We start from the raw sequence: 72,089 nt of genomic DNA on the forward strand, positions 1-72,089 counted from the left end.
TAGGTTATATATATATAGTAGTTATAAAAGTTAAATCTTGGTTGAAGATCCTGTGGAAGCATTTTCCATTTATTAAATTTAGCTGTGATATAACGCGTAGGCCTAAATAGCGGCTTTGAAATATCAAATGGAAAACATAAATATATAATATAAAGCTTATAAACGCAAGCTTCTTAATTGCCACATAAAAAAGTCTTCACCCTTTTAATCATATCGAAAAAGCAATCTTCCGGCCGGATGGCCGAATGGCGATATATAATATCTTAAAGCGTCTTATTACGAATGAATAACGGCCAAAGTCCAATATCCATTAATTTAAATTTTATCGGCAAGTAATTCGAAATCTTCTATCATATTACAAATTTATTCTTGATTCGTGAAAATCTAATTCAAGAGCCTGAAGCTTTCATGTTTGTTTCAATCGCTTTAATCTCTTGTCGTTTTGAGTTACGTTCTAATGAATATCCCGTTTATAACCGTAATGTTTTATCAAATGCTTTAATTTATATGTTATACTTGGTTGGGGTACACATATTCCAATATATTATATTTCTCTATAGGCCAGCGACGCACTCGCGAGTCCTCTGGCATTGAGAGTGTTCATGGGCGGCGGTATCACTTAACACCATGTGAGCCTCCTGACCGTTTGCGTTATATAAAAAACAAGTAATGCAGCATCTACTTTTTTGCTCAGATGACTTCTTTGACGACGATGAAAAAAAGTATACTATAATTTGCGAAGTTTGTGACAAGTTGAAAATTTTCATACAGAGACACTCCAACAATGTTTTAGTTTCGAAAAAAGTGTTTCACTGTATACTGAAACGTATCATAATTAATTCAGTATGTTAGACGACTCAATTTCGACAACAAATTCCTTTATTCTTTGACTAGCCGGGCGTTTAGAGATTTTGATTTCTTTAAATAATAAACTTAAGCCTTGATTTTGCTCAAGGTCAATAATTATTATTTAAGCCCAAGAGAAATGAGTTAACTATGAACCGCTTCACAACGTTTAACGTCTAATCCTCACCATAATATTCCATAGGGGTATATAAATACTAATAATCAAAAGTAAGAACTAAGAACTTACACTGCTTTAATATTCCCGTATTAATTATCATATAAATTAATCCTTATAGATCTTTACAATAGCTTTAAGGAATGCTACCTCTCTACCCAGCTCATACAATTAGAACAGGACAAGCGACGACCAATAGAATACACACATTTAACGTCACTTTATTACGCCATAAAGTTAACTTAGCATTTTATCATGCAAGGCTTCCAACAATGTAGGTTGAGACGTACATATTAATAAATATTAATATGGAGGCATTAACTTTATGGGGCCTAAGAGGTAGAAACAAACAGGAGGTAAGTGAATATTTATGGCTTGTTCGTGAAGAAATTTATGACTGGAAAATATTATAATTTCAAGAGGATTTTTTTACGAATTTCATTTATAATAAGATTTTAGGCCGCAACACAATTACGAATAAACAAATACGGATAATTGAAATTATTGTTTTGTTAGAAATTTTTGGTTTACACTATCAATTGTGAGTAGAATAAGCTTCCTTATATACTCAATTTAATCGTTATTTATACATATTGTAGCGATTAAATGTGTTCATAAAAATTTAAGTTAAAATTAGGTTATAAGATATAAAAAAGTGTTAAGTTTGTTGTGCTTTACTCAACAGTACTTGTTAAAATTAAAACAGTTAAAATAACAAACAGAACCGTCCTTTGATATCTTAAAGTTCGGCCAGCTTTTGGATTTCCACGAGTTAAAAGAAAAACCCTAGCAATAATAATTGCTCCACTAAACATTAAATGGAAACAGTCAAGCACAGAACGCGTAGCAGTCTCGGAAAATTTGCATAGAACTTTCCAAGAATAACGATAATATCCATAACGGAGAAGACAAAGAATCTAAACAAAAATAAAAGGTACCGTTCGGAGTTCATTTCAAAGACGATAATCATTGAGAGGCAAACTTTATAACGCTTTACGACCAGACCGGGACGTTAACAGCGGTACGAACATATACAAATTAAACAAACGAGGCGAATGCGAAATTGTATGAAATATACATAACGTGATTTTTTTTAATATACTTCATAACAAAGCCTTTAGTTTAAAAATATGTAACAAGTAATTATAATACAATATCTTAACTCTTCCAAAGTTCCCCTTTTTGGGTTTGTCGCAGGACCAACGCTGCGCAGAGTCCCAACGCTAGGTTGCCAATAAAGGACTCGTTCGCTCCACCAATTGCCTTTGGATCTGCCAGAGCAAGACACGAGCTCTGAAATTTATTAGTGAGAAATTTAAATATGTAACGTTGTTCTGAAGTTCTCTGACCCGTTACGGACAGCCAACCAGATAGGCCTGTATCTGTATAAAAGTCGAAAGTTGAAAAATATTATTGATATGGAACTCAAGAGTGAGATAAAATTAGCAAGTCAAATAAAAGCGGATAAACAAGGGCGTTTAATGGAGTTCCAGAAGTTGGAGCAATAAAGTCATTTAGTCGATAAAAAAGTTATAAACAGTACATTTGACGCTTACCCATGTGTCAAAATAGGCGAGGGTCTCAACGTCACTGTCAAATTTTTGTTCAATTAATATTCTGTATATTGTACAAATAATCTATTGTAGGCTGTTTGAAAGTTTTTTTATATATTGTTTTGTTATAGGTCATGTCTTACCAATTCGAAATATCCGTCCCGTACAAGCAGTAGACTACATATAGTGAGTGATATCTTTAACAAAACATCAATCCCTATAGTTTTTATTACATAGGCGACAAAATATATGGAGATTCAACTTCATTTTTATAAGACGAAATTGTTTGACGTCTTTATGCAAAAATATGGAGATAAAGTCATTAACAATTTTCATTTTAATGAGAAGATGTCACCAGGGTCCAAGTCACCCTTTACTTGATGGTCAGCAAATTGTTATTTTTCGCTTATGTAAGGTCTTTCATTCTTTTAATTAATTAAACAAATCACGGAAATATTTCGATTGTAATAATAATTCTTTAAAAAAAAAACAAAAGCTATACTACAAGACATTTGTTTTTTTGGTTACAAACGTGCTGTGATTTTAAGCATTATAAAAGTACAATCAACTGAAGTAGATACGCTTTAATGGTATAGTACAGTGTTTCCCAACGTTGAGCCCACTCCCCACACGAGGTCAATTTGATTGTTAAGGTAGGGTATTCGAAAATTTATAATAATTATTTGGAAATTGAATTGCAGTTCCTCATTATGTTTTCAAAATTTACTTACTGTATTTTGTTAACAATTTCCTAGTAATTTCTTCCTAAAACCTATCATTTGAATTGCTTAAGTAAACAATTTTTTTAATATTAAATATTATGTTACATTTGGGGGGCACAAGAATTTAAGAAAGGCTAAGGTGGGGCACAAAAAAAAAATTGAGAATCACTGCTTTAGTGGGTCTGGAGATTTTTAGTTCCATAAGCGATAAGCTGTCTATCTCCTAAGCTTAAAAGTTATGTACAACACCTCACTTGTGTATTTGTTTATATATCTTGTATGTAAAGTGACTGTCGTGTTTCCTTAATAAAAAATACGAATAAAATAAAATTCATCTGTCTTCGGCTTCATATTCAACATTGCGATAAAAAGATAGTCTAAATAAGATAACCTAACCTAACCTAACAACGTCGATTAATTAGTTTAATTATACGCATCTCTCCAATAACAACGATTATCCCACGCGAACGACAATATTTTCCTTCCTGTCACTTAAGACGTGTATATTTTTGTCAGCTCATTGTTATTATAGCCTCAGCGTATGACGGTCCTCTTAATTTCCAGTAATCATGGCGCTTTAGCGATGCCCCGCATCTGAATAAACATTCCGACGTGATTAAGGCATATGACGTACAAGGCGATTTATCGGCGGTTAAGCGCTTCAACTAGTAAACTTAAACAACTTCAGGTTTTACAATATAAATTAATCAAAATCCTCTTTCTTTATTCAGGTCTCAATTCCACTAATAAACTTTACATTGACCCTAAATTATAATACATTAAGCAGTTGCACATATACACAATCACTTTAGAACTCACTCATGATATTTGGGATATAGTATCAGTGTACCCGTTGCATATACGTCCGTGAAGGTTTTTGTTAGTTGGACTTTAATGAAGTCATAGCGTACGACGGCGGCTTGATATATTTTTATATTTTTGATTTATTTCTTAATTCAACAGCTAACATTAAGTATATCTATCAAAGAACAAAACATTTACTTCCCTAAATCAGCTGTGCTGTGTGAAGGTATGTACGTGACGGTGTGCTCATGATGCAGGTAAGCGCTTTTGATATTCTTAATACTCTTTTTAAGCATATTACACGATAGCTTAAACTGTCAAGGCTTACATAGTGGTCATTTTCATCATCAGTTATTCAGTCATTCATCATCAGTGAACATAATGTGAGCCTCGTACCCATTTGCTCCTGTTCTATAAAAAAAATATATATATTAGTACCTATTAACATATTACATACGTGACCACTCTCTAAACTTTTATTACTGATTTACGATGCAAAGGCCTATAATAAAACCGCAAAAAGAATCAAAAATACAAGTATGCAATATGTAAAAATAGGCCATAACCAAATAACATTTATGTTTAGCAAAGAAAACTGAGATAAGTCAAATGTTAGACAGGGAAAAATCTGCCAATATCAGGCGTTGCATCCCTTATATGTTATCTGATGTACTACGTATTAATAACTATCGCAATACACTAAAAATTATCTAGTGTTAAAGGTACACTGTCAGAGGGGCCAAACTTTTTTAAATTCGTTTTAATTGTTTTTTATTAATTTTAATTATTACTTTGTAGGTTAAGAAAATTCTAAATACTGTTTATTTGATTGTTATGATTACTAATAAATGTATTCTATATTCTTCATTTTATTTTCGTGTATAACGACCCTAATAGTAGCTTCACATTAATATATCACTCCACTATGAGTAATAAGATAAATATCAATGTCTTTATAGTCCTTTTGCAAACTATAAAGGGATTTTCACTTTGACTACTTCAAGGCGATGTTATTTCAGCAATTAAAAATTTATCTTTAAACTTGAATTACTCCAATATCATATTTTACTAACGGATCTGACAAACGATATCCGGTACGCCTTAAATACAATTATTATTTAAATTATTTTTAAAAATAATTTTTTTATCGACTTATATAAAGTTTCAAATTACTTATGTTTGACGAAGTCATTGAGACAGAACACACAAATTCATAAAATGATTTCCACTAAATTATAAACGTAGGCGAATGTTCACAGAACATAACACATACATACAACAATATGATGGGTCTTAAATAAAATAAAAGTCACCTCTACCATGAACTTCCCTCCCACCATCAAGTTCTATTAGTAAACGACTTTTTTGCAATGTATTATAGGTAAAACATTAGACGCTCTTGTGTATTTTTTTTAAATTATAATATGTGATGGCAATGCCTACCAATTTTGGAGTTGTTACGTACTAAAGTATACAATAAGATAGTATTGTCTTTGGTTAACATAGCTTTTACACATTAAAAGAAAACAGTTTTTTAACAGGATTAAAGCTATTTGTATTATTATAAACTTATAATAATTTATATAATTTTAAATTTAAATTTTTCCGACGTTTCGCGTGCTTTACAGCGTGATACAAATAGCTTTAGTCCGGTTAAAATATGTTAAACGGTGCTACATAGAAGAACGCCTATCAACACTGATACTTAGTATCAGTTCGTAAATTACGCTTTAATCTTAAAACAGCACTTAGAAAAATAATGAGTCACATCCCTTGTTACTCACTATTTTTCTTACAGGGTCTCGACTGTTGGTAAAATAAAGACGTTCTACGTACACATACAAGTGGTCTCTCATGAGTTAGTCTAAATCCAAGAAGAATACGCACATCTGCATCTCTATAGCACGTTTTATCTAAATCTGTTAACCATTTAAGATAAAAGATAAATTATTAATTGAAATAATAATAAATAATTATTTAAAGCAGTTTTTCCGCACACTATGTAGAATCAGGCAGGCTGACTAGCCAGGTATTTTCGAACTAGTACGACTAAAGGTCCTTCAAGAACTTAACAATTCTCAGATGGCCGAATACACTTGCAAGCTCTCTGGCATTGAGTGTGTCCATAAGCATATCACATAGCATCAGATGAGCCTCTTGAAAAACAGTAATTATAGTATAAAAGCAAAAAAACATTTCAAAATATGACTTTCTTGTAAATTCGACAGTTTTATAAATTCAAATTTTATGTAAAATATAAATGATTATTTTAACGTAAGTTGCGTGTTGTTAAAAGCAACAATATTCAGCGTATATATTTGTTAGATTATTTATCTTCAAAAATAAAATGAAAATTGCTCTTAAGACAAACCTGTTTTCGATATAAAGTTCTAAGCGTATTTGTTGGATAGCGGTTTAAAAGTCCTTAGTTATTAGTCTTTCTAATTTATTAAAATTCAGAAGAAAATGAGCTTCTCACAAATGTTTTCCTTTCTGAGTAATTACTAAGACACCTAACGAACCCAGCTTCACATGGCCATACGCCAAAGAGACAAAATTACACCGGTTTTAAGTATACAAAACAACTGATTTCCTATTACTGCTGCAAGGACCAAACTTTTTGAATTTGTTTTAATTTTCTTTATTATTACAATGTAGGTTAAAAAAATTGTACTGTATATTTCATTGTTATGATTACTAATTAATTAGCTAATTAAATTTAAATAAATGTATATGTTATATATTATCTACTAATAACTTAGTCTTTAATGATGTATGAATATGCAAAAATTTTCACACACACGTTCACTGGTTCATTTTTACAGTGGCGTCATTTAAAATCAAAACATAAAAGCCAATGTATGCAATCCTTGTCCTAATATCGTACACATGAACAAAACAATAACTCAATACTGTGTCTTGCGTGAACGAACAACTGAGCGATTCTTTTTATCGTTATAGAAATAGTAAATAAATATAATAGATAAAAAGAAAACGGTAGCAACCCTGTCTATGAATAAGTTAGGTTACCGTCCTTTCTTATCCAGAAATAAAAATGGACACGCACTTAAAGTAATGAGGGATTTCATTAAATGTTACTAAGAAACGACTCTAGATAAATTCTAAATGTTTTTAGTGTTAAATACACAATATCGTCTCACTGATGGCTGTGTTAAAAGAAACAAATGTCTTTTGTATGCATCACACATTTGACGCATCGCTTTTACCATGAAGAGTGTTCGAAGGAGTTGTTCGGATTGATACCAGCTGAATGTCATCATCGAAAATCGAGGCAAAATATGAAATTTCACCTATATCATATCACATCACATCCGTCGTTCCACAACTAAACATTTTTTCAGACATTTTGCCGCACAGCACTGCTATTTGGAACAAGCTCCCCATTCATTTAACTTCTTTTCTGACGTTCGTATGTGTACTTGTTTGCCTAAATACTTTCTCGGTACGTTATTAAAGCCTATATATTGCTAGTTTGATAAGCTACATATATATAATATGAATTATAAATAAAATTTTAATTTATAAAAAGTATGAAATGGAAAAAAATATTTTCAATTGACCCTTTTGACCGTTCATAAAAATCATGTTTTTCGCATAACTTTGATACACTATCGTTCTGAATTCCGAATGTTTCAAAGCGAGATTCATTTTAAAATGTATCAAGAATTAAGTGTTTGAGCTAAATTTAGTTCTGCTGAAAAAGTTTTACTTATATTAAAGTAAATATAAAATAGTATTATGCAGACACGAGATTAAAAATACGAAATTTACCAAGTCTTTTAACTTTGCTATGTAATTCCGTTTTCTTTAATGCTGAACTAATTAAATAAAATAAAAATATTTCTTATGTCAAGGAATTTATACACTATTCTAGGAAGAGAAATAATCTGTGCAGATTTCCCATCGAAATTCATTATTATAATTAGGTAAATGCTTTAAAGAGATATTTATATATTATTATTACCACACAGCACATATCTATTGCACTTAATAGTATAGAAGGACATTAATGTGTTATCTGATATAAAAGGTCCATCTGTTATTTCTATGGACATCAATGTTAGTGTAAGAGTCACCGCACAAACACTTGTTTCAAGTCTATTGTTTTGAAGTTTTTGTCTCACTGTCAACCCCGTGTTTAGTCCCGAGTCCAACCGAGATCAATAATTGCTTATAAAACTAATGATTGGCTAGTATCTGCACTCACAAAGACATCGTCCAACGATGAAGCCCAAGTTTGGTATTGTTTTCTAAAAATCAACAAGACAAACCGGTGTACGAATACTCAATACAACGCAACATTATTGGTAGTTCGTGGTAGACTGTTCTTATAAGTATTTCATGGAAATGGTTGATCAGAGCAGTATAGGCCTAGTGGCCTCAGGGTGCAACTCCCATCCCTGAAGTCGTTGGTTTGATCCCCAGCTGTACGACTTTCTTTCTATGTGCGCATTTAACATTCGTTTGAACGGTAAAGAAAAAAATCGTGAGGAAACCGGCTTGCCTTAGACCCGAAAAGTCGGCATGTGTCAGGAGGAGGATCACCTACTTGCCTATTAGATTGACAAATTATCATGAAACAGAAATCCGAGACCTCGATCTAAAAAGTTTTAGCGTTTTTACACCAGTGTTTTCTTGATAATGTCTTATATGAGTGAAATCGATTTATTAGTTTTTTGAGCTAACAATTAAACTTATTGAAAACACGAGATTTAAATTTCTACAGTTCCTACGATATTAACATTCATCTTTACATTTATCACAATGTTAAAATCACATGTAATCGATGGCTCTAAACGGACCATATGTTATTTCACGAGACGAGTGTTTGTCTTAGTTCACGTGCGAATCGTACAATGTGCCTTTGATTTTATATAAAGACAGGAAAATTGGAACGAAACCAGTCTTATCAAAATATCTTCTTTTTCTTTCTGACTTGTACGTATTGCCATCTCAGCCATGCAGCCGGAAGACTGCTGATGCTGGAACTACCCGGTAAGTCCCGCAGACAATCAACTATTAATAGAATTTTGTGTTCTAGATTATATACTTCAGAATATAGATTTACCAATTTCTGATTCATAATTTAATTACAGGTACCAAAAAGTACAACATATAAAACACTTTTGAATTCTAAGTCTCTTAGTATTTTTTCATATAACTTGCGGTCTTAATAAAATAATATGCAGACATTGTAACCATACAATGACATACACCATACACCAGCCTTATAATAGGAATCAACCCCCATCAATTTTAATTAAAGCATTTGATATGAACCGCTGGTATTTTAATTTGAATTACGGCTTGTTATTAGTAAAACTATACTGCATCATTATGCGATGTCTATGCTCTGTTATTACAGAGATTAGTATTCAGTGGTTCATACCTTAATTTTTAATTAAATTTTCATTTTGAAATGAAATATCTTTAATGTTTATAACCAACTTTAAAACTGGAAAGATAATTCGACTTGTAACTCATTGATATCGGTGTGAATCATAAATTTATAACGACTAAAATCGCGAAAATCTGGCTTGAGGCCCATTCGGAAGCGCAATGGTGGTCTAACGAAATCGATAAACAAACTGATATATTATTACTTGGGCTTCCAAGAATTAGACATAAATACATATATTTAGTTATTAATTAATTTAAGTTTCATACACGTGGTAAATACAAGGTCAAATTCGATATTTTATTATTTAATAATCTTAGTATTCAATAAATTTAGGAGTTAGTCTTATCTTTTTTTAAATAAGTTAGGTATATAGATCTCTGCTTTGTTTTTATTGCTAATTTTTTTGCTTCTTTAGGCGCATGAGGGTAACATTTTGACGGAAATGTCACGAAGATGTGAAGCGTTTTTGTTGAAGAAAAGGGAGGGAGCGATTGAGACTCATTGGGAGAGAATGAGAAAGGGAGATCGAGAAAAAATACACGCTATTGGTTGATGTATTCGTTTAGTAGTAACATATTAGAACTTTAGATGGCAATTTTGTCGCATAACGTCTTGTGTAGTAGACACAAATTAAAAAAAAAATATTATCATTAGCACTTATACAGTGTGCAAACAGTCTGAATATAGATATACAAATATATGGAGTGATCATATAGTGGTACATGATCAGCTATTGGGGCTTTTACCTTAGTAATAATTTAATAATACTTTTTTTCTTTGTACAACAGCAACGTCGCGATGTGGTCGTAGTGGACGTCCCGTCCGCTTTTGGGTCTACGTCATGCGTCCTCGTGCTTACCTTCACCGTACGAGCTAGTGTAAAATTGTGTCACTACAATCCATAGTCTGGTCTCAGATTTGTTCTTGGCTCAGTTTTGTAACTATTTACTTTTCTTTTAGGCAAATAGTATACTGTGAACGATACCGTGTCAACATATAGACAGAACAGTCTTTTGGTGCACAGTTGTTAGTACTTATAACATCAAAGATGAGAGAGGCTCGCTCAAATCACAGGACCATAACTCCTACTGAAGCAAGAGTTAATACCATTTCTATTGCAAACCAGGTATGTGAACGCTTATACATTTGAATGATGAAAAATGGGGACAACTTTCTATTCTTCAGCTACTCAGTGCTGGATTCGGTTCGGAACAAAACAAAAATACAACAGACACTCAATCAGAATAATGTTTAAAATAAAAATCGTGTTCATAATTCTATGTACATTGGTTAAACATTCATTTGTCGTATATAATTAATGTAATCCTACAATTTTGTATTAAGATTGCGTTATAAAACCAAATTAATATCTACATCGGTGGGTTTTCTTAACATAACAAGCCAATTACGGTTCAATTTTATTAAGATTCCTTACTAGTAATCGCTGACCACCCGGGATTATGAGAACTGTTTTTTATAGATTCAACGTTTTAGATACCTAAGACGAGGTAATGGGTTTGTATACGGTTAAATCATAAAAAGATGGGTCTTTCGATTTTAAGTAATAAGCACGCATCAACTGATTTCGTGTAATGAGAGACGCTTTAATGCACACGAGCAGTAGTCTAGTGCCTTGAGTTTCACCACATTGATGTCGGGAGTTCGAATCACAGCTGTGTAATAATTAATATTTATTTCTATACGCGCACTTATACCTCGCTGGTATGGTGAAGGAAAATAATGTATACAATACCTTGCCTTTTAACAAAAAAACGATCACCAAACAGATAAAAAAATCTGTAAAACTAATAGTTAGTAATGAATTATGAAAGAGCAGACCAACTGGCAAAGCAAGCTGCGCATCTAGAAGAGGCGCCCGTGTACAATAGATTCCCCATATCGCATTTGAAGGACTGTCTACGTGGAAACACGATAGAAAAATGGAATCACAGATATCGAAACGGTGAAACCGCTGCAATAAGTAAGTTATTCTTTCCAAATGTTATTTCGGCCTTTTCGATAATTAAACAAATAAAACCAACGGGATTAATTATCCAGATGTTGACAGGTCACGGTGGATTCTTGTCGTATCTTAGCAGGTTCAGGGTTGACAAAGTGCTGCCTGTCCTTGTAGCAATCTGAATCTGACAATTGAAGAGACGGTGTTGCATGTTCTGACCGACTGTCCAATGTATGTATGCGACAGGTATAACACTGAACAAGCTATGGGCATGGAGGTGACGGAGGCGAGTTTGAGGGAAATAATGTTCAACATTAGGTTAAGAGGCATCTTTCTGGGATTTGCTGTAAAAGTCATAACAGAAGTTGTTAATAGAAATAGATAGTAGTATTTAATCATCCGGGTTAGGAATACCATGCGTAAGTTATTTAATACCTCCAACGACTACATAGTCGGGGAATTATCTAGAATTATTATTTAAAAAAAATGAATTATGATGGAAGTAAAAGCAAGAATTAAAAAAAAATGAAAACCACAACTTACTAAACAAGGAAAAGCTTAAGCAGGAATTAACAATCAATCTGTCCACTCTTCAACTCTATGTCTTGAAAGTTACGCAGAGTTATATTGCAAATATTGAACCCATACAAAACACTTGATCGAATGTTACTTCCTACGAGTTCGAAACTGAAATTTATGATCATAGATCTCATCCCGATAAGTTGGTGAAGCCTGGCTTCTGAGATACGGCATAATGCTTATGAATATTGATATCCACTGTTTGAACTTTATAAAACAAAGCCTTGTTAAATATTGGATGATACAGCCTCTTTAGTGTTTCGAGGCATTGTTTTTAAAACAGGAAGTTAATTTGTTCCCTATTGAATATTTAAAGTTTTGAAAATGGAATAAAGGAATTGTTTGTTAGCGTTAGTATTGATTTTTTTTCTACCATGGGGCAGGCTATAGTCTTTCGACCACACTCCCTAGTCTTTCGTAGAATTTTTTTAAATTATATATTCAGTTCACTTATGTCTTTCGTAAAACGGTTAAGTAATTAATGAGTAAATTTCAATTTCATTTCAAATACATGTTTTAAGTTTATCAAATCGTTGTCAAGTGGTGTCAGAATGAGTTAGTATTTAATTCTTTTAACGTATTGTAATTATGCTTTGAATATATATTTTTAAACCTCCACTCTGTATTATGCAAAGACCTATAGAATAACCATTTTCTGTGACATCATCAGCATAGCTATGTAAACAGTATTTTAGAATTGTTTAGAAGCTTTCATTCGGTAGTGGGCTGATCAATTTAAAAAAAGGATTGTTTAGTGCCTATCTGTTCCGCTGTTTCGCTAGTAATTTTTATTTTATATGTTTTTATTATATTAACATGTATGTTTTCCATAATTATATATTTTAGAGAAGATATTTTGTGGTATATATCCTTATATATGATGTAGTAAACTTTAATAAATAAATAAATATTTGGCTTCTAGATCATACTTATAAGATTTTGCAGGTTACATTTAACACTTATGAAAATAATATCAATTTCATATAACCATTTATATGTTTAAAAACGATAAAAATTCATGAGCATTTTTATTTATTTTATGAATCAACATTTTATTGATCGCACTTAAACTATTATCGGATAACATCACATAAAATATTCCGACACGTTCTCAACGGCACTATGCGTTGATTTTATCTAGTTAATCTCATAGTAAAGGAAAGGTAAAGCTTTAGTGTAACGTCAAGTTTCAAATAAATTTTATAAAAAAAAATATTCTTTATATTTATTGAGGTTGATATAAAGGTCGCGATTTAAGCGATAACCTCTTTTAAATTTAACACAGTGGCTCTACAACATTTTTAGGTCTGGGCCTCAGATTTCTGTATCTGTTTCAGTTCCTATGCCCGTTATAGGTTTTTACGTAAATGGCAATCTGGTTTCCTCATGATGTTTTCTCTCACCGTTCGAGGGAATGTTAAATTCGCACATAGAAAGAAATTCCACTCCTGCACAGCCGGGGATTGAACCTACGATCAGGGATGAGCGTCGCACACAATTTTAACATAGTTATATTCCTACATGCTTTAAGTAGGCAATGTGTCAAATCAGTGTTTAAGAGATCACCTTATTTTGTTATTGTGTGAAATAGTGTTAAACAGTCTCCTAACAAATTGTAAATAAAAAAATATAATAGAAAAGAAGAAGCTTAAAAGAAACTATCTCGGCGTGGTGATCATTCCATAGTCATTCCATCCTTGTCGTCCAACCGAAGGTAGAAGGCACTTGACCGCACGGAAGGTCACCTAACCTGATCAAGTCTTCCATAGGAGGTTTACTCTATGAGTGCATCAGGATGACCTCTAATAGGCATCTGTAGCGAAACGTGAAGCGCCTCACCTCTGCCCCTTATAATATTACGACGTATTACATAGCGATCACGACCCCTCTGTCAAGAGTGTACCGGATAAGAAGAAGAAGGAGAATCTTACTCTGTCATGTCGTAAGATGGCTTTTAATTTTTCTCTAAAGAAAAATCTCTTCCTTCCTGCTTAGGGTGGAAGTTGATCTTGACGTACTAGGCACCACCAAGAGTGTCATTCCAGGTAGACCTTTCGCTGACTTAGGGCTAACAAAACCACTACGTCAGGTGCACACTACATAAAGTACGTGCTAACGCGTTCTCCCGAGAAATACATACACCGATTATTTATACTCTGTCAAATACAAATCCATATCGATCGCGTCATAATATATTCCGTTACAAACGCCCTTGTTAAACTTAGAGATCTGACTCCCTCTTGATGTATCCCGTCGCTATTTCATTTGATCCCGCTGGTCTCATCAAATATTTAGGCCGTTTAAACTTGAGTGAGACGCGAGTTAGTAGCATTGACTTTCGAACGTCTAGGGTTACCAGATGTCAGAGCCTCATTTGGTAAGCTTCATCTGATTAACCCTGAAGTATTAAGTTCATGCATGAAACCTAAAGCAAAAGACAGTGCCGTTCGACGGCTTGCTTGGGGCGTTCGCGGAGCTAAAAGAGATGCAGTAAGAGATGTCCTTCAATAACGTACAAATGCCAGCAACGCACTAGCGAGACTTCTGGCATTGTCAATGTTTTCGGAAGGCAGTATCACTTAACACCAGGTGAGCGTTTTCTAAAATTAATAAAACTATTTTTGCTTCTAGAAGTTTTCTTAAGACATGTGAAAGATAAGGGAATATATATCACCAATAGAAGTGTTCAATTTAAGGTAATTTCCTTTACACTTTTTCTACTATTGTAAGGCTGAGCACAACTTTATTAGGGCTGTTAAGCTATTGAAACTCGGTTGAACCTCTCTTATGCCCCTTTTTTATTGATCAGCATTAATTATGTATCTTATATAGCTATGGTTAGCTGGTAACCCTGGACGTGAGCGAACCGAATCTTGTTTCCTACGCGTTACTTATTTATTTTGAGTTTATTTTCCAGGAAAGATCGTGCTGCAGTCTAGTAATGTTCGTGGAATATTTCAATAAAGCATAGCTCTGAAGATCTCGCTGAGCTTATTGGATTAAATCTAGAATTCAAGGCAGTTTTATTTTGTCAATGTCAATAGAAAATGTACCGTATGAGAATAAATAAACCGTGAACTGACTGATAATACAGTACACAGAGATTATTTTATGTATTGACCTTTACTTTGAGAAGTTAATACATATTAGTTAGTTATAAATGTAGGTAAGTGTGATTTTTAAATAGTGTAGAAATCAGGCTTTATTTTGTAATTATTTTATATATACAAAGATACTTTTTATTGTTTTTCCTAGTATCAATCTGTCCAGTTCTATTGTTATATACAAACGAAAGTAAAGTACAAATTTATGGTACATATATAAATGTGCTGTATAATTTATTATTTTGTGAACAAAAACAAATACTGTAGCAATATTGGTAATTGTATATATATTCGTAATTTAAGCCGTAACCGACTAATAGGTTTTTTTAGAAAATTTCAAATTTATTGTAAACTAATATTTGTTCGTTTCTGTCACCAATAATATAAATTTGCAATTTTTTTTAACCATTTGACTCGTGATAAGACCCTTGATAAGTACCACAACCGGAGACGGTTATTAACAAATCCACAAGTCAACATACATTACCAAGTTACACAATCTAAGTTCAAACAAATCTTTAGGGCCAAAGCCTGTTTGCCCAGGGCGATCGTCTTTATTATCCTAATAGCCACATCTCCATATCTGTGTGAGGCCCAATCATATACTCCTCAATTAAGTTTTAAAACAAATAAAGGGTCCGCCTCGGGCGTGCAAACCTGTTTCAAATTCAACAATTTTGAAACATCCTTCCTTGTTAGTATAATTAAACTATAGTGTAAATAATCACGTTTCAATGACTATACGTGAACAGATTTTCGTACATACGCGCGTTTTCGTAATACAGTATTATAGTGTTCATATACAAATCAGTATATAATAAAATACAGTATTTTAAATTTTCAAAAAATTACAAGACAAAACTTTGTTTTTAGCTTCACTAATTGTTCGATTCCAGGGTCATCAAGGTGTTTTAAAAAATAGAGGTTACTTTTTTTACTGTATATTAACCACTCACGTATTACACTACAATATAAGCGAAATAATGATGTCATTAGCATATGCTATGTACCGAATGAATGCAAATTATTTTAACAGTCAAAGAGAGTGCCTACGTTTGGTCATGTTCCCGGGGTGTAACTCCGACGAGTTAGGAAATTGTCGTGCTTATAAGTGATCAAAATGTACAGCCATGGTACGTACATACATATCGTCACGCTTATAAATAGGCAAGATGTACGGACCTTGGCACGTACATAGGGATCATCACGCTTATAAAACTAAGAAAGCCTGAGTGAGAAAAATGTATAGCCTTGGCTAGTGTACTAATTATTTATTAATTAGGGGGTAAGTATGTTTTAGAATGCCCCGATCTGAGAAAAACAGGCACCAAAACTCCAAACAATTTTTTCATTCACGAATTATACTTTTGTGGTACAGGTATGTATTCGAATAAGCACTTGGTTTAAGCGCTATTACATTTTCCTATATAACAATTTTCTAAGGCTCATGATATTGAAAGTATATATTAAAAACGATCAAACATGAGATTTTAAATAAATAAACATTGCCGTCTGCATAGTACGCAAAACAAGCATACCTTGAAACAACAGCTCCTAAATAACTTTCTTCTTTAGTTAAAATTAATTAAACTTATTTATTCACACTTCGATTACTTATACAAAAAAAATCATAAAAAAGTTATAAAACAACGGGTGGCCTTATCGCTAACAAGCGATTACTTCCAGGCAACCGCAATATATCAGGAAGCCAGGAACAATCAAAACAGGAACCAAATTTAAAGTAAACAAATTAAAGTTTTTTTTTCTTTTTCTTTTAGGTAAATTGAGTTACAATCAATATATATTAGTAGGTAATTACGAGGCAGAAGAAAATTATCAATTTGTTCCCTTAAATGAAATAAGGACCAAAGGTTGTCCAAAATGAGAAAAACTTAACCAACGAATTTAAAGCTTTCGCCAATGGACGGAGTGATTTATGACAGTTACAATTCATTAAAGCTTTATGCAAATTTGTTGAAATATGGCAATACTGGTTGATAAATGCTGAGTTTAAAAGTGCAAAAATACTTCTAAATAAACCGTATTTTAACTCAATTTTATACATAACACACAAATATAAAAAGTCAAAATAATTTAGTCATATATGTAACACAATCTACAATTATGAACGGTAAAAAAAGAAAACAGTATTTACAATATTCTTAACCTACATAGGAATAATTAAAAAATATAAAATAAAATAAAAATTTAATAGTTTGGTCCATGTGACACCGAAAAATAACTTGTATTTAAGTTGAAGAACATTCATTTAAAAGCGTGAAAAATGTCCAACCGTTGTATAGGATCACTATGAGGCTGTCAATTAATTAAAGATCAGTCCAAAAAGTTCTTAATGCTACGTACACATAAGGGGTTATAAGCCTGATAATAGTGTTGTTAAAAACTGTAGGTACTATTAAGATCAAATGTCGCTGCTTAATAAATTTTAATCAGTGAAGAAAATCTGGGTACGTAGCCTTAACTATGGTTACCACTCAACATACCTTTCCCGCAGTGATTTCTATTCTTTTCTGTCCACTAAAAATGCCCCAGACCTTTCTAAAATTCTTATGCCCCAAAATCTAATATAATTTTAAATATGAAAAAAATTTAATTGTTTACTTAAGAAATGATAGGTTTTAGAAATAAATTGCTAGGAAATTATTAACTTAACGCAGTAAGTAAATTTAAAAAAAAATAATGAAACACTGCAATGGATATTCGAAATAATTTTAATAAATTTTCGATTCCCCCCGTAACAGTCAAATTGCCACCCTGTGTTGCGTGGGCTCCAAGTTGGATAACATTACTATACTCGTATTTTATAATTTTATTGTTAAAAAAATGTTATTCCTATCTCTCTTAAACTGCTCTGAATAATTTATAACTATCCTAAATCTTTTATTACAATTAAAAATAAGTACTTTCGTCCATGTAACACGCTACAAAGATGCAAAAAACGGAGAAGGTATCAAATAGCCACAAGGAGTGTCTATCTTGTTTAACTTATAAGTTTATCTAAAACACAAACGTCAATTTGAATCAAAAATTACCATTATATATAGAAATTATACAGTATCCATGGAAAGACGGTAGTACTTAGTTCACTTTTTATATGTCCGCATAAGTTTAAAACAGTAACAGACTTTTTAACTATCAGTGTTTCTCCTCTGTCAAAATAGTTAATCCTATGAGCCGGTCAGTTATAAATGGCCGAGTATTCCGAAGCGTAGGAAGAATATGGAGAAAAAGCCTTTTATTCCAACACAAGTTATATTTAACTTTTCAGATATGGTGGAATAAATAAATTATATTAATCAGTATAATTGCATAGAGGCTTGGGAATGTACTTGCATTAGCTTGTGTATGGTTCACAGCTGACTTTGGTCCATTTTTGTCAAAATTTTACTATTTTCCAAAAATATTTATGTTTTGCACCAGCTTCTTTGGCTTGACTGAGGAATACAGCTATGTGTAAGGTGCTTATTAAGCAAAACACCCAAAACTTCTAAACACTAAAAAAGTAAAATTAAAAAGAAAAAGGCCCTATGAAAATGTATTTAGCCAGTCATGACTTCCAACGTAAAGACGTAAAAATGTATCCCTCTCTGTTAATTAAGAGACTAAGACCTTCATTATTTAGAAAAGTTAATAAGAATTCCTGAGTCGTATTTATGTCAAGGGAAGACTTAAGCGGAAGTATTAGACAGTAAGCTAACAAAAAACAGGATTACATGAGAATTAATTCAAAGAAATGTACGAATAAATAGACAAATGCTTAGTGGGGTTGTTAGATCAAGTCAAGTATTCACTTAGTCCTCGTCACATTGGCAATTATAAATAAAATGCGATGAAGATTCGACGAAACCCATCAATCAATGTAGCGCTGATTTCGCACTTCGTATGACGTATACCCTACATTCTTGAAGCAATAGTTTACCACCACATACAGTTTTCATAAAAAAACAATTAATGAATATGAATAAAATAAATGCGTACATGTATGTCGTATCGCAATTATTTGGCTTAACACAATTTTCGCTTTAGGTTATTATAATGGTCATTCATATTTCTAGGTCTGTCTCATTGATACACTGTCAAGCAAGTGAGCAGATACATAATATTTTTAGGCCTACTGAATCATAAATAGAATAACAAACAAACTACAACTGATATAACTAATACACAGATCTGTATTTACTTTAATAAGTATTTATAAAGAAACATTTGTATGTTCCAGCTTAAAGTAAAGGAATTTTTTTAAAATACGTGTGATAAAATTAAAAGCTTAACGTGTGCGGTACAGTCGCGATTAAAAAAAACAAAACCGAACACAAAGATCACATTACAAAAGTCCATTAGAGCGGTCAATAAAAATAGATCCCTTTTAGTGAAACAACAAATTCACTGGATCGAAACTAAAAGATAAATGCTTGATAAAACTATGATAGATTCTTAAATCTTTGAAAGTTACCAAAAATCTATGCTCTAAGAACATCTCTTACAGAGAATTTGGAAAGCAAAAAGCTTGGCGATTTAAAAGAGCAGCTGTGACAGAAAGTCACTGCCAGCTCTTCTGTTATAGTCCGTTGATACGCCTTGATTTAGTTTCTCCTGTAGTACTCGTAAATGTACATTTTGAGGCTTGCCAGTTTTTAAATTATTATTAATGAAGGTTAAAAGTGTATATAATCTATACGTTTGAGTTTTATTTCTAGGAAATGTATAACTGGATTATTACTTATAATATATAAATAATAATAATAAATTTTTATAATTATTAAGTCTTTATTGCTGACACCCAGTATAATATATATAAACACTCGTATAAGTTATATAACCTAACATAATCTTTTACATCAGATCTGCTGGTTTAAGTGATCAGCGTGTCCTGTGACACATCGTCTCTTCCAGCTCCTTCTATTATTTTCTAATGTTAGCTTGTCCAAGTTGTGCATATCCTCTATGTCGTCTCGTCGTTTTCCATCCCGTGGTTGCCATTCTGTAATAATTTTTGTCCATTTCAACATACTCTCTGCTAAACTATCTCTCGTTATTTGCCCAGTTCAGCGTCATTTCATTCCAGCGTCTTATTTTCTTTATAATATCCTTAACTTTGGTCGTGAATCTTATAATTTCTGCTCTTTCGCGATGTCTCAGCGTTACACCCACCATGCTTCTTCTTTAACAAAAAATAAAAATGGTGGAGCGGAAAAATGTCAGAGTAAAACACAACATCAAGAAACAATGAAAAATTCAATTATAACGCTACCATTTAGCCAATTTAACCGCCAATTGAAATTCAGCCAATCCTAGACCGGCGCTTGCGCACCACACCCACTGACGCCATCTTGTGCACGGATGCGTAACTGTTAATATTAATTCATTATAATGTTGTTTCTATATTTCAGTGATATAAAGGATATATATACACTATTTGGCGATAATTCTATATTACGTTGATTAAAGTAGAATCAAAACTTAATTTTAACGTAAAAACAAAATATTATCAAATTAAATAGTGTAATTATAACTCGACGCAACATCGGGCATCGACAATTTGTAATCTATCTATATAATATAAATAAAAAAATAAAACCAGTGGCGCTATAACCATTTTTAGGTTTAGGCTACAGATTTATAAATCTGTTTCATGGTCATTTGGTAATCTAATGCCTGACTCTCTGACTCTGTTGATTTTTGATTGATTGATTTGATTGGGTCTAAGGCAAACCGGTTTCCTCACGATGTTTTCCTTCACCGTTCGAGCGAATATTAAATGAAAGAAAGTCCAATGGTGCTCAGCCGAATGAACCTACGACCTCAGGGATGAGAGTCGCACGCCGAAGCCTCTAGCCACTGCTCCGTCGTAACCAATACTAATACTAGTGCTTTATTGTTTCAACAACTTCGACATCTTCCAGACCAATCCAAAAATAATTGTTTGATAATTAGAATTATACATAATATAGTAACATATACATTTTTTAAACAAATGTCCAGCGATGTGAAGCCGCGTAAAAAAAAGCATAAAATCGAATTGTTGTAGCTTTTGTAAATTAGTAAAAAGCGCTAATTGAAATTAAAATAAATGACACGACAGAATTGCTAAGTAATAACAGAGATTAAATGAAAAGAATTACGGATATACATTTGTGGCTGTGTAGCTCATTACTTCGTAATCACCTATCGACAGTGTGAAGTCAGGGTTGTACAAATATATAATTCACCGTTTATATAAGTTGCTTATATTTTGACAGAGTACTGGGTAACGAAATGCTAATAAAAAAGGATATTATTTTTAATTTAATAATCACTCACGACAATTATATTATTTTAAACGGACAGCTTACAAGTACCTGGCCATGCACTCTTATATTAAACGACCCTAAATCGAATGGGTTCGGAAATACTTTAGTGGGCAGTTGGTTCCAGATAATAGCATTGCGCGAAATCTAAAACACCTACAGTTACAGAAATCTGTAAAACTTAAAAGGGTTGTAGCGCCACTGATTTATTTTATTTTATAACCATATTCTAATTAAAAACATGCACTCCTAACAGCACAAGAGTGCAAATGTCCTATGACATTTTGACAACCCTATATAATAACTAGTTATGTCAGTTTGTTTGTCCACAACAATCACTGTCACTAGTCACAAATAGGTGCCCATAAACGTCCTCGTGACTAATTTAAGGTTGTAGTTGCTTGATGGCCTATCTTGCCGTACACCTTACGTATAACGGCGCGTACACTAACTTATACATATATATTTACACAATAATATACATACCTATATATATCTAGTATATGTCTATATACTACGGTAAAGACAAAAATGGAAACCGGTATATCTCAACACCAAATATGGAAGGTGACCAGTGACCGCCTAATTTTCTAAAAATATTATGGAAAAAATAAATGCAATCTGAAGGAAAAATACAAAAATAAAATAAATACAAAAAAAAGTTATTAATATTCATATCATAATAAATCATTAAAATAACTTAACTAAATAGGCCACTTGCCTTAAATAATTAAACCTCCACATAAATGGAACATTCTGCAAGAGGTTCGGACAAAAATACATGAAGGCGGTTTTATTTTACTTATTTTTTGTCCGAATCCGAGATAGTCAAATACTCATACACAATTATAATACATTACAACGCGAATGTAAATAACTCAATGCTCGAGTGCTTTATATCAGCCGTGGTCGTCGATATATCACGTCAGATAATTAATTAATATAAAAACACTCACAATTGCAAGGCTTTTAAAATTTTGTCTTATTAACGCCATCTATCTTCGCAAAGTTGTAAGTTTGTAATATTTACGAATTGATTTACGTCCTCTTGCTTTTCGGCATGACGTGTCTGTTATAGGAGTTAGAACTCGAAGAAGACAAAGAAAATGTCTTATCCTGCTCAATCGTGACTTTTGTACTTCTTATTCCTTTGTATTGATTCGCAATTTTATTTATTCGCGATTGAATGCGTGAGATTACCTTTTTAGATGTTTTTTGTATTATTTTAAATTAAAATAGATTCCATAATTTTATTTAGATTTAGTTATGGACTTCTTGCAATTTACCCATCATGTCTTTTGTTTTAGTTTTTTCCTTTCTAGGGTTGATATGAGATAGTTAGTTAGCGATGAGGCCGTCCGTTGCATCCCTTATAATTTTTATGTATTATGTTAATTATTTTTCCATAAATATAACGTAGTGTAAATAAATAAATAAAAATATAAGAACGTGTCACGATTAATAAATAGTTACTTTTGCGTTCACTTAATGCGCTAACTGACAGATATAAATATAATAAATTTATAATAGAAACTGTTTTTAATTTTAAAAGTCTTTCCAATTAGAGGGAATTTTGGCGACTCAAAGCCTAAATGGAAATTCCTTTCACGAGATTTCTATAAGACTAACGACACACTAAAGCAGTTTAAACAAACGAATTTACTGCAAGAACGTCATTAATTAAAAGTTGTCATATAATACTTACGATAAAGGTTCGGATTATATTCTCGTAAATTAGAAAACAAAATGAAATATAACTTCACTAATTCTTTAACAAATTTATCAAGAACATTTTGTCTTATGGTAGGGACTAATTCAAAGGATACTGGGTGTATTTATAATACAAGGTAAAGTGATGATTACAATTGAAATGAAAAAAATGTTCAGGCTTTATCCTTACGTGTTACAATGTACATGCAGGTCTGTATGTATTTTTTTATACATAAAATAGAGAGCAAACGAGTAGGAAGGTCACCTGATATTAAGTGATACCGCCGCCCATAGATACTCTCAATGCCAGAGGGCTCGTGAGTGAGTTGCCAGCCTTTTATTAAAATAAATAAATCAATGGCGCTACAACCTATTTTAGGTCTGGGCCTCAGATTTCTGTATCTGTTTCATGATATTTTGTTAATCGAATAGGCAAGTAGGTGATCAGCCTTCTGTGCCTGACGCACGCCGTCGACTTTTTGGGGCTAAGACAAACCGGTTTCTTCATGATGTTTTCCTTTACCGTTCGAGCTAATGTTAAATGCGCACATAAAAAGAAAATCCATTGGTGCACGGGGATCGAACTTACGACCTCAGGGATGAGAGTCGTACGCTGTAGCCACTAGGCCAACACTACACATAAATACAGATAAAACAACTTTCTCTGCAGCTGTGGTACTTTTGACATTTAACACCTTTCGTCTTCAGTCACCGTGACCACGCACACTGAAAACGCAAAACGTCGGAAAATAAAATTTAGAATAATGTAAATAAATAATAATAATAAGTTTTAAAAATAATACATAGCTTTAATCCGTTCAAAAAAGTGTTTTTCTCAACACTGCACTGTTATATACTATATACTTCAGTTTATACACCGGGGTCAAGCCGCTCGGAAAAAAAATATTTGCGTCTCTTAATGTTCTTTAAAGAAAAACCTGGTTATTAAGAAATATATGTGATCTCCACGTCTGCGTCGGTTTGTCACAATAGCAATAGCATCAGTAACTCCGTCGTTTTTGTATGTCAATATAATTCTCAAAATACTATTTTTTCTGTCGCTGCAACCTTCCACTGGATTTTAATTAAGATTCAATATACAATAACTAGCAACGGTTTTAGAGTAATGAATGCTTATGACAAGAATTAACATTTCAAGTTCTAACAAAAATCTTAATTAGTTCTCTGTGTGAAAGCAATTTGACCCTGGGTTAGTACCCCATACTAAATTATTTATTAACATTCCCAGTACTAAGGCTAAACACGAAGCCCAAATTACGTACAACGGCGCTAAATCAGTATATTTTCTCGCCTCTCAATGTAAATAGGGTAAAATACGCTAAAATAGGGCTATTGTATTATAATCCTGGTGGATAGAAAAACTGTGTACAGTTTGTGTTTCCCCCACACCAACTTCCTTATATAAGAACACTTAACCAATAAATAAATAAAATAAAAAAAATAAAAATCAGTAACTTGTTAATACTAAGTTAAAATTCACCTACAAATGTATGAAGTTTAAAATCCCAAGATATTTCATTTGTTCAAAAGGCGTATTAAATCTGATAACTACTTTAAAAATAAAATTAAAGCAATTTTTATATTCATTATTATCGAAATTAGGAGAACACGAAAGAAAGATCATAACTTTTTGATGAATGTGTATTGTAGATGACATTGAACATTGCTCTGTAGTTCCTGTTGGCGTTCATAACTTTTTAAAATGTAGTAATCTATATAATCAATCAATATAAAATTAAAATATTAATTGGGATCGCGTCTAATTAAACTGTTTACGATATGCAATAACTCTTCAAAGTCAACATTTTACTTCAACTATAATTGTTTTACCTGGAATTCTAATTTGGCTAAACCAATCCGTTTTGAACTTTAACCTTCAGACATAGCGCGCATTTTATGTTGTATTGTGTCAAATGATCTCGTTACTACATTCAAAAAACAAGTTGATCCCTTAGGGCGGAATTGATAATTTACTCGTTCGGAGGCCTATCATTATATACGTTTCGTGTATGATGATTACCGGTTATAGTATATTTACCAGACCTTAGTAGAAGAACAAACAATATCTCGGGTCGTTAGTAACAAAAATTATCGTCCGTCTTATGGCTATTATGGAGGTTTTTTGTTCCGTAATTATTGGTGCGGTAAAACAAACCAAATAAAATTCACAAACCAGAATCGGATGGAACATACACACATTTGTTGGTATCATTACAATTGTATCAAACTATTAAGTTTGTTATGGAAGATCTGGGAAGGTATTTTTTACGTAAAAGGAATTCCAAATATTACACACATTATGCATTGTTTATAACGAATGAAAAAAGTGTTGATGCGTCGTTAATTAAACATGTGTATATAGGTACCGCAATAAATAAAAAAATGTAAGAAAATTTATTATTCTAACTTTCATCACTATTAACTATTATATAATAATAAATCTTTGCTGCGAACTCTCCACTATGTGGAACCAACTGCCCACTGAAGTATTTCAGAACCAATTTGACTTAGGATCCTTCAAGAAAAGGGCTTACCAATTCTTAGAAGGCCGACAACGCAATAGTGAGCCTTCTGGCATTTGGACCTTCTGGTATTTTGCGCAGCGGTATCACTTGACATCAGTTTAGCCTCCAGTTACATTAAAAAAAACTTAACAGGTTTTTTTTCACAGTTCTAAAAGAGGCTGTAGAACGGAATAGAAGAACTGTTTTCCTTTGCTAAGTTTATTAGTATGTCATCCAATTCTAAAACCAACCAACATCAACCTCTCTACTGTATCGATGAAATGAAGCAAAGCCATTTGGAGAAATTTTAAGCACCTTTTTTATCATTTCGTTTTTACTTTTGTACAAATCGGCACAGAAGGCTGATACTAGCTTACATCGGTACCCTTGTTTTGACTGTTAGGACACCTGAGTCACGCATAATAATAATATAGAGGTTGTAGGAACACTAAAATGCTTACACCTTTCAACAAAGACATTAACCATTCATCGTTCGCACCTAGATAATCTTAGGCTGTGATTCAGATCATTACAATTTAGCTTCATAATGTATTTAGCCACGCCGTCAAATGCAGGTTCAAGTATGTGGGAGACACATTTCCGCGTTTTCGTCGGGTAATGTGAAATGTTAACAGATATTTGGCATGTTAACTTGATTTAAGGACTCAATCTCATACAAGGATCTCAATTTTCATACAAATATAGTTTCCGACTTTCTACTTATACAACTGTTAAGGCATCTTGACTAAGCCCCCTGAGTTTTTGACAAAGTACAACGCCGTTATTTTCTCACTGTTTTAAAGTGTTAAAGTCAAACGTACGAATCTCATTTGACTTCTGTATAATTTGCATAGTAAACAAAATTACAACTGGCTAGCTAAAGTAACATATTAATCGCAAATACAATGTCATGCATAGTTTTAATTGTAACGGCATAATAACGGTGATTATAAAAATAAATTGCGAGACATTTCATAGAATCGATTTTAAAAAATGTTGGGGTTTGTGTTTTAAAAATAAAACGTAATTTCTCAAAATAAGTTACATAGGCCTAATGGTGTTGAAACCAAGTTAACTTCCATGCCTGAATAATAAGTGTTAGTGTTAGTGTGTTAGTAAGGATTAAGTCCTACTCTATAAACCCGATTTGGAATATGGCATCAAAAAGTGATTTCCACTATTGACATCTAAATTCGAATTATTATCCCGCGAACACGTATGACACACTTGGAATTACTCAGTAGAAAAACTCAATACTGAAATCGGAATCGCTATGAAAGCAGAAATTAGCATAAACAAAAACTTAAATGCTTTTAAATTTAAAATTGGAATGTGCAATGCAAAAACACTTTGCACGTGCGTTCTAATCGTATATTGTATCGATCTTATTTCCGAAGCAAAATTGTTGCAACCGCGGGTTTCCTGTAAGCTGACACTTCCAACTTGAGGATAGGGTCTGGTTTCTAAGTTAAAAACTGGCTAAGATTTTAAATAGCCTTTGTGTATAGCATCATGTTATATTTCACGGAATTGCAACTGTTTCGTTACCATGGAAACGGTATTTCGTGATACTGTCAAAATAGTCGCTTCATGGATTAGTATATTATGTCAGTATTAGATTCCATACATCTCGTTGCTGCATAGGCTTAAATTTTTCTTCAATTTCATAGCGCAATACCTTCAACATATGTAATTTTTAACTAGTATAAAAACAAGGTTCAACATTTAATATTGAATTATATAATTTATTATATCTCGAATGAATACTTGATATTACCCTAACATTTACGTGACTCGGTCAGGATCGTTTAAAATTAAATTTACAATGTACGCGCAAGGATACATTGTTAAAAGCAATACAAACATGACTATTGTGTTGAACGGAAGTCATCGTAGACAACAAAATGTTATCTTTGTATCAACTGTCCCTTTACTTCCTTTAGTAGCGATAAAAAATATAATTTTGTACCAATTTTATACAAAAGAATCGATTTTTCTGTCAATAAGCATTGTTAGTTCCTTGTTCACCTGCGGGTTGTCTCGCCAACGAATATGGTAAAAATCTAATTTAGATTCAAATTGAAACCATCTTGCATAATCAACATATAATTAGAAAGTTATAAACGAAAATAATTGTTCCGTAACAGTTTCGAAAGAGATATTCGTTTGTCCTTTTAATAATTTATAATATACAGTACAAACTAAGAACTTAAATCGAATGATTGATTAAGAGGGCATCGTGCGGCCTTATCGAATACAAGCTATCTCATCAAAGTTGATATAATGTTTCATTGTTTGTTACACAAATATCCAATAAATACAATTTTATAAATTTAGTTATAGCTATATATACAGGAATCCAGCTGCCCGTCATCGTATTTCCCAACTTATAACATCTTCATGAAAAGAACATACCACATACCAACCGTAAAACATAAAGTCCCCGTTTGTCACTATATTAAATGAATCCATACCATCTAGGTTAGGTAGCTTTGTAACAACAAAGTTATGGGTATATTCTTCGGTTCGGTACCCTATCTTTATTAAGCGACTGAAACCAGTCTGCATTGTCAAATCGCAGCGGTCAAACTTGACGTAAGTTGGACGCGAATTCGATATAATACGATTATTCGATGCCTACATACGGGCAAGATCGGGAGATTGTGACACATCCATCACGCTAGATGTCAAAACTAATACGAATTTGCTCCCGTGAGAGTTTTCCAATCGAGATCGTAATTATTCGATTCAAACGTCATTCGATTAAAATTGGCAGTCGATAGGGGACGTATATTAAATAAACATTGAATGATAGTATCTGTTAATCAGTTGTTTGGGTATCATTAACGATGTCAAAGGGTGATCTACTATAGAATTTAGGATTCGGATCTACTAACGGATAGTGATTTGGAATGTTTCCTTATTCATAAAACTAAATCCGTCTTTGCTTTAGTACGGTTTTGTCTCTGTCAAACTGTGTTTGACAAAAAGAGATAGGTGTTTTCGTTAAAACGGTGCAATATATTTATTTCAAATTAAATCGAACATTCGTATTTTTATGTTTAGAATGTATATGTCACCTATATAAAACCTTTTTTAAGAATTTTATTACTCTTTTTATTGAAGAAGGTTTTAATGTAATATTACTGTTACAAGTGATCGCGTTGAACATTCATATAAACACACATTTAGGGTTAAAGTGATATATTTTGTAGTCTAGTCTGTTTGTATATATTAATATAATTATATGGTAGGCTATAGATATGTATACGTTAATCATAATATTTAAACTAACGTTTCAATAATGCTTTGTCTAGTTCCAGATAAGCGTAATCACAACATTAATAGACAATTAGTGCTTTGATTCACTTAATTCAAATATTGACTGAAGTGAATAATAGAGTTAATACACGCGAACAAAGTACAACAAACAGTGCAAGGAACTAGGATCGACAATATTTTAGTCCAAAGCTTGTAACCGAGTGTATAAACCGAATTCACCGAATATAATTACGAACTTATTTTGTACAAAATATTAGAGGTTGTGAGTGCTTTTCAGTAAACATGGTCATTTTTAAGACTATCATTTTATAGAACCAGGGGCAAACGACGAGAATATACGGGTGGAATTGCTGTTTGATATAAGTAATAAAATAAATCAGTGGCGTTACAACCTTTTTACGTCTGGGCCTTAGGCTTCTGCTTAATGATCATTTGTCAATCTAATTGGCGAGTACGAGTAGGTGATCAGCTTTCTGTGCCTGACACACGCCTTTGGGTTTAAGGCAATCCTTATTACGTTATCCTTCACTGTTTGAGCAATTCATAGCCGGGGATCGCACCTACGACCTCAGTGATGAGAATCACACGCTGAAACCACTAGGCAAACACTGCTCTGTTATATTTATTTCGAACATTTTTTTTAAATATAATAAGACGTCCAAAAATGGCAGTTATCGCAGCCCATGGAAACCCATGGTTCTCTAACTAAGACTTGAAAGGTCTTTCATTATATAGTTTAATAAAAAGCAAGTATTGTCTCAGCCAAGAAAGAATTATGATCGAAAAGCGTATCAAGTTTCTGTACGTAAAGGGACTACGATTTGAAGAAAAACTTTTTAAAAGCACTACGGAACATATCCAAATCGTGCTTATAAACTTTGAATAACCTTAGATTTCTACCGACCAGCGCTTTCGTCTTAAACAAAGATCCTAAAGAATTGAAAACCTTATACTTTCTTAAGTTTGTTAGAACATGGCTTCCGTGTAATGTACACGTTATCCCGTTTTTTCCGACTTTTACACGTGAGTCAGCATTTGAAAAGGAATTACGGACTTGTTGTGGACCTAAGGAAAATCAAGTATGATGTTGTTCAATCACATATTATATGTAAATTTAAAGGCTTCAATAATACAACCTAAATTAGATCTGTTTATCCTAACTTTAATTAACATTCTAATAATAACACTAGACAAATGGAGATAGAATATTATCATTAAGATGTTTATTAGTAATCTGTAGTTTAACTGGGATTACTAATTCTTTTATCTTTGAAATTATGTCATACTATAAGTTATTTTATCTTAAACCAATAAGCATAATTATATATGTTTCAACTGAATGGTCTAACTAGAAACTATTATAAGTTATCATCCAATAAGAAGTGATCAAATAATTTTTCCAGGACTAACTATATTAATTTTAATAGAAAACCGCAATTTTTGTAATTTTTAATAAAATTTTATAAAAGTTTAACTAATCACAAAAAATAGTATAATTTTTGACAAAGATACCAAGAGAACTTTATTTTGAAGCAATTAGAATACATTGATACTCTAATTGCATCCAAATAACAATTTTAAATAAAAAACAAGACTATATTAAGTATAAGATAAAATATTATTTACTATTTTTATATATATTAACCTTTGTATAAGAATATACTAAACTGCAAGAAATAACTTCTCTTAAGTCATTTATAAAATTTATTTAATATTAGCTGGAGAGTAATCCAACAAGGTGCACCAATAAGACTTCTTATGTATCACACTAATTAGATATCTGGTTAAATATATATCTTATTGTAATTATTAGTCACAAGTGTCGTCAATTTTCTCGCGTTAGATTCATTGTCACGTGTAACAAGAGTTTAAGATCTGCCATTCACAAAAACAAACGTCAAATGAATGCAATATACTACATTATGGAACTAAAGAGTTCTAAAATTGAAATTAAAATTTTTTTTCATTAGCAATTTTTCTAACTGGCCAGTTCTAAACATTTTCAGTGTTACCCACCTCATCATCTTATAAGTCTAATTTACAGTGTAGGCTATGCGACACCGGTCACTTATTGCTTTGCAGCATAGTTTTTCTAGCGTTGTCCATTATCTTCTGTTCTGCTATCGTGACCACATTGTCCTACTATCTTATGTTTTATTCTCCGATATGATTCAGTTAAAGCAGTTTAATCTATTGAGTGTTAATATTTTTAGTTTTAAATGATTTACACAGATTGCCAATATACGTTTATTTTATTATTTTATAATGTTTTTAATTAATTAAACTTTGATTATCTGTAATTTAATCATTTAGATATGTCAAGAATTGTTTCACTCAGCGCAGAACTGTTGCGTTTGATTATTCGGGCAGTAAAATACTTATTTAGCTTGATTAAATATTATCTTTAATAAACTTAAGTCAGTTTTTAATGAACGACTGAGTATCGCAGTAAGGATGTTTTAGGTGATAAGTTTAATAAAAGACTTGCTGAGTATAAAAACGTCAGTATAATTTTATTATGTTTTAAGATACCTTTGTACATTTTTTACAAAACAATAATTTCATTAAAGACTAATAATTACAATCGAAAAATTACATAATTATTTTCAAATTTATAATTATTAAATCTAATATCACGATTTAGCTTAGATAATATTAAAAATAAGCGACCATCAATATAAACAATAACATTGCAAATTTTATATACACCATTCATTAATTCCTTAGTAATAGCTTAGTAAGTGTTGATTTACATATATGAGCTTTGAGCAGGATAACTTTCCCAAAAAACATTTATTTCATAATTGCTTCATCTCCCTTCAAAAGGCTTTCATTAGTTTAAAGATATTTATTTATTTTATTATTTTTATTATTATTTTTATTAATTACTTGAGATGTCATGTGGAATATGCTGTAATTGTTGCAGCTCCTTACATACGTTGTGTAAAACAACACCTGGGCGATGAAAAAGAGTGGCGGAGAGTTTATCGCCAGTTTTTCTCTTTCGTTCTACGCCCTTGATTTTAGAACTGACAGTAAATGTACTATTAGAAGTATTTCCTATACATTTCTGTTTTTGACGTTCATAAGTGTTCATTGTTACCTATATGAATAAGTGATATTGAATTTTTGAAGTTAGGATTAGTTTAAAAATAATATCTGCTCAAAACTCATTTAGTTATATGAAACTAAAGTATGTACATTTAAAATACGAAAAAATACAATTGCGGATAAAGAATTCATATTAAAAATAGTATAAATGCAATAAAAACTATGGATTTTCAGAAACGTAAATAACAAAATAAATGTTTTTTTTTTTATTTATTATTTTATATTTTTTCATACAAACAACATGACTTGTCGAAAACTTAATCTCACAAGTATACATCTAAATATACAACTTATTTAATAGAATTCTTAATTAAAATAAATATTCTAAGTAATTTCGCTTAGCGAGAGCAATGCAATGCCCTATGTTATTTTCGTTATAAAGTGATACAAGTCGGTACAAAACATAAAAATTAAGGTACTAAAATTAATACAAGCTTAATCATCGATAATTTGGTGTTATTTTACAGTGAGGTTACAAAACAAGCGAATAAATATGTAACTATTGACTTCGACTAGATTTCAAATATGCGTTTGATAAATTATCGTGTTTTTCGCCATAGATATAAGACATTCCTTGCGATACAATCAGTACTAAAATTCTTATCAGACTTATGACTTTCTTATGGATTGTGTACGATGTATTTCTTAATATAATTTCACTGAACATATTAATATTACGTATAATAAATTGACAAAAGTGTTTCAAGCGGGTTATATACAGTAATGTGTATGAAAAGGCGTGTTTTAAAGTAAATCAAACGAAGTAAGTGCGGCCTTTTGCCGAGTTGCCTGTAATTGAGCGGGGTATGGTAGGGGAAATATCCTCCACTCTTGAATAGACATGACCGCTACTAGGGGATTTCCTAAGGTCATAATTAAACCGAGAACATGTCCTGTCGATCGACATGTAACTATTGTTGGAATTGTTCCCTTCCCCGTACATATCAGATGAAGGTGAACTTTCATTTTGTGAGGACTCCTCCTCATGCCTCTTAGAGAATTGTAAAGAATTCGTGAAATTCTGCTTTGAGCAACTATCGTTTGAGACGGGCATTGTCGTGTATCTCAGCGTTGGGGTCTTTCGTAATGACTTCTTAAATACGCTTTTCTCAGAACCTTTTACGGTTATAATAGTATCGGTTGAATTGAGTAATGCCACAAATTTATCCCAAAAACGTAGATCGCTCCACGATATATTCTTAAATTTATCCAACACGAAACCTAACTCGTCGTTAATCTGATTGTTATCAACTATTTTTATAAATATAATTTTGTTTATTTCGCTACGGTTCAGCGATTTTAAGTAACTATAGAACATATTTTTGAAATGAATATCGCATAGATCGTTGCAAATGAAATGTGTAGTCAAAACAATTAGGAGGCGTTTAGATAACTTTGGGCATTTAGAGAAACTATCTAAGGTCAAAATGTTCAAAGTGGACTCATTCATTAACAGTTTTTTGGCTGACATCTTTCTAAATTCTATTTCCGCCATAATGTTATTATGTACAAAACTAGTATCTTTGGTATTACATATCACATAATATTCGTACATATGGGAGTTTCCTTCTAATATATGTTCGACATTAGGGCACGTCTGCTCCTTGAAAAGTGGCACGCCATAATTAGTGTATAGCCAATCACTTACGTCGTATCTGAATGCGTAAAAAATTGCGCCAATTAACGATATTAACACAATTACAATTATTATTCCGCTGGCAATGGCGAAATAACTATCCGGGAGGAAAACGGATTTTGAGACTATTTCATCCTTTAAAATACTAGAGTCACCTAATGAACCCATATAATCCTTACAATGGCTTAGAACTGAGGCGATTGTTATCTTTGTGGGTTGGCCTTTGCTATCTGTACACAACATTTTTTCAGGATCTCCTGGGTCCTTTCGCAGCCATGAGTCTAACTCAGCGATACTTTTGCAATCACATGAATAACGATTACCTTCGATAGAAACGTGAGCAATTCCTTTAGACGACGAAGCTAATAACTTCCAAGGGAAAAAGTTAATTAGTTTATTATCATCAATTTTAAGTACCGAGAGAGATTTTAACGAAGAAAATGTATTACTGGCTACGTGCTCGATAGCGTTGTGGTCCAAATACAGCTCATTTAAATTATTTAAATGTACAAATTCGTCGCCTTTTAACTCTACTAATTTATTATTCTCTAAATGCAAAACTCTCAAAGAGTCTATACCTTTAAATGTTTGATTATTTACATCTTTTAATTCGGTATTATTTAAATACAAAACTTGAAGTTTCTTTTTACCAATAAAAGCATGGTTTCTCAAATTATGTATATTATTGCCATCCAGATATATTTCTGTAGCGTCCATTGGTATTCTGTCCGGTACTTGAGTGTAGCCAGCATTAGAGCAATCAACTACGTTAGCATTCCATGTGATGTCGTGAAAGCATTTACAGTTATTTGGACAAATCATTTCACAATCACAAGCTACAAAGTCACAACAATGGCATAGGGCAAAACAATGACTTTCATACGGACAGAGAAAGTCCGATGGTGACATATCAATAATCACCTTTTTTTCTTTTGCTCGCGAATGTACCAATGAACAAAAGGCTTTATCAAGATCCAACACACGTGGGTATTGTCGATTGTGACTCAAATAATTGATGCGCTGAATCCATTCCATTGAACAGTCACAAACAAATGGGTTTCCGCTTATAAAGAACTCGGGCAAGTCACTATCTTCATCTATTTGATCTAACCTGAAAGCGTTCATGTCGAATTGTACAAGTTTGTTGTTATTTAATGTCACTGTTGACAGTTTTTGTAGCTTTGAAAAGGAACCTATTTCAATGTAATGAATATTATTATCGTTCAAGTAAAGTTTTTCCACAGTTTTTGGTATTGATGTAGACGTTATTTGGCTTATGTTATTGTAACTTAAATCTAACAATTTTATATTCGTATTAGAGAACATATCATCGTTCACGAAATCAGTTATAGCGTTCATGTGTAAGTCTAACCATTCAAGAGTATTTGGAAAAGTTGAAAACTCAAAGGAAGATATTTTATTCGCTGAAATATTGAGCCACACCAAGCTATTTAATGTATTAAAAATTCCATCTATCTCAGAAATGTCGTTGCCGTCCATGCGCAATAATTTTAAGTTGACGTTATTACGAAAGCAGCCTTGAGCCACGTACTTGATTTTGTTTGAGGCTAAATTAAGTACCTGTAGCTGCGGCAAATGTTCAAAAGTATTTTCATTTAGACTCGTCACTTTATTATCAACAAGACGTAAGCCAAAAAGTTCGGTGAGCCCGTGGAAATTCTCTCTGTTCAAATGTGTTATATTGTTATTGCCAATATCTAAAGACCTCAAAGACCGAAGTTTACGAATCGAAGTTGGAATTGATGATAGCATGTTATCGTTTAAGCCCAAATCTTCTATAGTTGTTATATTGTCAAACGCATTCTCATCAATATGTCTAATTCTATTATTATCCAAAAATATTTCGTGTAATACGTGTAAATCTGTAAATAAATGTGTGTGTATGTGAATGAGTTTATTGTGTGACAATGTGAGGGAGTGCAAATTACGCAGCTCCTCAAAAGCGTGCTCATCGATGGCTATTATCTCATTATGTTCCAAATTCAATTTTTGTAAACTATACAAATCCTGAAACGTATAACGATCTACTCGTGTCAACCTATTATACGATATATTTAATATAACCATACGCAATAGCCCTACAAATATACCCTTACTGATCCACTGACTAGTTAAATCGTTACGAGACAAATCTAATGTTTGGAGCTGTTCCATTCCCCCAAACAAACCCGGTTGTAAGGAATTTATAGTGTTGTTACTCAAATTAATCTCTTTTAATAACTTTGTGTCTAGAAAAATGTCCAAGGGAATTATATTAAGAAAGTTATTGGATAAATTGATTACTTCTAAATTAATAAGACCTTGGAGTGAACCACCCTCTATAGATGATATAGCGTTATTTTGGAGAAACAATTTTGTTAAAGATCTTAGCTTTGATAAGCTATAATCTGGTACAACAATCAAATCATTAAAAGACATATCGAGCGTTTCTAAAACTAAATTACAACTTTTTACACTTAAATTTAGTTCACGTAAGGAGTCTGAAAATCCGAGAGTTTTAATATTTTGAATGTGATTATTGCTAAAATTTAATGTTTTTAAACTGTATAAGGAACAGAATGTGTCAGGTTTTGTGCACCAAATGTTATTGTCACTTAAATCTAATTCAATTAACTCACTTAAACCAATGAATGCCTGTTCGTGTAACTCCATAGTCATCGCAGACCATTCACTGTTCTGCGTAGTCACGTGTAGCCGTTTTAGGTCCTTGAAATTATCGAAAGCCCGCGCCGGAATCTGACGTATCTTACACTTATCTATTATAAGATTTCGAAGCTTTCCAAGATTTGAATTTTTCCCCGACGCCTTGTCCGTGTGCGCTGCGAGTGTGCTCTCAAAGAAAAGTATTTCACTGCACTGGACATGTAATGACGTGACATCGTCGAGATATGTCCGGCTGATGTTTTGTAGTAAATTATCCAGGCTGCTTATAGTTCGAATTTTGCAGAACAAAACCGCATTTTCCGACGTTTCCGTTTCGGAGCTGCGGTAAGCGCACTCGTGTGGCATTTCAGATGCGTTGCTCCTCTCGATGGCATAGTAATACAACAGCACATACACTATAATGTGATTAAAAATTCGACGTTCAAGTTTTTTCACAATAGTTTTTATTATTGGCATTTTATGAAAGTATACGTAAACCGAGGCATCGACTTCTGCAGTGCCATTTATAATGAGGCGTAATGGCTCGCGTCATAAATATTCACAGGTTGGCCGTAACATCGCGAGTCGCGTGGCATTAGAGCGGGTTTCGCGGTTACGATGGGCGAGCGGTCCGTGTGACGGTTGCCCACCGACTGAACGGCGCTACGTAGCTCCGCCCTACGATGCCCGACACCCCGCGGCTATCCGTTCGGCGTCTGAAGAAACTTCATCCCATAGGCAATATAGAGGGTGCATCGGCTACTGAATTATTCTCGAGTAGTGATATCGAGCGCGTGTCATAAACAAAATGAGTTAAATTTTCAATGAGTTAAAAGGTTTCCAAATAACTTCACGAATTTTAACAACGCTATGTCATTATGAAAGAATTTTTAGTTTATTTAAGGTTTTCGAACCACTTCGTAGATATAAAATTTATTTCAACACATTTATGAAATGCGGGAGAAAAGTTGGTCGGTTGCTGGCATTACAACACTTTGCAAGTGAAGAAATATAGCCCTTTGAATATGGAAATGCTTTTTGGGAGACTGTTTAAAAAAAGGGACTAATATCTTGACACCCAAAGCACCTGTTGTTTAGGAACTTTAGTTAACTTTTCACTTCACGAGAAAATGAGATAAAAGCCTTACAAAATAGTTTCTAGGACACCACATGCTCCTGAAGTTAACGTGTTCTCTTATGGAGATGAAAATCACTTGCTAACTTTTATTATACAGTTTGTTCTGAAAAGTGGAGTCAGTTGGGTGCCTTTTAACATTTTATCTTTACCTCACAAGTTAGAGCATTTTTGCATATTTTATAACATGTATTTTATACAATTTGCTGAATTTTAAAAATCTTAGTACGTAAATTAGAATGTATAATGAATATCATATTGTTTCTCAGTAGTTAGTAGCTGCTACATTGTAATGCGTAGCTTGCTAATAAAAATACTTAATTTGAAAGTACCTCGAAGGTGCTACAATCGTAGAAGTGCTACGAAGAAATAAAAACAATTTTACAAAAAGCCAATATATGGGTTTTAATTTCTATGTATGTTATTTTTTAAATTGTTCATAAAACATTTTCCTGCAAATTAAAAAATATAAAGATTCGTAGAAAGCCTGTATTTGTTGATTGCTATACTATTATTTATAATTATTTTAATGCATTTTTGGTTCCCAAGTTGTCTACTACTCACAAATCAATCCATAGACATTATTTAAAATTACAACTAGAGTTGCCAGACCATAAATTCGCCAGACTAGTAAACCCTCTAATTACAAGACGCGACGACACATGGTTGATAAATTGTTTTATTTAAATGGTTCCAAATTTAAAACAGATTAGAATCAAGTTTCCCGGGTCACTGAACTTAATCTAAGTATATGTAAACGGCAGAACGTGAATATCCAAGCGATAAAGATCCAAGCTAGCCTGACATTCCTCTCAAGTAAGTACCTATAGGCATGTCTTAGCACACGGCATTCAAATGAGTTTCCGTACAGCACATTTCCATTTTGTCGCAACATCGTGATATATTTCGTTTACCATACAGTTGTACATTCTTTAGTTTGACGCGAAATTTTTGTATAAAGCGTTGTAAATAAGAGGCTAGTGACCGGTGCAGTTGCTTAGTCAGCAGAAGTCAGCTTACTTCTTTTACTGGAGGAAAAGCGAAATATTGTGTAAACTTGGTACTTTTTAAATTTATAATTAGCGGCATATTAGATTAGTTACTTGATAACCAAAATTAATACAAATAAGGTCAAGAGACCATAAATATAATAAAATATACATAATTACACACATAAGCATAGCAAATTAAATACATAATAGCAAAAACTATCACAGATATGAACAGGTCTTGAAAGTTAAAACTTGTTTTGAATTTACATTTTCTTTATTTTGTTGTACACAAAAAAATGAACTTTCTTTTAATATTTTTATTTCCATAAATAGACCAAATCACACAGCTTTAAATAAATTCCATCCCCTTACATATCATCAGAATGAAAAATTAAATCGTCTGTCAGAAACGTAGCCGAAATGACAACATAACCCCAGTTGATCTATCGAAAGACAAATATATTTAAAATTACGTTCTAAGACACAAGCTGTATTTAATCGACATAAAGTGTAAATTCGCATATCACAGTAATCCTAAGTGAAATGTTAAATATGTCAATAGTTAAACAAACATAGTGTAAATTAGTTAGGAGTGCACATTAACAATTTGAAATGAACAAATTCTGTCATTAGTCATTTTCATGTGATAATCTTTGAAAAACACCATTTGTTATGTGAAAGATTGTTTTTAAAGGTGTCTCGTGATTGTTAATTATGTCTCTAATAACAAAATTATATTTAGTCACAAGAGCATTGTACAAATCCTTCGCAAGTAAAAATAGACATTTAAAATTGTACTAATAATAATATTTTTTAAAAACCTCAAATAACTCTTCTTTACCATAAACACCAAATCTGTTCAAATATAAAACATGTTTACTTGTTTGTCTTTAGCTGTGGTTATGGCGTAACTTTGCTTTTAAATACAAACTTGGTACATTAGAATACTACTTATACATGAGTAACAATCATTTATTTAGATTAGAATTAATATCATATTTGTAGATATTAATGTGAGGAGAATTATTTTAGAACAAAATATCAAATATAAAATTTCATTGAGTCAACTTCAATATGTATCTTGCACATTATATCTCTATAGCAAATGGGTTTTCGGTCTTTTTAAGATAGTTCCATCGTATAGTAAAAGATTTCTCTTCAATCTTTAAACATTTACGCAGCGTGAATGTCCTAGACAATTATAATCACCGATGCGCTAACCTACGTATTACAGCTAATAAAATGATAAAATACGGACAGTCGAAACCACGGCTGACGACTTCGTAAAGATTTCTGGGGTGAAATAGATGTAGCAATGAATTTGGGTTCAAAATTTGCGAATCTTGTACACTTTTTAGACATTCACAAGCTAAGACGTATCTAAACTGATAAACGTCTTTTGATTTGATTTAAACAGATCCTGAAGAGCAGATTGAGAAATAGAAGTTCAGGAAGATACGCAAAAGGGGTCCATACTGCAGAACACAAAGTAATGAAATATTAATGACATACGTGCTTGACTTAATTGTATTTAGCGTACAAAACTAACACCCATTTGACATGTTATTTTGATAATATGGAAAAAAGTGCTTTAACCTAATAGTCCATCTCTTCAGCTTCATAATATTAATATACATAGTATAAATATTAAAGTGATAATGAAAACAAACGTGTTAATGCAGTTTAAAGAGCTATTGAAGCGATAAAATCATGTATAATGCTACGAGATTATCTGTAATGCATCGAAAATTACGAATATTATAATGTTCATGTATCATTATACTATTTTGCGTTAAAATTTATACACTATTAATGAGTATCACTTATATTAATAACTATCTGTTCGTGACTTTGTCATGTAATTAAAGCAAAAGTGTGGGTAAAATGGTATTTATCAAAATAAATATGTCGTGAATTCCAGGCCCGACTAGTAAATTATCTCTCTTTGTGCAATTACCACTGGCTAGGTGACTGACATTGAGGGGACATTGGTATGTTTGAACATAGAAGACAATATATCTATCTACAGTGATATATTATATCTATATAAATAAAAAGGAATGGCAAAATTTGTTAAGCGCAAAACTTGAAGACGGCTGGACGAATTTAAGTAATTCTTTTTAATATATATACCTTGAACTCCAAAGAAGAATTTTATGTAAAGTAAAATTGGAAAAAATCCTGTGTGAACTTATGTGCACAGTTAGAAGTTATATTTCTTTGGTGTAAAAAGATAAAATTTTTATCTGTCGCCGTATTTTACGTTTGTCGAAAAAACGACACTAACAATAGAAAAAAATACTGTCATAATTAATACCTAACGCGCCAAAAGAAGTATAACACAAAAACATTTATTTATTTAGTACTTAGATTTTTTATTCCAGAAAAGTGCTAGTCTCTATGCGGTGGGGTAGCGTAGCAAATTGTTCCAAATGTTGTTATGTAGCTACTAAAAAGGTAGGCTAAGTAAAAATTACGGCGAAAAGAAGTTCGTGGTGGCAGCTAGTTGTCTATAAATACGTTTAACATATGACCAAAAATGGGTTCTAGCGTCATTGGAATATGATATTAAAGCCACGCGAACCTAGAATAAAAAAAAACTTCGTCCAGACACTAACCATTATTCAATTTTCCAGTGTATTTTTTATATGTAACTCAAACTTACATATATACATAACTGTTTCTATACAACTTTACTAAAACTAAATTTAAAATGTCAATGACCTATCTACACAGACATTACGTAACCATATATTACGAAGTAGAATTTCCCGGTAAGAAAATACGGAAAATATATCAAAACCGAATTCAAATCGTTCACCTCAAGAGCCTTTGATGGTCGGTTAACCGCAATGATTGCCTTGGACCATTGCCCTTTTAACTATAAGTCACCTGAGCTTTATGGTTCAATTGTTCTGCTTTCACAGTTTTTTAGCCTTTCATAAACAGACTTTAATTATAATATGCGAACTAGTTGACCTGCGTGACTTATTTTTTCGTTCGTAAATAAATTATTTATAGATATGATATTCATGTATATGACGACAACATAATCGGGGAATTAGCTAGATTTAAAAAAAGTGCTACATTTCGACTGTAAATGTCAATCTAAGTGAATAGAAAAAAGCGCCTTTTTTGTAACTTTATACTGTACAGTAGCATTTTTGTTGAATTAAAAAAACACAAGCATTATGTACGTTAATATTTAAAAAATGTTTTTATCATTTGAAAACGTACCATGTTCAAAGTCACTAGTATACAACATTAATATATCAAGCACATCACACGCTTGGTTTGCTGAGTGGGTCTGCATATCTTTGCGCTTGTCGATTTCAGCGGTCGTAAGGTTCTGGCGGATGCATAGAACTGAGATATGACTTGTGAAGCTAAGCATTACGCTTATAAGTGGCACTTAACATGATATGTGCTGTATTTATTTTTTACTTTAAATAGAGTTGAATATTTAATTTTTAAGAAATGCAAAGTATTTTTAATGATACAGGAGTTATGTAACCCAACTTTTGGTAAGTTACATCTAATATTTTTCATACTAATTAGAAGCGTTAACAAAATGTAATCAATCATAATTGAAGCTAGTATGAGCCTTTTATTTTTACCATACTTATAAATAATTTTTAAATTCTCGGTTCCGCAACCCCACTACCCCTAATTTTACGTTAGCTATAATCCATAGCGTATATATATATATATCTCCATACAAAAAAAAAATCACAGAACTTAATTCAGGTAAATAATGTTACCATAGAATGATATTATTTATCCTTTAGTAATATAGGTGACATTTATGTCCATTTGTGAATGACGGGCCGCGAGTTTGCATTATAATTTTGGCATTTACAATTTGTCGAAACATAAAAAATTCAAATTATTCAAAAAATATTTTTAACCCCTTCTAGTACTTGTTTATGCCTTACATAACATTACTTGCGCTTGGTTCTTCGGCCCTTTACAAATCTTTGCGTCAGATTCTACAATTATCATCAATCATTAATGGCAAATATATTTGAGTTCAAAACATTAAAAATACATTGGTGCAAAGACAAGATTCGAACAAACGAATTCGAACGATTATTTAGGAATGAAAACACACAATAGCCAGTCGATTTCCATATTCTTAATTAAATTCCGAATAAGTTAAGTACTTATTTTCCATATGGTTTATCTACATAGGATTTCCTCAAGGGCATATTCGTTTAACCGGGCGACGCTATTACACGACCACTTTAATTTCCATCAAAACTACCCGCAAATAAACTATACTAACTGCTTTTTCTAACTAAAATTATCGTAGACCGTAGAGTAGTGATCAGCTTTTTGTTTGCATTCAATGTTGTTAAACAACAAATTTTATTATTATTTGTAGGTAAACTTTTAAATGAAAATTGAAAATATAAATTATACGTATGAAGCATGATATAAATTTTAAAATTCTTTATTATTCAAAATAAAATAAAAATAACATAATACTACTTACACAAATTATATAACAAAAACCAATAACTAACCTTAAGATATAATATTAAAATTATTAATAATAATATTGTTAGCGGTAGTTGATTTAGTTCTTAGGGTAGGAAATTAAACACTTCAATGACGACTTAATTCACTATAATTACTTCACTGATTTTACGTGAACTGTATAACTTCGAACTTGTACGAAGAAAAAAAGGCCCGTGCGCATGTGTCACAACCTCTTTTATAATCACAACTCCCTCCTCCGACTCGACCATCCCACTTCGGGAAAATGGTCGAGTCAATTCGTAACAACTCGTAAACAATCGAACGAGTCAAATGAGTAACTATTGCACATGCGCACTTGTAGCAAGATTCTTAAGAATATGTTATAAAAATGTTTAGAATTTAATTAAATTGATATTAGAAGCTAACAATATTCATTATTATTATTTAAATCAATTTTAAAAAATGAGGACAAAGTCAAAAAAGATTTATTCATATAAGTAACACAATGTACACTTATGAACGTCAAAAAAAGAAATATACATTAAAATACTTCTAATTTTAAATTTACTGCCAGTTCTCAAACCAAGGGCGTAGAACGGAAGAGAAGAACTGGCAATAAACTCTCCGCCACTCTTTTTAATCGCCACGTTTTTTTTGTATTACTCAACGTATGTAAGGAGCTGAAACCATTACACCACGATCCACGTGAAATCAGCAGGAGGCATGGTGAAATAGGAGCACGCACTTACTTGACATGTCTTGATAGTCGTCTTAGACTACGAAGCAATTTAGCTATGAAACATATTCACTACTAAAAATTGGAAATTACAAGGAGACACGCAATTATGGCTTTCAAATAGTTTATATAACAAGTAGCAAAATAATTTACCTGGATATACCTAAACATATGAGTGGGGTATCACCCCACCCCGTGGTTTTACCCTAGATGCTTTACTTTGCGGTACTTTCCTAATTATTTCAAATAAATTAACAAAGTATTTCCAAAACGACAAGATCTAATTGTGTACGACGTTTGTCTAATTAATAAACCAATTGAGTTTTCATTTTGTAGATAAAAAGTTGTAATTAATTTAAGAAAAACGAAAGTTGTCATCATTTATGCTAATTTAAAGTGATTTCAGAAATTACTTGATAATGACATCATTTGAAAAAAACAAATGCTTATTTTTTTAAATTGCTGATTAGAATTCCATTAATGTTTTCATGAATATAGAGTATTAGCTTAGTGGTGAAATATGAGATTATCAAAATGTTTAATTAACTAAACTTAACTATTACGTTTGAACCAAAGGTGTTGAATGCAGTTTCCTTTATATGTGAGCAATTAGCACTTAGGAGAAGGAAAAACATCACGAGGAAACTAGTATGTCTTATTAGTATGTCCAAAAATTTACGTGAGGCAAAGAAAACCCACTAACACCCTGCTTGTTAAGTAAAATACTCTGTAAATTATATGGCGTTGTACCTCCACCAGTTTAATATTATTCATGTACGCATATTAATACCAAAATTAATGATCACAGATCTTGTTAGAACAATGTTGTCACAACCATATTTCTGGCATGAATAAAGTTTTATTATTATTTCAAAATAAGATTACGAAGACAACGACTAAGATGACAAAAAATATTTTAATTAATGATCAGTATAGAATCACGTGATTTTTTCCAGTATTATAAGTACTATTTGAATCTAAACTCCAACTTTGAGTGAGGTCAAACCGGAATAAAACTAATTTACGAGTCCAGTCGCAGCGGAACTTCTGAAATCCGACGAAAAGCAAAATAGGACGTCATTTGGGAATTTTCTAATTACGTTTGTTGAACAAAGACACCTCGTTTGTTGAGCATGTGACATCCGAGTGAAAAAGGTCGCGTGGAGAAATTGGAAATGCCTAGCCTAGGAGCCTTCGATTGGATTTCGTTATAGTGCTTAATCTTAAGACTTAAAGGAAGAAAACATAAACCTCTACTCTGGTCTCAATAAATCTTATAGCTTATTTATATGATGAATCTTATAACCTAAAAAACAATCCCATATATTTTGTTCAAAAGCAATGTTAATATCGTGTCATTTTAATGTAAATATAATGTTTCTTTATGGAGTTTTTTTTCTAACTAATGCATTGTTTTATACACCGCAATTTATTATATTTTACATAAAGCAAACCACGATTCTATTAGATTTATCTATGGTAAAGAATTTCAGTAATAAATAAAGAAACCAACAAAAACTGTCATTGTCAAACATACCGTAGACAGCTTTGCAAGCAATGCGCCCAGAATTACCCTTTACAATTTTCCTATTAACGAATTTAATTTCGATTGTGCGAAATTACTCAGCCTTGTTCGACCGGATCGTTTGGGAACCGAAATTACTTTGTTACAATGTTAAACAGATCACTCCTTACTATGTTGTGGTGTTATAAGAATACTTTAAAACATATTAGAATGCTTTCATTTGGAGATTCAATCCAAAACAAATTGCGCTAATTATAAGAAGCTCAGTTTAACGGTCGGCAGTGATGAGATAGGGAATGCTTTGGTATCCTTCTGTGAGCAGGTAATGCTACTTAAGGAGAAAGGAAACCGAGGGAGAAGACCAGGAGAAAATAGAAGATGTGTCCATCTCCTATCTCATATTTAGTGTTACGTCGGAGGTTTCGAGTACTATTACGATAACTAATACGTGGTAGAGAAGGTATGGGTCAAACGAGCATGGTGAATGTTATGAAAGTAGATGAAACGAGAGCGGTATGTCAGGACCATAACAAGATGTGGTCTCTGCCTTTGAGAAAAAGCCGCTTTAAATAAATAAACTTTAAGTTACATTAATGAGATCCCGGTAGACTGACAGAGCTACCCCGAAGCCAGAGAGCATAGCAGAGATACTGAGGTTAAATTTAAGTCTATAGTTCTGCTACTTCCGGGGACATATGTATTTCTACTTCAGATATAAAAAAAGGTGACGCTCACTTTAAATATTTATATTATTGGATTAATTGAACGCATGACACATTTTGATGTATTAAATGCGTAATTATTATTAATTTCCTAATGATAAAAAGTGAAACATGCACTTTAATTAGAAAAACCTGTAATTTTTATTCCTATTACATCGTAATAAATATTATCAATGCTATTAAAAATACGACTAATTAAACATCTCATGTGTATTTTTTAACTTTAAGCATAGCCCAACCTGGGTGTAATGTGGTCAGGTTCAAAGCTATACGGTAACACTTTATACTATTACAATTGTCTCCAACCTAATTTAAGTTGAACATCTGCGTAACTTTATTGCGAAATAATTACCCGAAGTAAATTATGCACCCCTTAAACTGCATTAAATTTAGGCAAATACAGTCACACGGGGCCATGTGGATAATCTAAAAAAGATAATTTAAAATTCTAGTAAGCCTACTACACTGTTTAATAAAATATTGAACTGAGTGATTCATTAAAAGTTAATCTACTTAGTCTATGTATTTAAATAGAGAATACGAAAATACTGTAATGTTGTTTGTTTAATGATGGTTTAGTTAGCAACAAAGTCTTAATAAATAATTTAATATTTGTAGGCTTGAGTATGATTGTAAAATAAAAACGGATTTTGATTTTCAGGAGTCGTAGTTCACGCAAAGCCTCGTCTTTTAATGTAACTTTAGAAGTAGTGTTAATAATGGTGTGTTACTAATATTTTTACATTACTAAAGGTATGTTGTCTTAAGTGCTAAACAGTGGTTTGTGAAAAAATAGAACGCAGTGTCTTCACCTTAATAGAGACTGTAAGTAGTATTATAAGACACTTTCTTATGATAAATATCCTTAAAAATGAGTTAAATTACGAAGTCTCAGTTAATAAACAATGTATTTAGAAAAACTAAAGGCACTTTAGGCAAAGGCAAATTTCTACCCGTTGTGCCTTTGAACCCTCACAACCATGGATGATTCTTTTAATTAACGCAAATCACACGGTTAAGTGAAACATCGGTATGTTGGGGTATCACGAAAGTTTGTTACTATAAAATATAAATATGTATATATATTAATATGAAAATCATGGCTAAATTCAAACTACCGTACACCGAGAAAATGATTTGCGCCGAAATATAATTTTTACTTTCTATTTTAAATGTATTATCTTTTTAGTTTAGTTTATTTTTTTTTGTTCCTGTTTAGTTTTGTCTTAATAAATGTGTATAACATGTATTTTTGCACTACTTGCCTATCTTATGTAATTTAATACATTTTTTTCTTTACTCACAGTGGTTGCCTGGAAGACGTCGCTCGAAAGCGATAAGGCCGCCAGTTGCCCTGCTTTTGATTTAAATATGTTAAATTTTTTTTATATTGAAGTGTAAATAAATAAAATAAATATTATATAATTAGTGCGCCGTAATACTGAAAACCATACGTACATACAATGGTACAATTTTATTACCAATATTTATAATAGAGTTGAAATAAAAAATTACATTCAAATTTTAGAAAAAAAATTGGTATACAATAATATAAATGGTGACAATTGCACTGGATTTTTCGTCTTTCAAAGCCATCAACCATCACTCCCGCACGCGTCACTGATGTTTTGAATAGAACAATTATTTATAGGGTTGTATGGTAGAGATTAATAATAATTAAATTATTTAACATTTTTTAACATGTAATCTTAACAACGTTTAAAAGCTAAGAAATTGCTGAAAAACGGCTATCAATTACCGCGTCATGTGTAATTATTTGAATTTTTCGTTTTAAAACATATGCTTGCGTTAGAAAACAATATTGTTTGCTGTATAGTGCTGGCTCCTCAATTGAATGCTACAAAGATAGCAGATCTATCTATTTTTTACACATTTATGGCTCAATACAAAACTAATGTTGTGATATCACCTCGACGTCCGATGTTCCACGACTGAGCGTTTTTCAAGACAATTTTTGCCGCGCACCACCGCTATGTGGAACCAGCTGCCCACTGAAGTATTCCCGAATCAATTCGACTTAGGACCCTTCAAGAAAGGAGCGTACAAATTCTTAAAAGGCCGGCAACGCACTCGCGAGCCCTCTGGCATTGAGAGTGTCCATGGGCGGAGGTATCACTTAACATCAGGTGAACCTCCTGCCCGTTTGCCCCCTATTAAAAAAAAACATGTGTAGTTTCAAATAACCTTATTTTATGAAGTTAATTAAAACATACATATTTTAGTATTATTAGTCGCCAACCCTGATTACAAGAAAATCTAAGAATCTCCATACTCTGTTCACACGAGTGCTAAATTGTATCCGGCCTATTACATTCCTTTTAGGCAAATTAACAAGCTGAAACTGTTCAAATTCAATCCAACCAAATCTGTATGTAAATGTATTGTAATTGCTGAGCCGATATTCGTATTACGATTTCTATGTTGATTAGTCTTGTTACTACTGAATTTATGTCCGTAGTAGCTTGTTTCTCTAGTATAATAGTGTTTATATGGAGCTCTATATACCTATTGCTTATACAAATACCAAATGGTTTATTTTGCAGATCGTATATATATGCATAGAATACTGATTAGATAGGTACTTTTTAACATTTAAAATTCAAATTTAGGTAACACAATGTACACGTATGAACTTCTAATTTTACCAGTTCTCAAATCAAGGGCGTAGAAGAACTGGCAACAAACTCTCCGCCACTCTTTTTAATCGCCAAGTTTTTTGTTTTACAAAATGTTTGTAATGAGCTGCAATCATTACACCATGTTCCACATAAGGAATAAATTGTTAATTAAAAATAATAAGAAAGATGTGTCTTCTTAATGTGAGTTGTGTGTGAGACCTTTGTTTACATGAAGCTGTATAAAAAGTTTGTGCACTATGGTTTTAGTAATCTCTCATGGGTTTTTGGTAAAATGAGTTTCAACAAATTATCTTTTTAGTTATTAGCTATACATACGTATTATGGTGTGTAGAGTTAAACTGAACATGACTTTTTTTTCTTCTGTGGGTATTTCCAATCAGCCCTAATGCTATGAGCGAATCTGTTTTTTGCTGCTGTGTGTGGAGGGTCATCCCATTGGAAGCATCATCATCTGCTTGAGCTACTGTCACTCTAGAATACTGTGACGTTTTAGTCGTCTCACATACTATAGTCACTTTGTGGAAAGGGTGACGGATTAACCGCCCTTTTATTTAGCTATTTCCGTATTTTCTCTTTGATTGTTCTCATTTAAAGGTTTTCGTGAACTTCGTTATATACCATGTTTTTTTTGTAATTGCTATGAGGATCTAGTTCTGTTGTCTAGAGGAGTGAGAGAGAGAGTAGAGGAGAATATTTATGTTGATATCACTTATGCTGCTCCACAATTGGAGGCCATATTTCAGAACAAGTCGTCTCTAATATCTCAATTTCGTTGAGGCATAGGAAAAGACTTATTTTGCTGCTTTGAAATTTTAAGCTCCAAATTGTCTAAATGTAACCAAAAACTAAATTAAAGTTAAGCGCATCAAGAAAATTGCATAGTGCTATAAACCGGTCGACTGACACTTTGGAGTAAATTGGAACCCTTGCTTAATTTCGCACCCCACGCAATGTCACTAATTGTACCAAAATACACTTAAATTTTCTTTGTCTAGTAATTTTAGCCTCAGATGGGGTCACCAGACCACCCCATGACAATTAATGTTTAGACACAAATACGACTTCACCAATTAACGAAATTTTCTGAATTTCTATGAAATGAACGGTTTAAAATTTACGTTTATATAAAACAATACGATATGGTATTTCATAAAATTATTTAAATTGAATTTACTTAAATCAGTTACAAAAGATAGAAATTTTTAACATGTAGACAGAGGCATTTTCTCCGTTTATTTATTTATTTGTAATCTTACAGCAAATATACATATAACAAAACACTTAGACAATACAGATAGCAAAAACAGATTACAAAGATAAACAATATATGAAGCAGAAATTAAGTAAGAACATTAACAGAAAAAATATATTTAAAAAAATCTAAAGAAAACTTAAATTTAACATTTGAAACAACAAATCAGTCTTAATATTTCAAATTACTGCTTAAACAAAATCAAAACGCCGTCTCTTCAAATTTTAGATTTTTTTAAGACGAATCGGTGCTTAGCCTTATATTAAATGCTCTTAAATATTTAGTCACAAATATAAAACTTAACACGTTCCTTTCTTTCCTTGTGAGCATCATTAAAGCGTTGAATATTAAAAACATTTCTAACCACTGACAATAAAATGCACGCCATTAGAAAAACGCATTGATTAAAACTGAGAACGTGTAGTCGGAATTATAAGAGCCGGTACAATATGTCCTCAGGCGACGCGTCCACTTTTTTGATCATTAGTAAGTTTCTGGTAGGGTGACACAGCTACCACGTAGTTCCCAACTCTTATCGCCGATATTTATCTTAATTACAAAGTTAAAAACGCAATTTAGATTCTAAACGGTGTGCTACCAACGCCTTGTGATGCCACCGGTGTTAAATACCGAATTGTGTACCTTTTGGTGTCTATCGATAATCGAACAATGGAATAACACTATGGTATTCCATTGTTTTTTGGCAAAAACACGATATTAACACGGCGTAGGAATTTGGCGGTGCATAAAATTTCTTTTTACTATTCCATATTCATCTGGTGTTTGTAATAATATTGTTTGGCGCGCCTTTAGTTTTTAGTTTCATAATATTAACCCGTATTCAGTCATGTGTTATTTTTTTTAATGTATAATTTACATTGGTTAATATGGATGAAAATATTTAAGTGCATAAAAAATATACGACAGTTACTTAATAAAATTATTTTGCTACAAAAATTTATTTTACTGCAGTTTTAAATATAAAATAGTTAAAAGAGAAAGATAATGGCTGGCTGGCTGGCTTATTAGACTTTTTATGAAAAATGTGTGCGTGTACACATGTAAGAAGTGAAACTTCTTTATGACCTTATTTTTCGAACAATGATCTGCAACTTTACAGTAATGTGTTAGATAAAGTTTAACAAAAGGCTTTTACTATCATAGACATGAATACAAATAATACAATTATTTCATTTTACCTCTACCTTAAGATTATAATAGAATTTCAGTAACTGTAATAGAATGATTACTATCATTGTTATTGTATATTTTTGTTATTAATGGCTTCGAATCTCTTCGAATGAACCGTGACGTTTAAATTTATTTATAGATTTCGATAGAAGTTTGACTTCAAAAAATACTAACGCGTTTTAAACAAAATAATAATTAGAAACATATTAATGTATAATAGTAGAAAACATGCATAAGAATAATTCGAACTTTAAAAAATGAAATATTTTTCAAAACCGCCTTTTGGTTTAATTTTGCATTGCCACTTAAGTAAAATAATTAAGTATGATTGTTAAATTAATGATGCAAGCTTTATACGTTACGCTTGCGATGACCAAAGTATAAAGCAATTATATAATTTCGAGATTCAAACAACCAGGCGTATACAAAAATAAACCAAACGCGGCAAAATCCCATGAAAAATATTCAGTTATTAAACTTTTCGCAAGTAATTTTTTGAAAACGGAATGTGTATGCAGCCGGGCAGCCATTTGTCTTAGCAAACGAACCGATTTGTGCGTCGACTGGGTAACGGATGTTCAGAGGCACGTGTCCAAACTGACTTATTGGCAACTCCACTGACGGAGCATTGAATTCTATTACTGAATTGATTCCGAATAGTGATTCATTGTTTACCGACGCTGAGGCAGTTAAAACGCGGAATTACGTTACGAAATCCATCTTCAGATTCCACTTGCGTATATTTAACTAGACTAATACAATACTGGAGTAATACGTATTGAATTAAAAAAATAACTGAAAAAAATAACTAAAATATAAACTAATTTCAAATAATGTGGACCTAAATGTTAACTTATAACACAAATGGAACAAAAACAGTAATACAATTGCAGCTATTGTCTATGGCATTTTATATTTCAAACACCGTATCTGTAAATCTAGATGAAAGATATTGTTCATGAACAGCATGCGTTATCCGCCAATATTACACCAGACGTGCAAAATGCAACCGAACCGCGGTTTGACTGACTGCTTGAACGCTTTCTGAATTATTCATAGGTACATCTAAAACTTTGTCAGATTCACCCCTTTGCCTGCATTGTTTTTGTTACTTCTTTATAAAATTTTCTCGTTATGTTATCGTTATTTTATCAGGGTAACTTCGATTTATTTATTAGAAGTCGCATAACACAGATGGGATATACATTTCAGTTTCATTGGTAATTTCTTAGGCAACTTGGTGATTATCCTTATGTGCCTGACGCACCTTTTTGGGCACTTACTAGGTCTTCCACAATGTAGTTTATTTGAGTAAATAATCGAACGATCTATCTTAGGTTTCATAATCATGGGCTTAACCCAATGTTAATTACAATACTTTTATTCATGTTTATGAAATATCATCATACAGTAATTGTGATCCGTACTTAGGATGTGTAAAATTATTTCAGATAACTAGGCAATGATGCATTTGCACCGACAGATGTTAAGTGTTTTATCCAACTATACAATAAAAAATGTATAAACATACCAGGACCTTTTTATTAGATTAAAATTGACATAAATCTAAAATAAAATAATTAATATTCAATATGATTAAGTCATTAAGCGAACAGCGAAATTACTTATTAAAATATCTCATTAATTGACCAGTTTCTCGTAACGTTCAGAATATACTTAGATGAAAGGAATCCATTCCATTAACCTAAAAGGAATAAATAGCGAAGGTAAGTGAGCCTTCAGAAAATAAAAGGCAGAAAATTCACTTTGCTGAATCTGTTTTCTATAAAAATTTATTTGAGGAAATAAGTTTGCTTTAGTTGATCTTAATGAAAATAAAAACAAAATTATGGGTAATGAACGGTTAACATGAATGGAATATAGATTATCTAGTTGGCTATTTTTCCTAATAAAGTGGTTTGTAGTTTTATTAAATTGTGCAATACTCAATCGTACTTAACGATCAGTGTCCATAATATAAAATTAAAAGTATTATCGACACAAATTTATATACATTTTCATGCCACTGATATTTCTGTATAAAATTTGTTTATTAAAAGCTAAACATAACAATGAAATATAAAGTATTTAAAATAATATGATAAAAATAATTATTAATTAATAAAAAGAAAATTAAAATAAATTAATAAAATTGGCTCCTGTGGCAGCCAACCTTTAACGCTGGCAGCATTTCCTCGCTGTATTGTGATAGGGGAAAGCTCCAACTATGGGCGTACTATCTACCAGTCACCAACTAAAATCTTTAATTAGCGCCTGTGCACTTGAACCCCACGGCCCAAGGGTCTCTACTCGATTATTATATATATATATTATACTATTTGAACCATTTATTATTTTCCGCCGGCTCTGCGGCCCAGGTTCTTTGCTTGTCGGAGGAAGGTGAGACAGGGCTATCGTGTCCACATAACAAGCATCCCATACCAAACCCCGTCCCATATTCCAAGGGATCAACGCGACAATACTTTAATCTTATTATACTTTATAATATCTATATTAATATTATAAAGAAGAACAATTTTGTTATAAATAAACTTAATAGCTGGTCCGATATCATTTCATTCGTCATCAAAATGTTACAGTTATTCTGAGTAACAAAGGCTAAATTTATTTCCAAAATACGTAAATATCTTTACGATTTAAAATAGTGTATACTCTTGACTAACAAATGTGTTTAATGTTATTAATTATTGCACGTTTCTTAAGAAAATATGTTTATATTATTTTAAGATTACAGATGTATTTTATGACTTTGATTAACGATAATGATGTCAGTATAATAACTCTGTCCGAGATGAAAAAAACTAAAATATTTTTACGATTCACAATAAATTATTTGCAATATTTTTATACTAACCTAATAAAATAATTTCTATCAAAATCCTATTATGGGTCATAAACAAATACAAGTATGAAAAAAATAAAAAGTCGTAAGAAAAAAAATAAAACCACCATGCCAAAAATAGTATCAAAAATCAAAGCCTTAATTTGTACTGATAACTTAAATAAACTTAAATATTTTAATTATTAACTGTCCACTGTATGTATTTCTTAGAATCAAACAATCTGGTTGGATACTTCACATTAAAAACGACATAAAAAATAAACCCTCTACTTTATAATAATATTACTTTATGTCCACAGAAGAGATTTCTTTTCGGTCGACTCTTAATTAAGTATAACTATCAATCAAAGTGAGCTCAGTGCCTATTTAATTAATAAAATAAAAGATCATAAAAACAAAAGATGACAAAACTATACTCTAGCGTGTTTCAAATGTCATCGCTTATAGTAAGTACGCTAGAATATAGGTTCGTCATCTTCGCTGTCAAGGAAGTGATTGAAAAATGTTAATAACACATAAACATATTGTTAAGTAAATGAATTTACATTTTTTTTTTCAAAGACATTGATAGGAAATCGCATTCTCAACGCATAAACTTAACGCCAGAGCATCATAAATAATTAATTATCGCAATTTAAAAATGTCATATTCGTTCATTTAATTTCTTTATATGAATAAAACGCCACAACACAGTAACTCTCCATATCACAACAATATAATCATTTCAATAAAGCTAGCTTAATTTCAAGCTGCAGTAGTATGGAACGCACGAATCGTCATAAACGCCATTTTTATTGCTTACTGTTAACATAAAGTTTATCCAGTTTCATCCCCGAACGTCTTTAAATGCAATCCGAATGCAATGGAAGTAGGAATTATACCAGCATTTACTTTCAACGATGTACTCAAGATATATCCAAGAGAGCGCTAAGTAAAAATGCTGGATTATTTTTATTTAATACCGAGAATCCGATACTTATGACCTGATTCGTGTGATCGTTTACGGAAATATTTTTATGCTTCATTTGAAGATGCTTTGTAGGTGACCTACTTGCATTTTTATCTTGTGCTAATTATTACACAATTATTAACGTTTAAGTACAAGTTAAAATTAATATCACATAGTTATCGTTTAGAGGATGAATATGAATTTATTTTCATATTCACAAACTACAACTACAAAGTTTTGGGTGATTTAGTTAAGTATTTAACATTGCTTTCCAAAGGCCATTACTTTTACATCTAGAAACACACCTGAACGTTCACCCAACACCCAAACAGCTTGTTATATACTTAATAACTTTTGCTAACTAACCTATAAACAAGGTGATAGTTATATCGATATAGTTAATAAATAACATTGAAAAGAATTTTCGTATGCGTATATACAGTGGTGGTCGTATAATTAGAAACAATACTAACGGTTCTTGACATTATGTAATATACTTCACCGCAATCGTTTTTATTTTTAAATTAACAAGAAATAGGACAACAATATGTTCAACAGTTTATATTTTTTTTAGAAAAACAATATAAATTCCATTACACAAGCGCAGTTTCATTATTACATTACGGCAAAAATTTAAATTATGGTTAACTAATTAGAAACAACAACAAAAATGTATTAAAATCTTTCATAACAGAACAATTTAAATTTTCGGCTATTCTCCTGTACGCCTACTTACGATCTATAAGTAATTAGCAATTGCCTTGTTGACGCGTGAAGATTTATTTTGCATATTTTGAACAAAATTAAATTCAGATTAAATTTTGAATTGCCGCCATAATAATAGAAAAAGCCAAGAATGAAATATTATGCTCCAATTTAAAAAAAAACGATTTATTCATGTTTCTAATAAGGCATCCAAGCGGATGCAAGAAGATGAAGCACTAACAGAGAATAAACTCCTACATATGTAAGAAAATATATTTAGTATATAAATTTAAATATATATTTGATATTTTATGCCTTTAGTGAGTTTTTTTATTTCAGTGGTTATATTATTACATTGATTATTATTAATTGAATCAGAATATAATTTACGAACATTAGTACGTTGAAGTTTCTTTATTCATAAGAAGTGTTTCTAATTTTATGACCACCACTGTATAAACATTATTACAAAACAAATTAATTAAGAAAACACTTCTACAGGTGCATTCCAATAAATCAAAAATGGAACGTTTTATTAAAAATTTACGAACATTAGTACGTTGAAGTTTCTTTATTCATAAGAAGTGTTTCTAATTTTATGACCACCACTGTATAAACATTATTACAAAACAAATTAATTAAGGAAACACTTCTACAGCTGCATTCCAATAAATCAAAAATGGAACGTTTTATTTTAAATTTAAAACACGAAAAATTGAAATAAAACTCACCAAGAGTTTCAGCAAAGAGATCCAATTAAATTGATTGATTCAATATAAATGGTTGTTAATTAAACCATTGCGTTGGCTACGTGTAAGCTATTGAAATGCTTGTCATTTCACTTGCACAGTTTTTACACCGATTAATTAAGGCACAATACAAATATTTTTATTCCAATTCCAATTTAAAGGGCAATAACAATTTTGTAATTAAATACAATTATAAAACTGTATCGACATTTTTGATGCTTTCAATATAGAATCGAATTTATCAACTTCCTATATTTTAACACGTTATTATCTTTATTAATATTAAATTTGTGTTTTGTGTGATGAAAATTGTAAAGTATATTATATAGATTCGCTCGAACGGTGAAGGATAATATCGAGAGAAAACGGGCTGGTCTTAGACCCAAAAACTCGACGGCATCAGGCACAGGAAGCTAGATTATGATCATCAACAGATACATAAATGAGGCTTAGATCTAAAGAGGTTGTAGTGCCACTGATTTGTTTTTTATTTAATTTTTACATAATTATATAAAATCATAATTCATAACAAAAGTAAGACTGAGATCTGATAGAGACGAAATTTTTCATATTTGAATTACATTCAAAGCGTGAAAGTAGCACAACACAAGTAACAGTTTTAAATAATGCGACTTTTTAGTATAATTAAAAGTTAAAAATAGTTGTCTATGCATATTTACAAATCATGTCAAAAAAAGATTTATAGTATGTCTATTTGACATCATCTATTTGAAATATTTTAACATTAGTGTGTAAATTGTATTTATAGGAATATTATAATAGGTTTGCCTTAACATAATAGCAACGTGCGTACATAAGCACAGAGAGATATTAAACTGCGTCCGCACGTCTAGAATTTACGCCTGACCGCTTAGAATAGGCACATTACATACAATATGGAGCATTTTTTTTAACATGATTCCAGAAAAAGTCCTTAGACTGTGACTAGACTTTGACTTGGAGAATATTATTCTACATACTACTTTGTGTTTTATTATTCTTCCTTCCATTTGGGTTATTAAACGTTAATTGCGCTATTAGAATGGTATTGTACATAATAAGTATTCATAACACCAAAATCTTAATCAGATCCGACACATGTCGGACACAGTAATGAATCTCATTATACAATGTCCAGTATTTGGAGCCTCCAAATGAGACCTGAACCAATAAATCGATATAAAAAAATGCCAAGATACTCGAATATTAACTAGATTAAATAGAATTACTCACTGCAATAAAAGTATAGGGACAGGACTTGCGTGACGGTGGGTCACCACTATAATTATTAGAAATATTATTGAAGAAATGGCTACGCCAGCCCTTTCGCATGGTTTCTTAACAAGAGAGTAAGTATCCAAATCATGTGAATAATATAATCGCGCACCACAAGATTCAAGGGTGATTAGATAAAAGAACTTATTATTTGGTAATTTGGTCACCAGACATTTAGAAAAATTAAATCTAATTTTCGACTATCACTGCCTGCTACATTCCATTAATAAGTTCAATAACAAATTTAACATACACTTGAGTTTGAGCTTTTTATTAGCTCATGCCTGCTAGTCGCGCTCTATCGTCCTATACATGAGATTGTAGTCGCCAACCACGGCGTCACATTGCCGCCATTTTAACACCATAGCCGTTCAAATTAAATACATAAAGAAACTGTGTCCACGCGTTACGCGTCATATGTACCGATAACGATGCAACGTATTGTGTTAATTTAACCTTATTAGTTTTACTTTATCCAGTGTTAAATTAAAGAAATAATAAATCTATTTGCTAAGAACGTGGTACAATTGATTTGAATGTACCACGAATGATGTGAATTATAATAAAAATCACACAAATGTCGGCCTTTAATTTGCCAAATGCACTTCCGCGCAGAGTGTGCGACTCGCTGTAATATCCATATCCACTCAAGCCCTTCCATCCATCAATTCACTATTGGGGATACATGGGGTCGCGTTGGGATTCTACCAAAATACTAGCTCCTAAAGCAGCCGTCTTACTGACAAATGTCGGCCTGGTGGCTGGAACGTGCCACTTGCAACCTAGACGTTGTAGCCTGTGTCCAATAGACTTTTCTCTCTATATGCCCATTTAACACTAAAAGTAACATAGAGTATACACATACCTTAGACGCAGTGTGTCAGACGCAGAACGATGACGCTGATTTAGGCCAATTAGAAAAAGCATGTGAACGCGAAGCAGAGTTCTGTGACCAACCCTTGAAGCGCTAGCAATTATACTTTAAATATAGAAACCGTAAATATTAACTTATTATACTGTGAAATGTAATTGCATGGTATGGCATGAGTGCATGTACTGTACTAAAATTCTACAGATGGATAAAATAATGAATGGAAAGATTCAAGGTGATTCCATAGATGTAGAAATCAGGTCTATGGAATCACCATTATAAACATTTTTTCGTTAAAAATCTTTAGAAAATTGTTTATTTTTATGTACATAACTGTACTGTACGTGTATATCACTAAACTCCACTGAAACGGCTGGACCGATTTGAATGATTTTTTTCGTATGCGTTTGCCTGGATGGTTTAGATTCACAAATCAGCCCGGCAGTTGGCGCTGCGGTATCTAGGATTTTATCAATACAGAAAAAAAACAGCTGGTATATATAAATCTTCTCTCCTTCTCTTTTCGTGTGTTCAAGTGGAGTCGAAAATGATTCAGTTTAGATTTTTTTTCTATGTAAGACGTATGTACAGGACATCGTCTATCGGATCTGCTAGTATAATATTTAATTCATATCTAAAGGACACGATTTTCTTTGAGAAATAAAATGAGGTATTTTTTTATATTTTAAGCCAGTTTAATAAGAAAATCCTTTAACAAGAGACTTAGTTATCATAAGAGAAACGCAGTATAAAAAAATTCTCTTGAGAATAATATATTCTTTTAAGTAATCCACGAGGCAAACAGTTTAAAAGTTAGCATAAAACAAGAATTCTATGAAACTTTAACAAAATTAGCCTCAGAAGACTTTCTACAGTTTCAAAGTTACCGTTCAGAGATAAGTAGTTAGTTTATATTTTAATTTCGGAATAGAATTCAAGTATACCTATTTTTGTTACAGAAGGCAATCGGGTAGGAGGCTCATCTGATGTTAAGTGATACCGCCGCCCTCCATGGGCGGTACTCACATTCGCAAGCGCGCTGCCGACCTTTTAAAAATTGGTACGCTCTTTTCTTGAAGGACCCTAAGTTGAATTAAGTTCGAAAAATCTTCGCTCAGTTGTGAATCGGATGATATTATACCTATACTAGCGACTCCCCCCAACTTTGCATGGGCAATTGTAACCTGGAAACAGTAAAATTATATACCAAAGCCTACCTCGTTCCTCTTCCTCTTCATTCTAGATGTTGATGAAGCGTCTTTGTGTAGAACTCAAACCCAAAATAACTTTTTTCATTTAGGTAACCAAGTACAAGTGTACTTGGTTGGGTTCATAATTATGAACGTCAACAGAAAAGATGTTAAATTGATTCTAAATTTAGATTTACTACCAGTTCGCAAGACAAGGCCTTAGGGCGAGCAAGAAGAACTATCAAGAAACTCTTCCCCATCCTTTTTAATCGTCAAGTTTTAAGTCATACCAATTGTTTGTAACCTATTTCGTTCTAGCATTTTTTCTCCGACTAACACGAAAAACTATTTTTATTTTCTGGTAAATTTTTCAGTCAAGCGCAAAATCAGTTCATCACTATCCAGATTACCAACAACCTCACAAAAATGGGCTCTTTAACGTTTGTAAAGCAATACTGAAAAACATTCATAAATATTTTTTAATTATTTCATTTTACCTTATTACTACTAAGTTTATTACAGAATGTCATATATTTATTACTATCGTTATTATAGTTATTATATATTATTAATGGCTTCTGGAATCTCTTCGAGACATCCGCGTAAATTTGACGGTAAATTTTATTCCAACGTTGATAAAAAAGTTTCACTTCAATAAATACATTTTATTGTATTTGATATCTGTATAAAGAATATATCTACGAAATATCATACATACGTTTTAAACTAAGATAAATAAACACATATAATTCAATGTAAATAAACTTAAATCTTTACGTTTTTATAGTTTCAGATAAATCTTTTGTTTTCGCTTATTTTTCCTAAATTTCCTATACGCGGTCGACGTTATAATGTGGGTGTTAAACACTTCGATGCCGAATCGAAAAGGGTGGAACTATTCAGATTTATGCGTCTGGTTTTTAATTCTCCTTTGTTTATTTTACTTGCGTTTCAATGTTTGTGGTTTGTAATAAAATATTTCAACTCCCTTGATGTTTTTGCACGACTAAGTTCGTGTTTTTTGCCGTAACCATAACAAATGGAGATCTGATATTTAATGTTAAAAACTGTAGTATGTAAATTAGTGTTGCTATTTTATCATTTGGATACGTTCAGTTTGGTGATGTATTAGGTCTGGGCCTCAGATTTCTGTATCTCTTACATGGTCATCGTTTGTCAATCTAATAGGTAAGTGTAACTCCTGTGCCTGACACACACCATCGAATTTTTACTTATAAGGCAAGCCGGTTTCATCACGAAGTTTTCCTTCCCCTTCAACCGAATCTAAATGCTCAGATAGACAAAAAGTCCATTGGTGGACAGGTGGATAGTTTACTGATAATTAAGCGCAAATTTCGAGTCCTCGTGGTGTAGTGTTATTCCCCAGTAATCCTTCCACTTGACCATTTTAAACGAATCGTAGACGACCAATCCGTTTCCGTGCTGCTTAATCCCCTAGCGTTGCGTAAATATGTGGGGTCTCTCTGCATCTTCTGCATTTACAACAGAGTGTGTACAGAGGAGTTGATTGGATTTAACTGCAGCTGAGTTTCATTATCGGACGTAAATATATAATACGAAATTCGACGCAAATCACCTTGACGTACGTCGTTCCACTGAGTGTATTTTAAGGCAGTTTTTGACGCGCACTATCACTGTGTAGTACCAGGGACCCACTGAAGTATTTCCGAAGTAATTCGACGTAGGATCTTTCAAGAAAATCGTACTTATTACTTTGGTATTGGAAGTGTCCATGGGCACTTAACATTGAACATGTTTAATACATCTAGAGACATCTATTAACACAGCCTTTAACTAATATAATAAACAACAGTTTAATTAAATGTCGAATAAGGTATTGCCCATTACGTATGTACATGACAATTTCATTACAAACAAAATGTTGGTATAACATTCAAATATGCGGGCCTATCTTTATTGACAGCCAATATGTTTAAATAACTATTAAATGCGTATTTCAGCCATTTATCTTTGTTAGCACGTCAATGAAATTTATTCAGCGTACAATGAATGCCTGGATTTATACAATTTAGATTGATTTTTTGTTTGCATTGCGGTGAGACTGTCACTTTAATCTGGGTCGATACTGACTAGTATTAATAGCTAATCTGGAACGCGTTGTAAAGACATGCAAATTAGTTTATTTTACTACATTGATTTACTGGAGAGTATTAAATAATAATATCTTATTTGTAATTATTTCAAGAGAATTAAATGTATTAAACTATATTTAATTTATATATTTAAGGGACATGAAGATCATATGAGGCTACGTTTTGTTATCCAGATTGGTTATAGAGAATGAAAAATATGTACGGACGGTTATTGCCGTGTATTTGACGTTTAATAATTAATTTATAAGTAATCTAACAGTAACACATATCCATATTATAGGATAAGAAAACATTTAGACAATATTCTAAGCCAAAACAGATTACATTGATAAACAAAATATACGAAACAGAAAACATAAGTAAATTTAGGAAATCAATAGATTAAAAAAATAAAATTGAAATTAAACAAAATGTTGATTATAAATTGTTTGCTAGTGAAATAATACTTTTTTGTAAAACTTTAAGGGATTTAGGAAACGCCCTAAAATAATGTGTTCCATCTATAGGAGACAATTTATTCATGTAGTGAAATTTACTACATGAAAGGCAGGATATTCTATTCAAATTACTCTTAAAATTCAGTTTGATTTTATTTGAGTCATTTTTTGCAGATTTCTTATTTGTTTTAAAAAAAATATATTTTATTCATTTGTTTATGTATTATGTGTATGGAACACATACGATATACGATCTAGAAATAGTACAGAAAACCAAGAGAGAAACCATTAAGCCAGTGCATTCAGAACAGCAGACCTAAAGCATTATTCACACGTATCTAAATATTTCACTCCAGTAGACTGTGTGTAATCAAGTTAGAAAAGTTTCAGTTTCGTGCGTACCTGTACTTTGGCAGATACCCAAAAATATACAGTCCGATTCTAGTGTAGACGATATTTTCTGACACGAATATATTGTTTCGATCGTAATATTATAACCGCATAGTGCCACATGACGTTATAACGCATACGCCTTGGTGTGACAGACATACTGTCATAACGAAGTACTGTTTAGGACAGTACATGACTTAAAAAAAGCCATTTTAGATTTTCAGAAAAAGTATTTTGTATTCTACCTTGACGATCTGATTGATCATTTGCCCTATGTATGAGTAGTTCTGGACCGTCCCTGTGGCAATATACCTTTACTGCAGGCAGAATTAACTCGCCGTATTGCCAAACTTATTCGTTGAGCGAAGAAAACACCAGCACAGGGTTCAGTGGTAGTACAAGACGCCAACTTAAATCTTTAATAAGCGCCTGTGCGGAGGCAAGCCAGGAAAGTGCCTGTACCCAAGAGTCTCTACTCCAAATGGAACCAAATCAAAACTGGGGGAAATACATATAATATATATAATAATATACATTAATTTTAATCTAAGCTATATTTACGATGATGACATAGATGTATGCGTCTTCCAATCCTTAACAATGTTTGTTTGTTTGATAATTCAATATTTGATTATTTTCAGTACACATCATTTTACCTTAATACCTTCATCTAAATTGTTAAGGTCATCACTTACACTATCATCCAATCAAACAATATCACTTGTAAGAGAATCAGCACCTAGATGTCTGATGCACCGGTACTATTTGTGATATTTTATCTTTATTTATTGATATGCCTTGCTTTTATATCTGAAAAGATTACATTCAGGCCTTTTCACGTTATAAAACTAAACGAATTTAAAACATTTTACGCTTAAATTAATACAATCACAAATCAAGTAAAAATACTAAATAATACACCCGCACGTTTTCTTTACATTAAATGGATCCGTCACGCCAGTCATATAATCTATTGTTTCATTGGAACTAGTGATGTTCAATCTTTCTATGCAGACTTAATCAAAATGGAGCTTTTAAACAAATAATCCTAAACTTTGGATTAACAGCTCATGCTTTTTTTATACAGAACTGAATGGCCACAATCCCACCTGCAATTGATTTGTGGTCTATTGGAGGTACGCAGGTTCAGGAGATACCTGAAGATACCGCTTGAATGAGGGTATATCAAACAGTCTTGAGAAAATGAAAAGGAATAGTCAAGGAGTTCCACTCCTGTGCTGTTTTTATAAGAAACGATGAACCGAGTTCAGTGCATCATCTGGGGATGTCGACAGCGATGGGATCAAACTCCACCATGCTTCTAGATAATCATGTTTGAATGTTGGAATTAAGCTTAGCTTAGTTGGTCTGACCAAAATAAGACAATTATGGGTCTCAATATCCCTAAAGCCCTAAGACGAGCTGAGGATGGTAGAGGCAGCAATTCATGACCTTCAGTGATGACTACGAAGATAAAGCTTAGGCTAGAATAGCGATACTTTCACGGGGAGCCTTTGGACCTACAAAATAATTTTCTATGTATGTGCGCAAAAAAATAAATAAATAATAAATTAATATTCATAGAGTAAAGGAAAACATCGTGTGGATGTGTTTGTGAACCAAAAATTGTACGCGAAAGGTTTGTGTCAGGAACAGCGCCGGTAATGTGTTGTCAAAAGTATGAGGTTTTTTACCGCGCGATCCGAAGCACGAAATTGTAGACAAATACGTAGGGATCTCTATGGCTATTGGAAATTACGGAGCATTGGGACTGAAGGCTAATTCACTACATAAGAAAATCTATATAAATACACCAATACCAAAAAACTTGGGTAAATATCCATACGTTTACCTATATGAGGTTTGAACGCGCGACTAGTCAAGATACGCAATCTTAACCCGCAAGAAACTTCTTAAATCTAAATAATACTAGTTGCACATCACTATAAAGATTTAGTGAAAGATATATTAAAACTAAGTTCAATTTGATTAGACGCCTTAAATCGTCAAAACGTCAGTTCGGGTCACTGGTCATTTTAAACTTTTTAATTTATGACCCCTTCATTGAAAATTAAATTAGAGATATGTGGGTTAAATAAGGGACAGTCGTGTCGATACCGAGCGTGATAATTAACACTTCATAGATTCTGTAAAATAAATAGGGGAGGTAAAGCCGTGATGCATGATGTGGATGGTGACTTGGACTTAAAGAAAGAACCCTCAAGCATTCTAACCTACTGACTGGCTGGATGAAACCCCCCCCCCACATGGATTTTTTTAAAAAGCAATCTCGATTTTGTTCCGAAGACTCTTGATAGCTTAACTCGGGCTGTTTTAAGCCGAAGTTAAGGTTGAGTAGTTCTTTTAATCCTAGCGGTGGAAATAACTTTCTTAGCGCGATTCGCGATGTTAGTCTGGATTGTAAGTGTCGCTACAATCTCGAATTCGAATCGTTTATTATTACAGTTCATGAAATTAAAAATATATAAAACAAAGAATAAAACTGTCCGATGCAGTGATGCTCTTTGGTAATTTTGGTATGTGTAATAAATAGTTATATTACTTTATTATCTATGATATTGTAGCAATTTTATTACAAGTATACGAAAAATATTAAAAATCAATAATATAATATTGTTATTTATATTGGATAAATCTGTCAGTATTTTATTTGATACTTCTGAAGATTTAAACCCAGACACGTTTTGTATGGCAAAAGTGGTATTTAAAAAATATAACTTATAGTGTAAATGAAAAATAAACTGAATATTTAAAAATGTCTGACAATTGTAACATTTAAATTTCAATATATTTACAAATTATAACGCCTGCCAAATTTAACGGGCAAATATAAGTAAAAGTAAATTATAATAAGTAAATAAGGCACTTTCTTTTTCATACATTTTCCAATTTGATAAATAATACATTAAATGTTTTTTTTATTAAGCACGTTAGTTCACTTACTAATGTTTTTAGAACTTAATATATATTAAAGCTTGTTTAATTTTACTTATTGAAGTGTTTTCTCAGTTTACAAATAAACCTTGTATCATTTTTCAAAGGCAATATCAACAATCCCTTATCTTGGGTCATAAGAATTTTCGTGCAGTGTTCTCCCTAGCACCTAGTTCCCTCGTCTAAGATAAAAGGGACTTTTGACACATTATTCATATTGAAGGGTGCCACACTAAAGATATTGTGGAATGGAAAAGCGAAATGTATAGTAAAAAAAATGTGTAAGCTCGCGCCTTAAGCACATATTAATAAAATATATTCGAAGACATTATATTTGTGTGATAAATTTTGCTTTGCAAGAAGTTTTATACAAATTTAAAACGATAATTTAACTTACAGTATATGTTTGTATTGAATACTTGCCATAAAACATATTGACATCGCACTCTCGTATTGCGTGATTATTTCATATAACAGGACATTCACCAAAAAAGTACTTCATTTTAAACTATTTTCATCAAATTTCTTTGATTTGACGCAGATATGTCTAAGAGTGGAAGTGCGGTTGTAATTACGCACACACAAGTTCTCTTACACAAAACTATTATAATATTTAATACATTAGGATAACAATTATGTTATATGTAAGTATAGTTTGCACCAGGGGCCGATTATGCGTCTACGTCTTCAAAAAGCTTTTCATTTCCATTATTCTTAAGCTATAATAAACTCGTTACTATGACTTAACTATCGTTGTTCTTGTTTTGACGAGTGTAACTTTGGTATTATTTTTATTGCTGTATTTGGGTGTTATTTTGTATATGTAAGCTTTATTTATAGGAAAAAACGCAATTACTAAATAGAAAGGAAGCGCGCAGTTTCGTATTTTTCGTTTCGTTTGACGTAATGAGCGATTGGACAGTGATTTTTTATTATTACGTATTGACTAACAGTTAATCAAGCAACTTTCTAACTTATTATACTTACGTTTATATTTCTTTATTCTTCGAATATTCCAACTTGGAATTCCTTGTCTTGAATTCTTGGACTCCCATTATTATTAATAAATATAAAGATAACGTCTTTTGTTTCGAATTAAAATGCCAGCCAGTAAAGTACTATTTATTAACTTAATATATATTATAAAACAAAACACTTAGATAACATAGATAAATATGAAATAGAATACATAAGTAAGTACATTCATAGACAAAAAGAAAACTGAAATTTAACATTGAACAAACGACAATAAATACTCAATATTTCGAAGAAAATATGTACATTGTTACTGCTAAACAACGAGAAAGTTTCCCGCCTCTTCAGATATTTCCTCTCATAATTAGTGACAGAGTTATCTTACTATTAGATGCGTCTTAACATAGATTATGTGAGGTCGTGTAAATAAATTCGTTAATATTAAAGGACTCCATGATACCGAATTATACGGGTTTCCCGCCCCTAAGGGCAAACCCTAAATTGCATTTGATACACATTCTTACACTCTGTGGTGTTTTCATACCATTACCTGCTCGACAGTCACCATAAATATAACCAACAATAAACATTAGTCTTTTTGAAATATACAATTTTGTACATGTAACGAATACAGAATATTTACAATACAAATGCGTATTTTAATTATGATCACTGTAACAAAGGGACTTCATAAAACTCGTCTTTTTTTAATATGCCAATATATGTATTATAAAATTCAACCTATTCAATTTAACGAAATCAAATGCGCAATAACCTTTATAGGTCTGGGCTTCAGCTTTATGTATCTGTTTCATGATCATTTGTTAATCGAATAGGCAAGTAGGTGATCAGCCTTCTGTGCCTGACACACGCCGTCGATTTTTTGGCTCTAAGGCGAGCCGGTTTCCTCACGATGTTTTCCTTCACCGTTCGAGCTAATGTTAAATGCGCACATAGAAAGTAGTCAATTGGTGCACTGCCGGGGATCGAACTTACGACCTCAGGTATGAGAGTCGCACGCTGAACCCACTAATTTAACGAAAACTACATAAAATACTACACAGAAACAACTACTAATTACGTAAAAATTAAACACTTTTTACACAAATATAACGTATATGGGAAAAGAACATTATACATCTTTATTCCATAAACTTGTTACCAAATTCACTTCGAAAAGAATTTTTTTATAAAATCATATAAAAAACAATATTTATTTTAAATTGAACGGTTCACTTTAGTAAGCCAATATTTCCATGTACAGGAATAGAATCTGTCGTCAATTACAGGTTTTTGCATCAACGTTTTACGATGGCTTGGTTATAATTTAGCTTCGTAGTGCCCACAATTATATTTTTGTTGTAAACACCACTTGTAAATAAATTGTAAAACGGCCATGTGGATAGACAAACTCTATATACTTTGTGTTTTCCACTACCCATACAACCACACTACTGTAGACTAAAACTTTTTTTTTTTTCAATTTTTTCTCTGTTTTTCTTTAAATTTTATCTAATTTATTAAATTGTCAAATTTTCTAAATAGTTGGGAGCCCTAAGCTGTTCGTGGGACGAAAGTCCCGTGTCTATATTAACCATTAAATTAATTATCGGTAAAAAACCGTCAGCTTTGTTTTGGTGGTCTTTTTATGAAAATATTGGTTTCAAGTTCTAAGCATAGATGAAAAATAATTATTTACCTAACAGATACCACGAACACCGATTTTATAATTGTTACAAGAAACAATACATTTCTATAATAACGCCTCTCCCTTTTATCAGTTTAGTGGCAATTATATCTAGCTACTATTACTTGATTGCCAGCGCTATGAATGATTTTACGACTAAGATAACAGGGGTTTTTTTATTTGAGGAATTGGTGCCCAATAAACACAATAAAAATGCGATAAGAATGATTGTTTATCTGTTCAGGAAATTTCGGAACAGTCACACCCATCTATAGAACCAAATGTTGTTATTTATAAAGCTTCAATTGATTCGTAGACATTTATGAGATAAGCTTTTATTAACTTACCTTATCATAATTTAATTTTATTTGTTTTATTGTTTGCGAAGTTACAGGCTCCTGAAATACAGTAGATTTATAAATACAGTACAGATTTTTAAGACAATTTTATTTTTATAATATTTCGTGTAACATGAAAATTTCTAAACATATTTAGGATAAAATACGAAAGTTAATTAAATATTCCAATAATTTTTCATCTGTATAATTCCAGAGGTGTGTTGGCAAAGTGGATAAAACGTGCACCACTGAACTTCAACCTCGTGCATTCAAATCACGGCTGTCATTTTCTCTATGTACCCAATTAACACTCACTTGTACAATGAAGGATCTAGTCCTTAACGTAACCGGTATGCCGTAGAACTAAATAGTGGACGTGGTGTGTCACACACGCCTACAGGCTTACTTGTATTAGAAAAACGGCGAAAATGATGCGGAAATCCAAGACCTTGGTTGTAGAGCCATCGTTTTTCTACCTATTAATTAATTCTACCAAAAAACTATCGAATATCTTCCGCACGTGTCTCATATTACTCACTATTTAAATGAGATTTTTCCCCTGATAATATAAAAGAGTACAAATACTTGTACTATTTTTGTGGGGATGTGTTTGTGGGGTAGGCCAATGTTTTCGCAAAAAAAATGCATGGGCGCAATATTTTAATATTAACTGCATTGTGGGGTGCATGGATGCGTTTTTTTGGATTATGACTAAGAAGTAATAAATTTGTATGGCTAAGAATCCATAAGAATTACTTTTATATGAAACACTACGTTTTTATAAATATGTAGGTTTACACGCCGCACCTAATTTCAAATCGATATAATATAGTGCCTGATAAGATTACTACTAAGGAATACTAGTCACATCCCCTTTACCTCCCGGTTGAATAAAAAAAATCAATGGCGCTACAACCTTTTTAGGTCTGGGCCTCAGGTTTCAGTATCTGTTTCATGATTAATAAATTGAATAGACAAGTAGGTGATCAGCCTTCTGTGCCTGACGCACGCCGTCAACTTCTCGGGTCTAAGGCAAGTCGGTTTCCTCACGATGTTTTCCTTCATCGTTCGAGCTAATGTAAAATGCGCACATAGAAAGAAAATCCATTGGTGCACAGTCGGGGATCGAACCTACGACCTCAGGGATGAGCGTCGCACGCTGAAGTCACCAGGCCAACACTGCTAACACTACCCGGTGGAATATTACTAATCTTAAATGCTTTAAATTTCTGATTACTTGTAAGAATTACTCTGAGAAAAAAGAGAAATATGTAAATCATTTAATTTGTTGTTTAAATTAACTTCCGACAGGCATAATCTAACAATGCATAAAAAATATGGCATATTGCGTTTAATTTCCTATCAAGAGTGTCTATAAAAATATACTAAGAAAATGAGGATGAAAAGAAAAATATTTATATGGATATTTCATATCTACATAATGCACCATGTTTTAGACGTTCATCTAAGCAACAAAACGTAAAAAACGTCATATCCGACTACACACTGGGAGGGTTACATAGGTTTGCACTCTTATATTAGACTAATATTCGGCTTACCCTCTTATTAAAAAACCAAAACCCATTTGTATGTATTTTATGGGCAGTCCCTGTCAATAGGGCTACATATCCCAAAAGGTTAATTTTGTTAAAACATTTCCACTATCAATAGTTAAAAGGGGATGTCAAAGAATTGAAAATTCTATTATGTCCGATAAATGCCGTGTAATAACGATTTTATTAATTCAACTATTTGATATTTAAGTTTGTCTTGTGTGATGTAGTTAGTCATTTTTAGAATACCTAATAACAGATTCGCGAATAAAGACTACATAACATTATTTTTTATCGTTTGTATTTTTTGAATAACATTAAGCATTGTTGCAAACAACATCGATTGTGTGGAAATCTCATATACGCCCCAAAAACTATAAGATATTGTTTGTAGATTACATGGAATAGTTGACAAGGTTTATAACCAGTAGTGCTACAACATTTCTGTATGTTTAATGATATTTCCACACGATGTTTGCCTTTACTGCGTTAAATGTTACATGCGCACATAGACAGAAAACCCACTAAGATTCACTAAACACTGCTCATAAAGCACAGTTTTTACATTATCAAAAACAAATAAATGTTCTACCGTTCTAGAGATAAATATCGCATTTATAATCTTCGTAGCATGTAATTTTTGATCGAATATATTTTCCGTTGGCTCAACCCCACTAATATTTTTTAATAATCTCACTAAAGCCCCAAGCAAATCAGTGTATTGGTTGTCGAAAATGTGACGCAATTTAGCACACGTGCTGCGTTGTTGTCGTATAAACATTGGCCTCGGATCGACTTCAATAAAAGCCGGTTTATTAAAACAATTTTTATTTCATAAATAATAAAAAAATCTTCTTCATAAAATATAGTTTCGCTCCATTGATAACACATATGTCAATACTAATCAACAAGAGTTTGAACTAATATCCGCGCGTACGTATATTCGCGGTGTTTTCGAAATCCATATAACGTTTTAAAACATAAGCCTAGGCCTCACTGGCTGTACAGATGAGCTGGTGCAATTAGAGGCAAAGCGCTGGATTGAGTTTGGGCAATTATTTTCATTATTGAGAGTTACAGAGTTAGCTCATTGGTTCTGCTAACACTTATCCAGTTTTAAAAATAAAAACATTGTTGAACTAGCTTCAGCGTGCGACTCTGATATCTGAGGTCGTCGGTTCTATACTCGGCTGTGCACCAATGCACTATGTTTCTATTTCATTTAACATTCGCTAGAACGGTGAAGGAAATATCTTGAGGCTTGCTTTAGACTTGCCTATTAAATTGACATATGATCATAAAACAGTAACAGAAAGCTGAGGTCCAGAATCAAACGTTCAAGCGCCACAAATTTTCCGTTATAGAGATCTTTATCTTTATAATGATAATGCGTTCAAATCATCATATCAAATGGTAAGTTTAAAGGTATCTAATTAATTCGATTAAGTAAATACTACTTAAACATACACATTGTTTTCTGATAATGTATTATTCATGAAAGGCACCTTCACTTCAAAGACCGATCATTCAAGCATTGGATTTAACGACCATGCATCAGACGCACACCTTGAATGAAAAAAATATACGAACCGTTGGTAGGAACCAAACAAGAAAGTTTATAGTGCATATATTCAGTAAGATCAATTGGCAAATATTGGTAACTGGAAACTACTTATTTCACTCGAGATTTGCTCACAACATAGTTCTGTTTGCCGAATCTGAGAGTGCAGGATAATAGGACTTATGATAATAGAACTCAGTTCACAGTTCAAGGAAAGATAAAAGGACTATAAATGAACGAAACTAAAACGGAAGTAGTACTCATAACGTCTCAATGAAATACCACTAGAATATGGCGAAAATTATATTTATTTAAAGATACAAATATAGAAGAGGAGATCGATTGGCTGAAAAAAATTAA

At 32.1% G+C, this 72,089-nt stretch overlaps 1 protein-coding gene across 1 annotated transcript; it reads right to left on the minus strand.

Annotated features, from left to right (window-relative positions):
* Positions 1–32,336: 32,336 nt before the first annotated feature.
* Positions 32,337–37,030, minus strand: LOC123713605 (toll-like receptor 6). The gene has a single exon (XM_045667356.1). It carries the CDS (start codon positions 36,876–36,878, stop codon positions 32,856–32,858), a length of 4,023 nt encoding a protein of 1,340 aa, XP_045523312.1. The 5' UTR covers positions 36,879–37,030; the 3' UTR covers positions 32,337–32,855.
* Between the last annotated feature and the right edge of the window lie 35,059 nt (positions 37,031–72,089).

The sequence above is a fragment of the Pieris brassicae genome, chromosome 8 (assembly GCF_905147105.1).
Source record: "Pieris brassicae chromosome 8, ilPieBrab1.1, whole genome shotgun sequence".
In the NCBI taxonomy this organism is placed as follows: Eukaryota; Metazoa; Arthropoda; class Insecta; order Lepidoptera; family Pieridae; genus Pieris; species Pieris brassicae.

What these genes read in the sequence shown, in the direction of transcription:
- LOC123713605 (XM_045667356.1), bottom strand. Translation starts at nt 36,878, where the DNA reads ATGCCAATAATAAAAACTATTGTGAAAAAACTTGAACGTCGAATTTTT.